The sequence below is a fragment of the Struthio camelus genome, chromosome Z (genome assembly GCF_040807025.1).
Source record: "Struthio camelus isolate bStrCam1 chromosome Z, bStrCam1.hap1, whole genome shotgun sequence".
In the NCBI taxonomy this organism is placed as follows: domain Eukaryota; kingdom Metazoa; phylum Chordata; class Aves; order Struthioniformes; family Struthionidae; genus Struthio; species Struthio camelus.
Genome location: NC_090982.1, coordinates 81521482 through 81593570, shown reverse-complemented (window position 1 = coordinate 81593570; position 72089 = coordinate 81521482). Strand labels below are relative to the sequence as shown.

The following is a 72089-nucleotide window of genomic DNA, read 5'->3' as shown; positions in this document are numbered from 1 at the left end:
TTTGTCTCTTCACCTTATCAGACCTGTTATGAATCTCCACCAGCTACTGGTTTTTCCAGATGCAGCAGTGGTAAAAGAAATGGCAATTAGCAGGACACTGTTGTAAAATTATTGAAATCATGTTCCTCATTACACAATTAGAATTATTCCTCCATCTTCATAATTAATTACGCCACATGGTGAAAGGAAGTTATTTAATACTACTGCAGTGCCTCAAGGGCTAACAGGACATTAACTGTGCTAGACTCCATATACCTACCTTCAAGATGAAAAAAATATCCTTACTTCAAAGAACTAATAGTCTATATAGCTAGGAAAGGTAAAGGATTGAAGGGTAGCCAAGGGCATAGGAAGTGAAATGATGTGCCCAAGGCCATATAGCAGATCAGAAATAAAATTGGCTGTGGAAATCAGATTTCCAAATTCTATACTTTGTGCCACCTTTATGTTAAATATTCTATTGTATGGAAATCCTCATAAATTTAAATTATGATGAACCCTTGCATTTCCATGTAACATAAGTTTTCCTACTAGAAAGCTATAATTATTAAATTGAGCAACAGGAACAGATTTTCCACTGTAGGAGATGACCCAGAGTTTGTCCCATTGGCATCAAAACTTCAAATTGGGTTACAGATGAAAACATGTTCACAGCAGTGAAACATTACTCAGCCATACTTGTAGCAATGATCTAAAATATGCTAAATTTGATTCAGTATTAGATCTGATTTTAGCCAAGATACCATGCCTAGGCAGGAAGAAGAAATTCCTATGAGAAAATAACCACCTTTTATTTTTTTTATTTTTATTTTTTTTACTTTCCTAATGATACATGTTAGTCTTGGACTCTCACAGAATCACCTCTTCATGATATATAACACAATTACAAACGTAATTGATCTTTGACCCAAATCTCAACAAAACAAGTAGCTAGGTGAGTACTAAGGCAGTGGTTAAGACATTAAAGAATCTTCTCAGCCAGCTAGTATAAGTCACACAGCTTTGCTTAACCCTGTATTTTATTGGTTCTGCCTTGAAGGCGCTAATGCTGTGAGGATGAAATAAAGATATGATAGAAAAACTGTCTACCTGAGATAGCCATGAAATACCTGATAATGTGCAAGGTGCAGAAAACAGCATACGAATATTTGCTGTGCTTCTAAATACGAAGAACTTATTGGGAGATTTCTTGACCGAGGAATACAAAAGTTAAACATTAGGAGCTATATCATAATATCTCTGCTCAAGGTGTTAGTTCTATTAGAACATGCTTCATCCAAGGCCACAGAAAAATTATGTCTTCTCTTGCGGTAACTTACGGGTGAATTCCTAGGCCTGTGTTAGAAAAGATGATCCTTTGTGGCCTTAAGACTGATGGAATAATGGCAGACGTTTATTTTCTTACTCACATCTAACATGGGGAAAAAATTGGGAGAAAAAAAAAGGCTGTGGCACTTTCTATTAGAACCAAAAGTTGAGGAGAAGGTGATATTTTTGAATCAAATGATAAATGTTTTTTGAATTTTTCAATTATAAATGCTTTGTTAAAGATAAATGAAAAAATTGTCTTTACTGTTGTTTGCACTATCTTTAAAAATCTTTTTAAAAATGTAGTGATTTAAATATCTTTTATAAATAGGTAGTTTAATAGTGATGGTCCAATTATACAGAATGCTGTGTTTTACATAATATATTGGGTAATGTGTACTGAAACAAAATTATGAGATTTTATAATATTATAAAATAAAATCTCTATTAAAAAAGTCAGTGGAGGAAATACAATCTGGAGATTAAATTGATAAAGAGGTAAATTCACTCTGAATTATACTAAATGAGATGTGTGTGACTGTAAGCAAGTTACTGAATCTTGCAGTGCCTTAATTCTTGGTCTACAAGAAATATCTGTTAATATTTCTTTTTTTTTTTTTTTTTTTTGTCCTATCTATAGCACAGCAAGCTGTACAGGACAAGATATTCCTTTTGCAGCCAGGATACACACTGCCAGCAAAGGAAAATATCTAGGTGTAAAGGAAATATTCTGTAAGGTCAGTACATACACAGACGTCTGAATAAGAAACAGGTTTCCTTGAGACTGCTAAACTGCCAGTTGCAAATGTCTCTGTGGGCAGATTAATTACCTCTCACTTGCTGGAAATAATATAAACTTACAAGGTAAGTAAGGCCTTTAAAAGTTAAAGTTAATCACGTCTTTGAAAGAAAAGATATGGGTATATGGCATGAGAAAGAACTGTACTACCTGCATGTCGACATCTACAATGTGAGTTTTTATATCTGTGCTAGTTTTCCTGTCTCCTTTATAGCCCTAGAGAACTGCCACCTGTAGAGAACGATTTCTTGAGTTGATAGATGCACAAACACACTAAATGAATCATCCTCTGGTGATCCTATATCCTACTGTTGTCTAAAGGGAGCTCTATATGAGATATTTTAAAGATCTACTGTGGAAACAGATGAAGCGTGCTCCAAAAGTGTTTATTCATCTGCGCTCACTGTGAAGGGAATCTAGATGACTACATCGCAAAAATGTATCAGACGGCTTACAGCCACTTGGGACACCCTAGTATGCCACCTGGTTTTCGGCAATCTCCTTGAGAAGGCATGAGTCCTGTGGCAAGGAAAGGATGAATCTATACTTCGAATCCCAGCTGGACAGTTGTTGGCTCCCTGTGGTCTACAATGTGGGAGAGAAGAGTCAAACCTACGCTCCCGACAACATTTCCTAACGATATTCTTGACAATTTTATGAAAACTTTTTTTATGAAATCTTTTTTCACTAGTATGAGGATTCTAGAAATACAAGGAATAATAATCACCATTTTTTGTGCTGAAATATTTACATTTGATCTCTCTCCGTAGTCCGAGAACAATAAATTTACTGAAAAATAGCACAGTACCAAGAGGGAGGCAGGAAATGCCCATGTCCATATCATTCCCCTTTCCTATTCCTTTCACCTCCACTTTCAAACAGGTGTAGCTTGAGGATGACCCTGAGCCACATCAGTTCCAAATGTTTGTGCTTTAAAGAAAACAGCCATAGCTGCATTTGGGGAGAAAACTGATCTTGGTTTTGGGGGATCCCAGGAGCATGCTATCCTATCTGATGACTTAGGCAAAGAAGCACCAAATGTGGAATTGGCTGTGAACTAAGTGCTAAAATATCACTGTAAAGACAGAATCAGATCCGGACAGGTTCAAGCACAGTCTGGAGAACTTTGATATAAAATGAAAAAATAAAGGTGGAATGGACATGGACGAGGGGTTTTCAAGTTCACTCTCTTGGACTTGAGGTATCTAAATCCTATTTCGGTGTCAATTTAGGTGCCTAAGTTATCTATTGGATCGAATTCCTGATCTAGTACCTGTTTATACCCCTTATTCAGGTTCTTCAGGACTCGTTATCACCCTTGCTGGCAGTTTCAGGAAGGGGGAACAGGACTGACAGAATCTGCACAATCCTTTTGTTTTGGATGAGGTAATACTGGATGGACGTAGGCCTGATAAGCATTATGGAAAATGGTAACTTGCCATATCTTACTATACCTGCCCTATATCTGGAAAGTAAAGGTAACTCCGAAAAGGTTTGAGCAAGAGCCACTTTTCAAGGAACTTTGCTGTCTTTTCTCTTTGTCATTTCTGTTTGATGAATAAAAAGAACATACCGTTCTTCAGGGCTGTGAATACAGTGCTTTTCACAAGCATCCACTTTTGTCCATGCAGTCCTTTCACCATAACGGCAAAGTCAGTATTTTGGTCAAGGTTTTTGAAAGGATCTGTCTTATCAAGGGGGTAGTGCAGGTATATAGCCAAGCCTTACCACTTCCTTTGTATCATTTCTTTGGTTTGCCTCTTTTTATCCTTTACTGAAGACCAGCTTAAGGCAAAGGGGAGGTCAGTTTGAATTTCACAAATTAATAGTTAACTTAGCAATACAGTCATGGATGAGAAGTGTAGCTGTACCCCAGCAAAGGAAATCAGGGCTTTATCCTTCCCCCACTGGAATTATATTCAGGGGGGGGAAAAAAAAAAAAAAAAAAAAAAAAAGAGACAGAGAGAGAAACTCCTGCACCAGGGTTTGGAGATACAAGCTACCTTCCATCAAGCAAGCCACTTTTCTTTGATCATACAATGAACTTTTGCTTAAAGATACCTTTTATAAAGAATCTTCTTATACAAGACTGTCATAGTCCTGTTCCCAGCTCGTATACCTGCCTTGGAACAGGGATCAGAGCAGATGGCTTACTTGGGTCTTAGGTGCACTGCCTGAAATGTATCCCTTTTCAACGACTTCTGCTTCCATTTCATCTATTCACAGGTCTGGAACCGTTAAATCTTCAGTGACATTTCCATGGCTAAATTTCAAATGAAACATATTCTTACTAGAGATGCTTTTCTAATACAGACAAATCACATTCTTGTTCTCAATACTGGTAGCCTTTCAAGAACTTTATTCTCATTTTGAAGTGCACTTTGCAGCTGCTCTTTCTTTACTGCGGATTGAACCAATATCTTACACCAAATTAACTCTGAGACTAGAGAAATACAGATTTTATGCTTTTTTATGCTGCTGTGACTTGATTTCAAAGTTTGCCTTGGAGTTAAGCATTAAGTTTTGACATCAGTTAAAGAAAAAAATAGGCATGGCCAGTAAGATTTTGACATATTTGGAGATTATCGGCATGCTTTTTTTGTGGAAAAACCATTCCAGCTTGGTTACATAGCTGAACAGATGGAAACACACCACCTCCATATTCCTCCTCTTTCAAAACTACAGTTCATAATAAGGTGCAATGTGACACTCATGAAAAAGGCAAAAAAAAGGTCAGATTTTTCATTTGAGCTTCAGCCACACTGCAAAACACTGAGGAGTTCCCAAACTCAATTTAAAGAGGAGAAAAAGGTAGTAAGCAAAGAAGTCATTAGCAAATACATGCTACGAGACCTGTTAGCAAGTTTCCATCTCATCGACATCCAAGGGTATGAAAGATGAGATGTTGTTCCAAAAAGGCTGGTGGAATACAGTTAATTCCTATCAGCTTTAGATTTCCTTCAAGGAGATCACCTGTTTTTCTGTGGTTTGGAGGTAATCTGTAGGAAGGATTGGAGGAAATATCACACTGTGCAAAAAAGCATCCTGAGGTATCAAAGTACTTAGTCTAACTTTGCTCTATAGATCTGCTGAAAGCATTGCTATACAGAAGAGGAAGGCAAGCCCTGCCCACAAAAATCATCCGTGATAGGCTGGCCCACCCAAAAAAATCTTTTCTGATCTCAAATCTTATTAACAAGTAATTCTAGGTGCACCTTATGGATTCATAAAGCAGACACCTGAGAAATTTTAATATCGCTAAAAGCCATAAAACACTCATCCCAGACAGAGTTGCTACCTGAAGCTAGTTTCTAATGCATCAGAGAAAAACAATAAGCAAAAGAAAACATGTTAAGTTATTCATCAGCGGGTTATAGAAGAAGGAATATTTCCTGACCCCTCTAGGCAAAAAACAAAGGTCCTGAGGCTTGGAATTCACACAGGGTAAATAAAGTGAAAACAATTATCAACTCATGCTTCTCTCAGACACACGAGATGCTCAAGGACCCACAAGATAAAATTGATTTTCTGACTTTGGGAATTACAGTACAGTTCCTTCTATGTACTTATTATCTTCCAGTAAAAATTATTTAAAAATAATACTGATTCTTTATCCCCTACTATTTTATTAAAAAAGAAAAAATCTGGAACTTCAGCATAAGATAGCTAGAAACCTTAAAATGTCAGCCTACTTTTATTCATGATCAGTTTCGATCTTCATGATTTTCTGAATTATTCTCAATTTAAATAGTCCTTCTTTCTTGACAAGTACTGGAAAATACTTGTAAAGATCATCATATCCTTTCTCTAACTTAATTTTACTAAACAACACAATTATAGATTTTTAAATCTGCTCTCTTATGTAGATGTTCAATTCAATGCTTCTAAATATCCTTGTAGCACTCACTGTACCTCTTCCAGCTTAAGTCCCTTAGTCATGTCCATGGACACATGAAATTCAACGCAGTATTCCCCTTAAGGTCTTACCTTTCCCTTGTACTATAATATTAAAAACTCACTTTCTCTACTGAAAACAAATAATCTAATCCATTTTAGGATCATATTAGCTTTTTTCATGGCTCCACAATGCAAGTAACCCACAGTCACTGTCTGACCAACAAATATATGAAGATATTGTTCATCCTCATTGCTTCCAGGGTGCATCAAAAACTTTTTTATTATCATTTCCATTTCTTTTCTTCCAGTCACTGAGGTCAATTCTTTTAAGAGGATTTGTATTTTCTCAATATCCATTTACAAGTTTTACACGAATGTGCACCGTCAAACTTTAAATAATAAATAAATAAAATTAGTCTTATCTTTAGCAAAAGCAGCTTGACATTAGAGGCAGAGTGATACGAAAAATACCATTGATCTAATATGCATCATCTTCTCAGAATGTATTCTTCTTGGCTCAGGTAGCATACAGCAAATGCAATATATGTAGGCAAAGGATGAAATCTTATTCGTGCTGAGTGTTGAGATGAGTTATCTAATCCCATTTCTAGCATTTAACAATAATGTAGGAATCCTGAACCCACTGCATGAATCTCCTCTATGCACATTTTTCAGGGGAAGAGTTTATTTCTTTCATTTTTAAGAGCCGGAAATATTATACATTTAGTGCAAGATTTAGTCTTTCACAGCATTGCTAAGTAGAAAGCTGTGCTACTAGAGAAATACACATGAGAACAGTGTCACAACCAGACTGAGCACATAAGCTGGAATGAAAGGGTTTATTTTCCATTTGCAGAAAAGAAGTAGATTGTTTTGGAACCAAGATAATTCATGGAAATTCATCCCTTCAAATATTTCAAATGCGTAGCGTTGAATGGAGATTTTTCTGACAAAGCATGAGCTGAAAGAAAGTAGAAAGCAAAAATCCCATTTTAAAGTTTGAGCTATAACATCATCTCTGGAGGTGGGTGAGGTGCTGGCCTCTTGACTCCAGTCATTACACAGAGGGGAGAGAGAGAAGCCAACTACTGACTGAGAGCAGGAAATATGATGGCCCTCCTACAGAGTAAGAAAGACTAAGAGGATTGTGCGATCAGACAGCCCCTAGGAAGCTGCTTTTAGAACCATCTACACAAAATTAAAAAGGTTTAAAAAAAAAAGAGGAGTTGTGATAAACCTTAAAAAGGGTGTATGCACTTCGTGCAGTCAGCAGTCTTGGGAACAAACGCTTCTGCTTTAGTGATGGGTCACAGCTGGTCTCAGCAATGTACTGAAAGCTTCAAGTTTGGCATGACCGAGCATTTACTCAGCTTTAAGCAGAAGCTTTTGACACTTACAATGGCAAACTTGGACAGAGGAAATGCACGCTTTGAATACGGCAACAGAGACAGAAACAAATAAATAAACAAAAATAACTACAAGAGCAAATAAATAAAATACGATTGCTGGGCAAAACAGAAGTGGATAAAACTCTTCATCTCAAAGGGGAAGGGGAATGAAGGTTGGAGGATGCACAGTTATGGCATGCAGGAGTGGGAGACTCCTGTGCCAATCTTAGGGAAGTAAAGGAGAGGGGAAGCCTTGGACCCCATACACCACACCCTGGAAAATCTGTGCCAGGAAACTTAATCTGTCTCAGTTAGAAATGGATAAACCAGTCCAGACCTCCCCTTTGAGGTTTAATTATTCTTCTTTTGCATAGTCTATACTATTGTGACCTTAAGCTATTTCTTTCCACACAGAAACTCTTGTTGCCATAGTAAGTGTGTGAGAAATATGGGGTAAGGAGCCAGGATAAGAGAAAGTATTGCTAGAGAACTGTTCTAAACTTCAGCGGAAAGAGTTCAATTGGTGTTAATGAGCTTTGGATTAGGACGCAGATTCTCATCTTTAAACGCCCTGTACTCTAGGGAAACTCTGGACTAACAAGAGGGGATTATTTTGCTAAACTCCTTAAAAGCTCTAACTAATTTCTGCTAAAACAAAGTGCTATAAAGAAGCCAGACGATATTAGCTGCAGCAGAAGTTACTATGTGAAATAATATTTACAGCCATTGCTTACCTCTCTTGTTGTGTTAAACACTGTACAAGCACCAGTCAAAAATATAAAAAATTTACATGCAACTTTCATTCTAAATATAGGATGATTCAAAATACCTAAATTGAAGGGATAGGTGAAGGGAAGTCATGCTAACAAGGACACACTATGAAGGTAATGTCCCCAATTCCGACACTGATTATTTAATTTTAATCCAGTATGAAAAATAGGGAGCAGTCTGGATCCACCTCTAGCCTTGGCAATACAAGTAATCGATCTCCACTGCTGCAATGACATTCTCAACTTTCAAGATGGTGTGGAATTTTTCTGAAATCTTTATATTGAATATATAAGTTGGTGTGCATACTCTTCACAAAGATGAATTTCACTAATGCATGTTCTTCCATTGCCTTATAATTAATTGTTCCTATAGCAGCGACACATATAACCTCTAACAGAGATGGAGGCCCCAGGTGAGCAAAGCACTGTGCAAACGTCTAATGAGTGACTATCCCAGACTTGAACACTTTATCATTGAAATAGGAAACAACATCAAGGCTTCGGCCATTTTCCAGAGTAGGAAAATAAAGTTACCATCCCCCATGATTTCATAAGGCCTTAATAAAACATGAACAGACCTAGATTCATCACTCTAATCTGCCTGCTAATTTTAGCAGGAAGCAACTATGGACAATAAGTGATGAATGCTAAATGTTGACACATTTGTTTCCTTTGCCACCCACCCAAAAGCTTCACCATGACAAATTACTGCTTATCTCACCTACCCTTAAAGCTGATCTCAAATAAGAAAATGGCATAAAAGAGAGTGCACCAGGACACTTCTGAAAGCAACCTTAACTTAAAGTTGACTTTATCTGAAATCATCTTCTTCTTTCTTTTCTTCATCTTTTTTTTTCCTTTGTTTCTATGTATTTCCTTCTTTCTCTCTCTTTCTTTCTCACTTTCACTTTCTCTTTCTTTTTTCTCTTTTCCTTTCTTTTTCTTCCTCTTTCTTTCTTTCTTTCTTCTCTTTCTTTCCTTTCTTTCTTTCTTTCCCTCGCTCTCTCTTCTCATTAACTCCCATCCAAATGCATGCCCTTGCCTCTTCTGCTCTCCTGCAGTGACAGGAACCTGAAGAAAATTGATGCACTAACAGTTCTAATATGACATTCGAAAAGTGACTTTTTGATTTTCAATTAACCTTGCACAAAGAGGAAATATTGAAATTCACCCCTTTGTTCTCGGCTGTGTGTGCTAGCCGGGCTTAGTGTCGGCAGGAGCGAACGCGAGGGGCTGGGCTGGGGAGGGAGGACTTGGCACCTCGCGCAGGCACTCCACTGCTATTTGCACAAAACGAGACAAGACTACCCTGCAGTAATTACTCTCTGAAGGGGGAAACAGGTAGGAGAGAGAGTGCTCTTGTCATTTGTTTGACTTAATTGTATGCTTTTATGAGCCGTAATGGCTGGAAGGATTAAAGTTACTTTTAATAACACTTCCTTTCAAAAGAATTTGATTTGAGATTTCCCAGCAGGGCTGCCTACCAAGCAGCAGGACCCTTTTCTTCCTTCCAGCCCCCTGTTCCCTCCCCAGTCCCCTCTCCTCCTCCTGCCCCTCCCTCCCTCAACGCTGCCATTGTTCTGATTGTCTACCAGAAGCCGGGCTGCACAATGTAGCACAAAGTCAATTTTGTATATGTGCTTAAATAAATAAATAAGTCTGAGAAAACATACGCATCAAAGCAGCCTTTCCTAAGGTGCTGCACGCAGGCAAACTGAACCATTGCCATATATTCTGGTTCTCCTTCAGTAAGCCTCCAGAAAACAGCGCTACCAGAGGGAGATGGTTCAATAGGTGCCTACAGAGCATGCTGTAGAACGGCCTAGGAGTGTTCGTACAATGAATTTTTGCTTTTAAAAAGTAAAAAAGTGAAGTTAATCAAAGTGAAAACCTTCCTTGGGGAAAATATGCTGGAATCTGGAGAACGGTTTTTTGATATCAGTGGGAACTCTCTTTTAGCTGAAAGTTGTGCAGACCTTCAAAGCTACTTGGTGTGCCACACATTAATGAACTTTTTAATTTATTTTATGTCTTATGTCATCCAACTATAAGTCAGGAAACAAATAAAGAAAAGAAAAATGGCTAACAGTTGTGGGAATTAAGTTGTCTATTTTCCTCATATCTCACCCAGAGTCCTCCCTCTGGATAATCTGGGTCAAAGTAATACGAACAGGCTATATCCGGCAAACTGTAGACTGGTAGACAAAGACAGGCCAGTTCAACATCTGTTCCCTGCTTTAGTGCGCACTGCTAAACTATTAGATTAGTGTTATTGTAGGAAATACTGTACATTTGCACAGTAAAAACCATAAACTGCAAGTCTGAGGATTTTTTATTACTAATATTACATATTTATTTTTAAAAAGCACAGCCTAAGAGATTTTTTGTTTATTTGTTTGTTTTCTTTTTGGCTTAGAAGAAGATTTAAAAAAAAAAAAAGATGATTTCACAGGAAAATAGTTCCTCCTTTAGCTAAACAAGATCCTAAAACTTGATATTTTTAATGATTTTGCATTAACTGCTTTTTTTTTTTTTTTTTCTTTTAGGGTACCTGATGTTAAACACTCTTCTCTTCTGGTGTGCAAACATGTCAAACCTAATACATTAATGTGTTATGGGTCGATTGCTCTTCTGATTCCATTAACAGGAAATAGATGCCCTTTCGTGTATGGATGCAAATCATCATATACTTAGCTCACTCTCACATCCAAAGTCCAAGCCACTTTTAGGCCTGTAGTAGTAAATAACCACACATTTTTGTATCCCTCTTGAAGCTGGAGTTGATTTCTAGTCGAGCATCTCCATAACCATTAGCACTAGCAACCTTTGGACATTCAACTTATACTTGAATATAATCAACAGTATCCAACAGCTAAATGATTCGGACACTCACCTCATATGTCAAAAATATTTGTGCCTCACTGACATGAACTTGCTGCTGCATCTGCGCTGAGCTTTTTTTTGTCTCAGCTAACGGAGAAAACATCACTTAACATAGCTTAATTCCCCTTTTGACCTGCTACACTATATACACATATAAATACAAATTATTCAAATGAATAACAAAGTTAGGTTCTGAAGTAAATGATTTTGACAATGCTTAATTTTGGATGGGCTTATTTGCTGATCTACTTCATAAACAACTTAAAAGATCTTATGGATAAAGAAATTCATATCAGATTATGTGTTCATTTTAATATTCCTTTCTCTATCTTGAAAATGTTCAAAAGATGGGAAGGGTATTTCCTTTATAGCTTTAATCAAACACATCTATTACTTGGAAAAGGGTATTTTTCTGGATTTTTCTCCATTCTCTTTGTACATGGAAGTTTTTACTGATGTTCTGTATTGCACAGGCATAATAATTTCCTGTAATTATTATGTGTTATAGCCTAAACTCTCTATTTGAGCACTGGAGGAAGGTACGTGTCTTTAATACTTTCATAAATAGTTACTATCTGCATAACTCCAGGCAACTGAGTAGGTGGACAGAAGTTCCCTTTTATCTGCCTTGGCAGGAGATACAGTTCATTCAACACTTAAAGTTTTGTTGCAAGTTAGCAAGCTGGACACCATGCCTGGTCTTCTGTTCTGCAAACAGAGCATGTGAGGTTAGAAATTTGGAAAACCTCCACACATTTATACCCCCTTATACGATTTCCTTGAAGGCTTTACTAAACAAATTTACTTATTTACATCTCTAAGTTCCCTGTATGCATTAACAGTGTGACTTGAACCCTGACTGAACAACCCATTCCCTTGAGCTGCTGCTGTAGGAGATTAATCTAATCAACAATACCGGGTCATTTCTACTTCCTCTTTTAAATTGAGGTAGCCACAGCTAATGAAATCTTTGTTTTCATATATATCATCTGGGTTATCTACCCAACTCTGGCAATATGTGGGATTTTAGGAACAGTGTAGGAAAACTGAAGAGATTCTGAAGTACCACGTTTAAAAACTCTGCACTTTCCAAGCAGAGAGAACTGAGAAATGGCAACTCACTCTTAGCCTCAGAGAAAATAGACTGTCTTATGTGAGTCATCTTTAAAACTACAAATTATAAAAAGTTGTAAGATGTCTGAAAATGAATTTGGTCTACCAAAGCAGGGGTCAACAACAAGCTGCAAAGTCTATCAAAAAAAAAATAGCAAGTGGAAGAAAGATGAAATATGATTGTGTTATACCCAGGCTTTGGCTTGGTAGGTCCCAGATTTTGCAGGCACTGTTTTCTAAAATCTCTGAAGCCCATAACACTAGTTTTTATTTATTTCAGCCCTCCTCTCCTTTTAGGATAGTGTTCTATGATAACTTTTAACAGCACTAACATGTCCCTTGTAGGTATATCCACAGTCCAAGAGAATCCAGCATCCTTCCAGTGATGCTTTCACATAAACTTTGAACTTTCACTGAAGTTGGAACTCTTGTTAGAGGTTCTTACTTATAACTTACAAGCAATCAGAGATTTCAGTGAATGAAGCAGCCTTCGTAGCCTTTGTTAAAATTTCTCTTTAAAAAAAAAAAAATAACCCTCAGTATCTATTGCAAACCTAATTATTTCCTAAGACCAGATAGATGCTGGAAAAAGGTAGCAAACATACAAACCATTTCTTCCTTTTATAAGCACAGTTATATCGGATGAAAGTTCTTTGCCTTGCTCTCTCTCTCTAACCTCATGCTGCAGGTTACTACAGTAATGATCTTTCACAGCCAGTTACCTCATTAAGCTCCTTAGTCATTATATGTTAGTAGTTCTCCTATGTAAAAACTAAAAGTTAGACACATGATGAAATAAATTCTTGATTCATATTCACATACACATAGAGTCAAAGTGCGGCTTACATCATTTTATAGGAGATTTAGAAATAGAATTAGAACTGAACCCTACTGACATTATCACCAATAGCAATCTCAAACAAATTTGAGAACCAAGTAGAAATCCACTTCCCCTGTTCCTCATGATGAAACCCCAAAGGAGATAATCTGCGGCCCTGCAGCCAGTAAATTAACCAGAAGATATTGCTTCTGGTTGCTGAATGGGAGACTTTTGGTCTCACACTCATAACACTAGCGATATGTGCAGACGATTGGACTGAACTGAAATACTTTGTAAGGATCTGAGTGTCATATTTTAGAGAACTAGAGCACCTAGAACACTCATATTAATTTAGTATTACTATTACTTACTTTATTAGTATTATTTCAATTGAACAATATTCTACGCTTTTTTAACCCCAGTGATTTTTAATGTCCCTAGGATTTCCATGCCGAACCACAGTTTTATTTAGTATTGATAGTGGGTTTTTTCCCCTTCCCTCATTACTTAATCTGTCACACCATTGTTGATCATTTCCATCTACATAAATTCAATATCTGAATAAAGTCACTGTTTGTCATGTGCTATGTTAGTATTTGGGACTACATGGTCTCCTCAAGTCTGGAGGGATGTCTATACTACTCCAGCAGCAGCTGTCCTGATTCAAGAGCTGATGGCATTGATAAACCAGATCTCTCTGCTGTTATCTATTCATTTTTAATCTTGAAGCCTAAGTGGTCCTCCAATCTACTTTTGTCTATGTTCTTGAATATCTTCTTTTCTTTTTTTTTTTTCCTTTTCTTTTATTTTCATATCCCTGAATTATTGGGTTTTATAGGCACTCTGCTTTTTTTCCTAATCAAATGTCCACATTTTTAGTGTCTTCTCTTAATGTTGTGATTAACCTTAACTATAATACATTTACCCAGAATTAAAAAATATATATATTTTAAATTTTTTGGAAATTTCTCTTCTTTTTTTAAATGAAATATATTCTGAATGCTTCTAATGTCTGAGTGTCTCTCTTCTCTAAAGTCCAGCTCTTGGTGAAACTATACTCAAATGTTAAACTTTTGATTTCAAGCTAATTCCTTTCTTCTTCAATGTCTTTAAAAAGTTTGCTAAGGCAGCGCCTACTTTCTTTTAAATATCCCATTACCTTGAACTGGTTTGAGTAATAAACTAAACTCAGATACGACTATATCAAAGCAATGCAGCATCTATGAATTTTCATCAGGAGTAGGACTTCTTTACAGTAAGTGATCTAGCAACACAAACTGTTAAGTTTTACATATTTGTTTTTTAATGTAGTATGTGCACAGCTTTCCCAACATATGCTGTACAGGTTTGTATTTCCTATACTTGGTCTTAGGCCAATGGCAATTCTTTGTCTGAAAAGTTTGAGCTGCATCCGTTCTGAGCCAGTTCTGAGTTATGTGTGCAAGACAAAACAGAGTGATGTTTCCATATGTTCCATTTGGGATTATTGTGCTTGACTAACTCCAAATGACTGAAACTGGAAACATCAAACTTAGCAAGCTCATAACACTTGCCGACACAGGACAGACAATGAAGCCTCTAAAGAAACAAGGTTTAAAGTTATGAATGTTTAAGTCTGGCATATTTAGAAATGCAGATAGTCCATTTTTCATGCTGTTTTTCGTCGTGCCCTCAGGCTAACACCATTTAGTACACTGGGTGCACATCAAGTCTCTGTAGATTTACATTATCTTAACTGCTCAAAGTTTTAGAGTGATAAGTGACCCACATTTTCAAGATATCTTGGGCAAAACAGTTTCTCTTGTACTTTTTGGTTACAAATTTGATCTTTTCAGGAGTAAGCGAGCAACTCATCTTGACCTCACTAACAGTGTGATTCATCCTGTGGAGAGAAGAGTAAAAAAATTATTTACTATATTTACCATAAAAAGGGTGTGAATGATAATCATAGCTTGCATAGTCACTGACATAACAATGAATCTTAGTTGAAGTGTGTTTAGTTTTGGCTGCTTAAATCTAAAATCCTATTTTGACTATCCAAACACTTACAGTAGCATAAAGAAGCCTTTTTCAAGCTGTCACAGTAACTTTGCTTGTCTGATGTTCTCCATAAACAAATAAAGGTACCTTTAGCTTTCCTTTTCCATCCTCAAGATTTAGAAAGTCAAGAAACTTTAAAGGAAGCAAGCAAGAAACTGTGTGAGACTCATTGATGCTATTTATGCCCTTAAAAGTTAGGAAGTTAAGCCTAAACTAGTGACCTTGGTTTCGTTTAACAGTCAGTGGCAAGAAGCAGCCAGCTTGAGAGAGTGATTCATCTCATCCCATGATAGATTCTTAAAATAAGGTGGATGTATCCCTCTGAAAACGCCTATTTTTCTCCATGGAAAATAAATTTTATATTTTTAAACTTTTTTTATTCATATTCTGTGATTCTGTGATTCTGTGATTCTGTGATATATATATATATAAATATTACATTATATATATTATATTATATATATGTTACATTTTTTATACAACATACATGGACTTACAAAGGAAGCTCAGAGTAGCTGGCTGACAATTAGAAGGCTAAAAATTCGGTATCTGAAATGAGGTGAGATGAATACCACTTTTAGCAAGAGGTAGCTTAGCCATCACATAAAGACAAGACTTGATTTGTGCTGTGCTGCTTAAAGATATATCTGTATCAGACAGTGATGCACATCCCGGACAGCACAGCTGGCTTCAACAACAGGCAAAGCTGCTAATTACCTGAGGCAGCAGATTGCTGATGGAAATAACGCAGTTAGGGTCCTATTCTCTATTTTGTTGATGTAATGAAAAGCCAGGTCTGTTGCTATTCTCCCTGAAGGAGGAGCAGGCAACATAACAAAGGCACCTAATTCAGAGGAGAAGGCAGTTTCAGTCAGCTGTGACTTTCCATCCCTCCAACGGCAGCAGAAGCAGTGAGTCTACCTCTCCACAGCCATTTCCTTCATTCCTGTCACACCTCTACCTCTTTCCTTTCTTCCTCCTCTTCCCGTAACAGAAACATCCCAGCTCTGTTGACTGGCTGCAGAGGCAAAGTTCAATTTTCCCCCCACTGTCACAAACTGTGCTGCTTGCTCGGGTTCCCATTCGGTATTTTGTGCCTCTAATTCCAAGCAATGATTAACAGTATTTCATCCTGGCTGGACTTCTGATTTTTTTTTTTTTTTTCCTCCCTATCAAGTTCCAACTACTTAAAATAGAAATGTTTAATAAAGGAAAGAGAATGAATTTTGATGCTACCAACTGTTAAGCAATTTAAGCAGTAGCTGTACTAACCTTAGAGTAAATGAACCCTGGTCTGGGAGCTGCATGATCAAATGTAGTTACAGAATAATTTAGTCCAATAGAATATTTCAGTAATGAAACAGAAACTCATTCCGGGCACATTTAAAGCTCTCACTTGTCACTTGCTCCTGAGAGTCTGGTTCCATACAGACGTGTAAGTTCCTGAACAAACTTTGAATAAATTGTTCAACTTCATATCACTAGCTGGGATTGTCAGCTGATGATTCCCAACCCTATAATATCTTGCATGTGTGACAGAGTGTGATAGTTTTCAGAAACTTGTAGCGATAACTAGTATATAAATATGCAAAAAAGAGATAGTCTTTACGGAGAGTAGCTTTTAACCTTCTGGGTCAACAGCTCTTTTCTCCCTCCACTGTTATTATTACGAGACTATTTTTAAATGACTAATAACACGGAAGGAGATCACAAGTCACAATAATGACCACTGTAGTATCTTCAATTTTATGGCTCAAATGATTGAACGGGGGATTGTGTTTTAGAAACCACATATTTTATTTCAGGACTAACCTGTGGCCAAGTGGTAACCCTAGTGAGTTATTTTATTGTACCATGTCCCAGTTACCTCATCAATTAAAAGAACAAAATGACAGTTAACTTCTTTAAATATTATACCACGAAAAACCTCAAAAGTAGTTTATAAGCAAAATATACTGTTACTGTCAGAAAGGCTTAAAATATTAATCATATTATTGCTTTCCATAGGATTAGTAAATTCAATCACCTGGCTATTCTTTTTTTTTTCGGGTTAGTGAGGCTTTAGATCTTTTAACCGCTGTGACAGTGGTCATTTCATTTGCTGTTGGAGCTCTGGCACTTAAACAGTTCCCTGCCCTTGGAAAAGGTGCCTGATGCCTTATAATTAGCGCTGTGACCTTGATGGTCTTAGCCACCGGCATGGAAGTGATCAGGCTTGAAGGGTCCTTGACAGGGGAAGCCAGGATGGGAATGGGTGGCTTTGTTCTTCCCTGTGTTTCCTTGCTCCTTGTTGGTGTTTTATACTCCCCTTTCCCTACCCAAAAGAACAGAGGGATCTCATCTGCTCCCAACGCAGTTCCTCTAATTTTTAGCAACAAGAAGGGTTCCCGTCTCACCAACATCTCCCCCCACCCCCACGATCTGTTCTTATCTTGCAAATTTTACTGCTTTGTCATGTTTTCCTGTAGCCCATTTGTAAAACTATTCCACAAGTCTCTGTTTGGCCCTTTGTGGTTACATAATATTTAAATATTTATGCCTAGCTGTGTTACAAAATGCTTGTCACTGGGCTATACTACTAGCAGCGTTACAAAATGCTTATATATTTTCCCCAGTTACACTATTTCAGTGTGCTTAAATTACGGTTTTAAGGCAAAATAATTATATCTTGTTTAGTATGCTACTTCTTTATGGGTGCAGCAGGACTCTGGCTACACCTCTAAAGAAAAATAACCAGACAAACCTAAAACCTTAATTCATAGCACGGTTAACATAGTTTGTCTGATTTACACGTTTTACAATAAAAGCTCAAGCATTTAGAGATAAATTTGAGATAAAACAAATTTCAGGGGTTGACAGAAACAGTTTTTTTGTGGAAACCCAACCAATGCCATGCAATCTGGTAAATTAGACTCACTAGTCTATAACTCCTGGAAACAAGGAATCAGACAAGGTCCACTGAATAAACAGGTACGTGAATAAATAGGTACTACTGTGCTTCTCTTTCTCTTCTCAAATAAGGAGCATATTTCCAGGTTTATTTCATTCATCACAGTGAAACTCTGCCTTGCTGGGGCTGAGATGTCACCGCTGTAATGGCAGGAAACTCCCACAAGGCAGGGTGAAGCGAATGGACAGATTAGCACTACTCGAAAACAAAACAGCTGAGTGATGGCAAATTAAATTACTGTGAAAGTTTTTTTGTTCTTCATCAGATTTAGATATTTTGACCTTTTATTTCATTTCGAGATAATGGGAACTGTCAAAATATAAGGGTTTATGATGAGCAGAAATTCTATTTTTTGATCAACTCTAATAAGGCATGATCCATGGGAACACTTCACTACAGCTCTCCAAACCACCCCAATCATTATTGATTAGAATACATCTTTACTGGAATAACATGTTGCCAAGTAGTTGCTGAATTTATTAAAAAAGGGAATGCTGGAAAATTTTGAAATAACCTGATCAATAGGAGAGTTTCTTCCTAACTGTTACTGGTTTAAATCCTGGAACAAAGGAGCTGATACCTGTTTTCTCTACTGTGCCTTGGAGGAATTGCATTTTCCTTAGAGAAGCTCGTCTCATGTTTAATACAGTTTTAACTTAACGATAGCTGGTGTCAGTGAGTTTCACAAGTCTATTAATAAGATTGATTTAAAATAACTTTTCTCTTGATCATTTCTGAGCTATTGTGTTAAAAAAAATCATATTTTTGGAGCTATGTGGAAGAATACACATGGATATCTAATTTATTTTATAACATTTGTTGCTTTGTGTACAATCATTATATTATTTGTGTCTCTTTCTAGACTAAACAGTCACCATCACTTTAATCTCTCCTAACTAGCTGGTATTTTGAGGCTAGACAACTAAAACATGCAAGTTGCAAGGCAGCATTAAATAGAGTGTTTATTTAAACATCTTCTGAAATCTGTTTGTCTACTTGACCTAACTACTGACTTAAATGCAATAAGAAAGCATTTTAACACCATTAGCATCTGGATTCCAGCCAAAGGAAAGCTCCTTACTTTATATCCCTTTAGACTGCACTGATGAAATGGTCTAAAAGTAGGTTTAGTATCACTTAATTCATTTTAAATGGTAAGGCAACTTGCAGACTGCATCACAGGAAGACGAAAAACAAGGTTCTGGATGCTAAAGGGCTTGTACTAGATTAGAGTCTTCCTAATGTATATAACAGTGTTGTTTTCATTTTGGACCATCATAAGATAATTTAATCCTATATGGTATCGAGGCTTCACACAAAATATGCTTTTGAACTTGTATTGAAGAGCCTTCCCCCCACCCCCACTTCGCAGTCCAAGTTTACTGTTTTTTTTCTCTCTTGTGCTAATGCCTTTAGCACAATGAAATTAAGCAGTCCAAATTTCTAATGCAAACTGCTTAGGGACAAGATGCTAAGTGATTCTAAGTGTTTTGTTGAGAGCCACTGTTTAAGTAAACATTACAAATTATGGTTATGTAGTATATAGCGTAGATTGAAACCCTTGAGCAATGTATTATTCATAAAATACATCACTTTATCAGTTTGATCATGTTACTTTTCTTTAAAGAAGAAGATGACAAGGTTTTTAGTCCTGTTACAGAGGCAGCATGGAAAATGGCAGGAAGGACACGTCCTCAAAAGATCCATTTCCCTTTCCAGACCAGGTCTTTGATTACCTGGAGAAAAGCTGTGAATTCCCTACGATGTCCTTTCATATGAAACAGTATATATGGCACATTCAGCTATTGGGAAATATATTTTACACTAATTTCCACAGTGTAATTCATCATTTCAGTATTTTTATATCTATATATATATTTTAGATATACTTGTTTTATTTTTTTTCTTTTTTTATTTTTATTTATTTGATAAAAGGCTTTCTGTGATAAAAGAAATTGAAACTAAAGGTCAAGGCAATTTCCATGCCAGAATGCCTATAAGAAACTGTAGTATAATACAGGAAATAAATTCCATGTAAAAGGCTTGTAGGGTGTGGGTCTATTTAATTAGGTCTCAGTTAGGTTTTACTATGACTCACAACGTCTATGTGCAGATTCACTTCTGCTATAACTCATACCTTCAATGTGCAGATTAAAAACAGGTGTCTGCATGTCACCGGCACACTCACAGGTCTGATATCACTGCTTGTGAGTGTCACATGTCTGATTCTGTTAATGGGATGCAAGTCTCGGAAAGAATAAGACAGTCATGCAACAGAGGAATTTCATGAGATGCAAAAGTGGAAATGGCTCAGAACCACCAATCTGGTGCTTATATGTATATAATTCAATATGTATGTAGCCTTATAGGATGGAAAGGAAGGATGAAAAAGAGGGAGCAAAGTGTTTTGACCACCTCAGCCATAGATGCTTTATATGGGCTGCTTGATAGCAGCAGATCTCAGGACTGCTTATGACCCAGGGGGTATGCTCTCGCATCTCTTGCATTCTGAAGGTGCTTTGCTTCACACACATCCAGCCTAAAAAAAAAAAAAAAAAAGTTTTTGGAAGAAGGATTGATGAGAAAAAAAAAAACCTTAGGGCAGTACTGGAAGCCAATTCATTAGAAATTTCCTTAAGTCTAAAAAGGTGGAATGAAAGTTTTTTGCAGTGCCTCAGAGGTGTCCCACCAGAGTTACAAGGGTTTCTGTTGAGGAAATGTGAAAAAGATGGCTTTCAGATCCCACAGGATTTCCCCCTTTGGCTCACTGTCAAACCAAGAGCCTATCAAGGCATGTACAATATATACACACTCCTACCAGGAGAGGTATCTCAAGAAGCATTGGCATCCATCAGGCATTAAGCATTTTATCAAATTGGACTCCTTTATCAAATGTGCATTTAAAAACTCCTCTGCTTTGCACACATGGTAGACATTTTTTATAAAACACGCAAGCTAACCAACAATAATTCTTCCTAACAGCGCACCTCAATTGTAATTAACATTGCAAGTTCCTGCAACTAAATTTATTTTCTTGGTTGCTGTGACATACTGTCTGAAACGTACTTCCTGCCAAGAGCACACAGTATGACTTCGAAGATCATACAGTATGTTCTGGATTTGATACTCTTTACAAGAGAGGATTAACCTAGCAGTAGTGTGTTAGTATTAAGATATATGATTAGATCTTGCAAAACATGAGCAGAAATAACTCTTTCTAAGTTTTGAGTGTATTCTCTAAATTTAAAAGCATTACAAAGATGTTTGGTAGTGTCTCCATCTTCTCTCTCTTTTCACCCTTCTCCCCTCATACACACAGTTTCGAGTTAAAAGAGGTCTGAGTAATCTTTTTATTTATTTCAATTTTTTTTACTTCTGTGCATATCCATTACATCAGCTCTATAAATCTGCTCTGCACTAAGCAGATGTTGTGATAAGGAACTAACATAGCCACCACTCGTCTGATAACAAGAGTTTTTTGCTCAGCTTAGAAAAGCAGCTTTATGTATTGCCTCGCGTAAAGACACCACTTAGTCACAAACCTCTGGAGACTAAGAAAGTATTCTGGGTAAGTATCACTTTACTTGCTTTGTTCTCATATTCTTCTTTGGGCAGATGGATATCGGAGACAGGATATTAGTCTGAGTGGAGCTATGGACTCTTTTGGTGTAGTCACTCTCATAAGTTTTGGGGGTATTTTTGTTGTTTTGTTTTTTCCCAAATTCCAAGATTCTTTCTTTGGGAATTACAAAGTAGTTACAAGAGCAGAGCTTAGCATTTCTGGGTAATGCAGCTGTCTACCAAGAACCTCTAGGCTGTCCCCAAACTGAGAAAGCTGTTAAGTTCCGCTTGTGTAATTAAAATCCTTCACTGAGCATTCATATTTTTGGAGCTGAGAACAGAGAGCGATTTTTTACTTCTCTCTGATAGCACCACTAGTAGCATGTGCAATCGTTATTTTTCCCTTTTTTTGGTATTTGTGCCATAACCAGATACATATTATTCTTACTGAAAGCACCCAGAGTTTGCCATCATTGCTTAATTTGTATAGCAAAGTCTGGTTAACTTGTTAGGGTATTTTAACTGAGTTTCATTTCTGGAGGCTTCCTTCTCAGATATGAAATGCTGGTAGTAAATATATAATTCATACATATGATAAAAAATGATTGTTTATCTTCTGCGCAGTCACAGACATATATCTTTATACATGCACTGTGGCCGTATCTGCTAATTCCTATAACTAGAAATTGCTGTGGTCTTTTTGCTACCTGAAAGTGATGGCGCGGGTGGGGAAAACATTCATGAATCATGCAAGTTGCCTCCTACCAGGCCAGCAAAATTATCTTCTCCACACTAATCATCAATATCATTGACCTTTGTCATAAAACTTGGGTCATTCATATCTATATCCCATTAAAAGTATCATCCCACGACCACCTCTTTGGGTCTATTAAAGTCATGTCAAAAAGAATCATTGACTTCTTGTCAAACACATCAACCTTCCACGTTAATATATCCACAGATGCCTCACTAATCACCCAGTAAACAATGCATGGTACACGCTAGGCAGTGAGAAGTGAGGACTTTGGAGGACCCTGTCCTCCTCCAGGCCTGGCTTTGATGGTGGCAGTGATAAATGAGAGGGGATACACAATATGCTTTCTCCCTCTTCCTGAGATGCAGGAATGGGTAGATATTACTGTACATTTGTCTTCTCTTCCTCCTCCCTTTTCTGCTCAGGAGTACAGGAAGAAACCCACTGATTTGATAAGAAAATTTTAATTCCTCTCTCTGTCATTTTAACTTGCTTCCTAGAAACTTACCCTGTATGTAGTCCTGTCCTAAGTGGAGATGTGTTCTCGATATTGCTTTTTAAACCAAAGTTGTATTGGATTTGAAGAAATCAGTTTTATTCCAATCTCAGCCACTGACTGCTTTATCCTATATCATACAAATAATTCAAACAATGTTGGTCTGGATGATTGGATTCATACTTCGTAATTTGGCCGAGCTATTACATCACTGGAGCACAATTCAGGAGACCTTGACTCTATTCTTAGCTTGTTTACTGAACGACTGTTACCTGAGTTATACAGCACTCAGAACCTCTGTTTCACCTTCAATCCTTTGCAACATTTGTGTATTCAAAATGTGAGCTCTTCAAAGTGATGACTATCTTTTTTCTACAGAGTGGGTAGAGATATTACATGCTATTGTAATGGAAACAAAAAGTAATAGAAATCAGCATCAGAAACCTGATTTTAAGGGGCTGTCAGACTCCATTGTGCACAAAAATTTCAAAAGTGAGGTAAACTAACTCAATAAATGGGGTTTTCAAGTCTGAAACACTAGACATGCCATTTTGGGGGGGAAAAAAAAAAGTGCCCTTGTCTCCATTTCATGCTAATTTCTTAAGGGATGAAATGTTGATATTTATCCAACGTAAAAGAGATGTTTTGAAACTAAATTTAATAGTCTTTGCAAAAATTGCTTTAATATCCCTGAATGGGTGCAGTGCTCTGACTGCAAACTATTAGCGTTATTTCTATATTAAATCCATTAACAACCTCTCAGGGGGAAACAAAAGAGTGAATAAAAAGGACTGGACACTTTTAAGAACCTATGTAAATAACCATAATAGCAACGTAAAGAACTATAATAGAAATTATTGTTAATCATAATTGCAGTAGTAAAAGAAATAACTTTGGAAGGGCTGTGAGTTCATATGCTTCAGGGCATAAGCTAGTTTCTACCTATAAGGGCTTGGAAACTTCCCCTGTGGGCAAACTGGTGCACTATTCATCCATTTCTCTGAAGCGTCTGGTGCCAGCCATTGTTAAAGAATGTTTTCAGACCTTTTTCTTGTGTGCTGTGGCAATTTCTATGTTTCCATGAGTTGAAATAAAACTATCTTTTCCTACAACTAATTTCAAGGTAGAGCTATGATCTGTGCCAGCATTATGCTGGCAGGGCACTCTGTACACTACTTCTGAACATGGTGCCAAATGCAGCCCTTTTGAAGATCTGCAGGCTTAGTCTGACAGTTTTGGCAGATGCCCGGTATACTTCAAGGGCGTTGAAGTTTGTGCCAAATGTTCTTCTTTGATTTCCGCAGATCTGAATGCACACATCTGGTTGTGGGAGGGGTTATCACACATCTACATCTGCCAAACATGGCCATTCTTTAACCCATGAATATTTCTTTAATTCCTGTGTACTTTCTTGTGACAGGCTAATTCCAACAGTGAGTTATTTCAAAAGCCATGTAATTGAAAATATTAGAGAGAAAAAGAAAAAAAAAAGGCTTGGGGAGGAAGGGGTAGAGAGAATCTGAGCACGCCTGGAAGAATTCCCCTTGGACTCTGCGGTGTCTGGGTGCTGTTTAAAGCCTACTGACATAAAACCATGCCAAAGAGTTAACACAGAAGTTGAACTACGAAAAACAAAGCATGAGATTTCAGAACGAAGCTAAGGCCACAAGCATTAAAAATAGATTGATGCAGAGCAGAGTGTCTGTTTGAGATTAAGAGGGCAAAAAATAAAATGTAAATTTACAAGTGGAAATTCAGAGGATTTGGGTGAAAATATAGGCAAGATAATGAAATAATACTAATTGTTAGATCCGAGCTAATAATTCTCAAGGAATAACTTAATCAGCATATTCTGTTTCCCTTCTTATTCACACAATCCCAGGATCTGTTTGAGAGCTGTTTGGTGGGGGGAGAGGTGTTTGGCTTTTTGAATTTTTGATTTTTTTTTTTTTATTTTTAATTTAGTCACTGCAAAAACAGACATATATTTCAATATTTTATTTTATTTTAAGTTTTTTTTTTATTATTATTATTATTCCTGAAGTATTCAGTATGTAAATTTTGACTTGTTTTTGCTGTAATTAGACCCTTGGGTCACATGGCACATTTGTTTTCCTCTGACTGGAGCTAATAACACAACTGAAGGAATCCGTGGCAGAAACTACCACTATGCTGAGACTCTTAAGGGATAGCAAGTGTAAATAACAGGACATTTCAGAGCCATCACAGCTTTGCACAGTGCAGTATTACCGCACATGCCCCCAAACTTGCATATGCGCACACACACACAAACATGCACATTCTGGCTGTGGAAACTGCCAGTAAATTACACAACTATAATTACAAATTAGTTTTAGAGGAAGAGCTGAGTTAATAACGTCACCATCACTGCCCATCTTTTGCTGATGCTGTTTTTTTATTACTTATCTGAAGGTCCATTGTGTCTTACGGTAGAAAGTACAGAGGGTGGCGACAAAAGCAATGCATTGTAAAGGAAAGGGATCTGCTAAGTTATTTCACTGATAGCACAAAATTTCTTCCCTTTTTGGTAGGGCTGAAGATGAATAGGATTACTTCTGATTTTATCTAAGGGCTTTTTCCATGTATAATGAACAGGGAGCATAGACCAAAACCCTGTTAAATTCCTAAACTGCAGTAAGATCCCATTTGTGGGATCACTTGGTGAGCCGTTGATGTTGATAGGCAGATAAATGTATGTCATGATATATATGTTTTTGAGTGGTAGCAGTTACCTCAGATGATCCTCTTCTCTATTTGTGGAGTGTTTTGATTCCTAAGCACTTAAATCTGACTGTCTGGACTGCATGAGGAACTCCCGCTAAATTATCATTTCCCCGCTGACCTCAGTCATGGGAGCTTGTCCAGGAACAAGCTTTGAGCACAAATAATTCCTAACTCAAAAGACCGTGAAAAGGAGTGCCTCTTTGTCCTCATCCCTCTTCACTTCTTCTTGCTCAACAAATCAGAGATGTAGTAAGATCCACATCAACATCTTTCCCCCAGAAACAGTGAGAAGGGAAGGTGCAACCTGCTCCGGGGCAGAGATTTGAACCCACGTCGTCCTGGCACGTCTATGAATATTCATAAGAATAAGTCTCTTTTGAAACGCTTTCATTTTCTTGATACTGATTCAAAATTCACTGATCTAAGGAAAAAGAACTATATGCAGTATCTAGGCTATTAGCTTCCTCACCTGAAAAGCACATTTCCATTTCCTGGATCTACTAATAGTTAATTATTTTAGATTAGTTTAAAATAGCTTTAAAAGCTCAGTGATAGAGTACTACTCGAAATGCCCTATAATTGGAAGTTAGATTTGTATGTATTAGCTGGAAAGGTGTTTGTTCTCTCTTCCCAATGCTAAGCAACTGTAACAATTGGTAAATCAGAAAATACGGACCGTCAAACTCTGTCCCTCCTCCTTATCTTCTATGTAAGACTAATATAGTCTCCTAAGAAAGCTAGATTCAGAATCTTGCTCCACATCAGTGAGATGAAGAGGAATTTTAACCTAGAACTCCATATCTCTTGTGGTGACCCCACATCTTGAAGCAAAGCTGATGGGGAAAGAGGGATATTTTTACTTTTGTTTATTTATGTTTTTATTTTCCTAAACAATAAAGTAGTTAATATCACCTAGATGCTTTTCTTTTTACATATCTAGATGGGTGATAAAGTTGTATAGAGTACAATGTCAGTGAAGCATGAAGCTTAAAACTTGAATGTAGAGAATACTGTGGATAAAAACTGAAGAAAATCAGAGATAGATCTTCATCCCCTGTAAAGTGGGATACATGTGTGGCCATTTTACATCAGCTGAATATTAGACCATGGAGTTTCTCTAAATTCAGTGGCTCCACAGTTCATTTTATAGAATATTCTCTAAACTTGGGAATGAGCAACAAATCCTAAATGCATGGATCACCGAGCTCCAGGATTCTGAGTGGATTCTCAAACCGCATGATTCTCCCCTCTTTTTTCCTCTGCAAAAAAAGTTAAGGACTACCTCTAAAACAGATAAACTTTAGGATACTATTTATCTAGACCATCTTAAATGATGAACTGAAAAAAGGACAAGCTACATCTTGGGTTAATGTCATGAAAACAGAAAGAAAGAAAGAAAAAAAAAAGGGTCTAAGCTTTAATCCTTCTCAATGTCAGCTTTACTTACATTATATCACAGTGGCTTAAATTGTTCGACACGGTGATCTTCCGGGCTGACTTCTGCTTTGCGAAATCTGTATCAAGCTGCTGCTGGTGACGACTGCAACACCCTGCCTAGTGTTTTTGAACGTCACCGTTCCCCGGCGCGTGGGGTGTGTGGATGGGGAGGTGCGTGTGCGAGTGTGCTGCGCACGGCAGCTGGAGGGGGGCTGCACCACGGGGCTCGTTCACCCACTGATGGGATTTGTTTAATTCGGGCTACAGTAACATTTTACAGCCTTACCCCAAAACCCACTTAGTATCATGCCACGCATCCAATCTGGATATTCATCTTTTGCGCCATAGTGAGATAGTTTCCACCTAAGAATAAGGGGGGGAAAAAAAAAGGAATTTTCTTTCTATCTTCACCCTGCAGTGCACAATAGCTACATTGGTCAAAACTGGTGATAATTTTACCACAGATTTTAGCTATAAGCTATATATTATACTCTGTACAAAATATAATCAACCTATAGAGTAAAAATATACCCGAGAGACTAGGCAGGGAATAATAAATGGAAAGGTAAAGAAAGGCACATTGGGGATTTAGACCGTGCACTAATATATTTTTTTTCACCTTTATCCATCCACAGGTGTTTAAGGAATGCACCTGAATGAAATATTTGGTCTGGAAGTCAGAAAGTTTAAAGATGGAAATTGCATTTTACCGAGATTTGAAATACTGTTCTTCATTAAAGGTATATCTGATTTTTTTTCTTTTTCTTTTTTTTTTTTTTTTTTCAAATTCAAAAGGAACAAATAGTTTTAGGGAAAATAAACAAATAGAAATCCTCTAAGTTATTTACAAACCTGATTATGAAAGGGAATATAATTTAGCTAATTAAATCTCTGATGTCTCCAGAAGAATAACTTATTTCATTATCCTTTAGAAAATTTCTGTAAAGGGGAATAGAACTTGAGCTACAGAGTTATTCATTTTAAAGCAATTTCTTAAAAATGTATAGAATTAATAAAATATGTCCTTATTTATATTGTAGTCATATCTTTTATAGCAGGGATATATTTATATGTTCCATTTTAGGAAAGTTATAGAAATGTAGCAGCTACAGAAAATTCCTGTCATTTTCCTCTAAAGCCTACCAAAGTTGCTGGATATATAAAGAAAGGAGATTAATATTTTAGTGGAAAAAAAAATCAGGTTTAATATATGTACAAAATACTCTCTTAGACAAATAGTACAAGCAAAGGGAGAGGGAAGATAAAGAGGTGACACTATAACAACATATTTATAAAGATACCTGCATTGTGCAGATGACACTATTTGGGGATAAACGACATACTTAAAGGACAAAGATTAAAATGTGAGATTTGCTATGGAGCATGGCAAATGGAGGGAAGCAAAAAGGCTTAAAATTCTTCGCATAGAAAAATCTTTCAGAATTTATTAATGAACAAGAACTTTTCTATATAATTCTTACACTAACTTTTATAACAGGAGTATAACAATGTGTTAAGTAAAATGACTAATTAATATGTAGTTTAAAAACTGGAGAGAGGATATCATTGCATATTAAGACTCCAATTCAATGGAATATTTAAGCATGTGCTTAACTTTAAGTACAAACTGAAGTTCCATTGATGTCATTGAAGTTATAGACATGAAGTGCTTTGATGAACAGGGATTTCAATTCAACAGGATTTAAAAATAAGTCCCAAACTACCCTCTTTAATTTTGTTAGAAACTTGATGCTTTCATCCCTATTAAATGCTATAGGGCATTTCCATGGGAATAAAGGCTTCTTTACAAAATCCTTTCATGTTTGGTTCTGGTTTTGTTTTAGCCCCAAACCAGTCTTCCTTCAGAGGTGACCCCTTTTCACACCTACAGACATCAGGAGGAAATGAGGGCTATAATATACATACCACAGCTAGCACATATGAACACAAATAGATTGAATTGGCTGCAGAATAACAAATCGTTTATTCCTCCATCCACAGGCATATACCTGATCATTACCTGGATTAATACATACCATTTACAATATGAGAGACACACACTACTATCACATTAAATTGCTCTTTTTCATATAATTCTCTGCTAGACCATTCCAGGCCCCCACCTTTAGCAGTTGTAAATATTTGAGGTCCATTATCTTGGCTTTATGGACCACACATGATATAATGAAAGACCATTTTCAAAGGGTGAATGAAGTAGAGAACAGAAACCTGCTTGGGATAGAAAAGAACTAGTTCGTAAGACTTGTAGCGTATAATAGCTGTGAGCAATGGCACAAGCAAAGTCCTATGAGATACCCATGCTGCTGAGAGCCTTAGCTTTTCACTTCCCTCCCATCCTAACTCTTTCACACTGTTTTGTGTGAGCGTGTGTTTATTAATTTCCTTATTTTTTAATGTTTAGTTCAAAATGAATGAATAGAAGGGACAGAACTGTAGAGGTTACATCCCTGGGGAGAAGAAGTACAGCTGGTGATAGAAATTATCTCCTTCAGTAACAGCTGTGAAAGCCTTATGTGCCAGTAGCTGCATGTGAACCCTTTATTTTTATAGTATAAAATCTGACAGGAAAGTGTAACTCTGGAGAGAGTATTTATATGCAACGAAACGCATCCACTTTGCATTACATGTCCTTGTTAAGCAGGCTGCTGTGCTCCTGTCCTGTCAGTCAGGTTTCTGTGCACTATCAATCAGGCGCGATCACCCGTTCTCCAGCGCTCGGGCTCGGGTACGCAGCACGTAATTGTCAGCTACGAGGTAGCCACATGTCCCTAAAAACGGGCGTAAGTTAATCAGTTTGTCATTCTGTCTAATACATCCCTCGCTCAAAAACGTTGCACTCTGGGAAACGAGAAGGTTTTTTTCACCCATTGCATCCTACTCACAAGCCCAGCTGCAGCTGTGCAGGTTACGTGCTGCACCCTCCACAGCCCTTCTAAAACTTGCAGCCAGGACCAGGTCCCCTCTGCCTGTCTTTGCAAATCTGCAGAAAACAAGGACGGGAGCTCAGCTCTGTCGATGGTGATTCCAGCTACGACCTTCAGGAACTGCCTTAAATTCAGCCAGAGATTATCTCCTCCCTTTTGTAAAACGAAGAGAATGTTTCCCTGTCTCCCAGTCTTTATAACATACAGTTAAAATTAAAGGCTGTGTGCAAACGCTAAATAATACGATCCCGAGCCTCCGCAATTGGTGTCAGTAGGAGTTTTCCCCCGGAATTCAATGGGAGCAGGGTCAGGACCTCTTATAATTGAGAGAAGTTGTTAATATACATCGCTTACTGCCTGCCTGCAGTTCTTGTCTAGCTAATAAAGTCACTCACTGACATAACAATATAGAGTGCAGGAGCAGGTGACATACTCTACTGTGCGGTTATGAGGTCTTTTATAGCACACCTTTCCCTTCAGTACATAGTGGAGGGTATATAAATATACCTTCATATGCTTTATGCTGCTACGTCGAGTAACTTTTTTAACGTATGCTGTGGCAGCTCAGCGTATCTCAGGCAAAACGTATGATGTGACATCCGGAACGGATTAGCAGCTTCTGCGCGTTTATGAAAACACCAGAACAGCCTAGCAGCAGTAGCTGCTAGTTAGACCTAACGGGCTTTTGGAACGCACTAATAGACCCGCTTAGATTAGTAAGAATTGATGGCTTGCTTGTTTGTTTGTTTTAAATCTTTTCCTTTGTCATCAAAGGTTCGTATCGGTGGCGTGCCAAATGTATAACACTAAGAGCAAAATTATATTGCAATCAACATGTGAAGCCATCTGCTTTGTCGGGGGGGGACTGCGACTGCTCGATGAGAACAGTGGCAGCAGTGTTGCGAAGCCCTTAGTCGCACACCCTTCCTCTGTCTCTCGCCAATTATTGTTTTACCTAGGCTAATACGCATGAAACATGCTCCGACTATCCCAGAAGCTGAACAGGTACAGCACAGGCAGCACTAATCTAAATTGATCTGATTTACGCATCTATCACCTTTTAGCTGTCAGAAGGTCTGAGAGATGGACTACTGAATCGCATTCCTTCCATATAGTCCCAGATTTACTGTCTGTACTTCCAGAATGGGCGGTGAGATCATCTACCAGGTAGTTTGATGTTTTGTAGAAAAAAAATATATATATATATTATGTTTCATTTAATTATTAAGTTAAATTCTTGTGTTTAGCTTAATTTTTTTTTTTTTTTTCACAAAGATATCTAACCTCTATTTCAAGACATATGAGATGAAAAATTCTCTACCTTTTATAGCTTGTTTCAGGAGCTAATCAGTCTTCTGAGTTATGTGAGATCTATTAAAAAAGGACTTTTTTATCTTTTAATTCCACTTATTGCCTTGTTATTGTTCTCACTAATTAATTAAGAAGACTTGTGATATTGTCTTAAAACTAAAGCCTTTACAATCAGCAAATCTTCCTTCCTTATGCAGTAGACCGTATTTTCCTCATGGTCAAGAAAGATTATGAATCAAAGAAAAAGATAATGGCAGATAATATTTATGAATAAAAAACCCCTTTCATGCCATGGCTGTGGAATGGAGTACTGTACTCTTGAACTTTTTGACCTAAAGTAAGACTCAGTAGTTAAGTAATTCAAGAGAAGCTTCTAAAGAAAACAAAACTTTACTGTCCTTGATTAAATAACTATGGCCCCCTAAACAGTGGTAAAGTTTTCTATCTTTGTATATGGTGCCTGGGTGACATGGACTGAAAGACTGAATTTGTGTTTGATATCAAAAATTGTAAGAGGACATTGAAAAAGAAGAAGAATTCAGTCAGCATCTTTTGATATGATTTGAGGACTGGATAAAAATGTCTTTTACTGTTAAATTTCAAAGAGCTCAACCCGTTTATTTCATTAGAAAGAAAATGGAGAGGTATTTCTATTAAACTCTACAAGTACCTTAAGGGGGTGGGGGGAATTCTGATACAAACCCTCTTTATTATCTTGAAGAGAAACACAAGAATAAAATACATGTAAATAATTAAAATTGGGAAAAATTATTGGCTTTAGGGTTGTTTGATTTTATTCTGATTTGCTTGTTTGTTTGTTTTCTTTTTGCTAACCAGCAAGATCAGGTGCAGCAGGATTGGTGAGTTCTCTGTCCTCCAAAATTTCTGAAATTTTCAGCTCAGTGTTAGGTGACTTTCTGACAAGGATTTTAGAAAACATAAATAACTGAGATTAATACACAATAATGATCAATTTTGCAAAATTTAGAATACAAATGAGTCCATACTAATTGATAATGGTGCCTTCTGGTCCAGAATACTATATGAACCTGTGAAAAAACCTGGTAAAAAATAAGTCATTTTTTTTTTTACGACCAAATTGCCAGTGTTCTTTGTGAAATGGCAAATTTCAGTGAGAAATGATTTTAATTTTCACTTTACTTTTTAATGAGTTCTATTTAGAAATTTTCCCCTTTTCAGAGTGCAGCAGGTCTTGTTCTATGCTGGATAGCTCATTGCGAGCACAGAGTGGGGCCAATTAATTGAGCTACCTCTGACTAACTGAAATTCAAGATGTCTTATCCATTCCTAAAATGGTAGATCCCAGTTACCAAAAGAAGGTTTTGTTTCAAAGTGTCTAGTTATGCCCTTTTTGATGTATGCAGCTTTAATTTAAAAAATGAAACCAAAATTACAGAAAAAAAATCTTAAAATGTTAGTACGGTTTTGTAAATGTAATTCAAGTTTTGTTATTCACTTTAGGAAAAAAGAAAACTATGACTGTTTTGTGAAGCTTTTTTTTCTCAGTTTTAAAGTTCCATTGATGGACACATCCTTTTAAAACTCACACCATGTCTGGCTGCAGTTGTCACTTTACATTGAATTGTAACTTGACAAGAAAGTCCTAGCCAAATGCAGCACTTTAACAAGACGACACATAAGACAATGAAACCTGGACTGACATGATTTTCTTTTTTCACTTTCCTTTCTTGAGACACAGTATTTTTGTGAAGAAAGAATAATAATAAGAAAAAAAAGTGTGAGGTCTAATATCGCTGTCCACAGATAATGACAGCACCTGGGCACCTAACTTAAACTATGCTTCAAACTTTTAAATGTCAATATTTTATTGGAATAAATCTAGGCCAAAATAACAAAGAAACGTAATAGAGTGGTGAGAAGCTTTTATGGAAAGGACTTTTGTATGCTTGGTTTTCATTTTTCAGCAGAAGAGGATCTAAAAAGACTTAATAATAATAACAACAATAACAATATCAATAGGTTAGCTAAAAAGGAGGATAAAGATTTGTGTTTCCTTCTTAGCTGTACCCAGTGGATCACAGTAACTGGTGCAGTCACAGTAAGGTGCCCACATACTTTCCTAGATGTTTACATTATTTCCTAGATGTTTACAAGAAGGTATGACTTTCTTCATGCAGCAAAACACAAAGAAGCATAAACAGTGTGAAAACAGAGCTGATGAATTGGGACCTAGAGACCGAGTCTCTCCATCTCATTCAATTTTCATAGAAAGAATAGTGCTGATTGTCTTTTGGACCATTTTCTGCCAGTGGAGTAAGCTCATCCTTCAGAAACTACTCCAAAAAGTAAGTTAGCTAGTGAGGTTTTCACCCAGACCAGCAGTGATTAGTCTGTTTTGGGATCTGGTGACCCACTTACTAGGAAGATGATGAAGATTCAATTCAAGTAGACAACGCAGAATTAGCCAGCAGCAAGGTATACTATTAACTCCAGACCCTACAAAATAGTCCTCCAGAAGAGCTTCACCCCTACACATATTTTGAGTCCTGAAAACCTTCAGTAGGGCTCATCACATACTCAGCAACTCATAGCAGAAAAATCAGGTCTCAGGGTCCCACCTCCCACATCCATCACCATCTCCCCTTCCACTCTTGCCTACCCATGACTCATTTCCAACTCCTTAATGCCTCGCCTAGTAAAGCCTTCAGCACCATTATGCAATACATTATTTTTTAATTATTTTTCAAGAGAAACAATCAAGGGAGAAAGAAAGCAAAAAGTCCATGAAGGTGAATTCAAAAACGGCCCTGTCAAGAAGCACTAGGTCCCCCCGATGTTTGATGAGGAACATTTAGTTTCAAGATAAATATAAAGCGCTGTTTCCAGTGTCGACTGAGAAGAAGAGGGTGTATGTGAAGTGCTGACAGGATGTATGGCTGCCAAGCTTGCGTGCTTTCTCCCTTTTTGTCTGGAATACTTCATTTGTGAAGTGTGTCTTCCCCAGGGGGCGTACAACAAGATTCAGTTCAGTTTTTTTTTCCTAAATTAAATTAAAGGAAATGGCCATATAGCTCCAAAGGGAGGTAGTAGTGGTGGGGAGCGCTCATCAGATCCCAATAGGATGATGACTTATTTTGAAAGTAAGTACTTCTGAGTAAAGCTGAGCTGCCTATGAATGAGGTGATGGGGTGAATTGATGTGAACATTTAATGAGCTATATTGTTACTGTCCTACTGAGAAATACTAAGACTTTCTGAAGCATTTAGGGGCAGAGCGAAGAGTAGATGTGTTAGTACAGGAAAAAAATGAATATTTATGACAAATTTGAATTTCTATTTCTTTGATATTTTTTGGCAGTTACTCATTCAAACTTTTACTCATATCACTGGGATGGTTCCTTACTACTTTGTTGTTAAAATCACAGCTTTTAAGAAAGGTTTCCACCCTGTAACTTCTCATTATTAAGTTACAGAGAAAGAAAGGAGTTACCAAAAAGTAACATATCAAAATCTTCAGGACAATATTCCTCAGGTAAGGCAGAGGTGAAAATCATTAAGGGCTAAGCTAATACAAATTACCTCAAGTTACCTGAAACAGTGATTAAATGCCTTATCAGGGTATGAACTCTTCTGTGCTATGTTGTACAGAGTTATAAAAGATTGCCCTTCTACTGTACTCTACATGTAAATAAGGCAACTAAAAAGATGGGAAAACAGAAGTTCAAAGGAAACAGTAACTCAGTTACCTGTGGTTGGCACCTTATGGTGTTAAAGGACCCAGGAGACATTGTCCCAACAAGTCACTCTGTATTAAATTCAGATTATAACACTGAAAGTTATGCTTCTTGTCACTTTGTAGCATGCTTAGTCCTGTATTAGAGGCTCTGTTTTCCCCATAAAATAAATGAAGAACATTAAATGTTACAAAACATATGTTTATTGAGGAGATTCGTTTCTAGATTTTTTTTTTTTTATATGTGAACATTTTCTTATTTTTTCAACAAGTTCAACTTTGGTCAGTATAACAGTTTTGAAAAGCAGGCATCTCTTATTATAGATTTCTTACTATAAATCTGCTTACTATAGATTTAAGAGTCTAAATTTAGATAAGATTCCAGAATTATAGTTGTACAGCCAGATAAGCACCGAAATAATATAATCTTCTCTGAAACAATATGAATACAAAAACTATTTGAAATCTTTAGTGTTCCATAAAGGAGTCCTTTTAGGATTCTTTTTGGATTTTTAAATGATCAAAAGCGGGTCCATAAGATATAGATGTAATAAAAACCCTCATTATTTAATACACTGGAATGGTGCAATGAGTTAAATTATCTTGTCAGCACACATTTAAAAACATACAAACTAAACAATGGATATGATAAGATATAAAGATATATGTGTCCTATTTTCAAGAAACAAGTGATTAACACAGAAAAAGCTGTGTGATATATTGGTGTGAACATTAAACCAATTTGAACAAATTTTATGAATATATGGATCATATATTCTCTTCCATAAATGCTTTTTAGATAATAATATCCTTCAGCAATGACAAAATGATTGCAGCTAATCTACGGTATATTTTTCTTTATGTTCTTTATATCCATAAAACAATAAAAAATTTAAATCTCAAAAAAAGGTAAAAAAATAGAGAGAGAGACTGGAAGCACAGGAACAAAAAAGTTATTTACTTTGTTGTTGTTGTTTTTAAACTAAAATTAATTTTAAAGAGGAAAGTAGGTGTGCAAGAATGGAGAAATTGTTGTTCAAGCAGCTCTCATGGTTCATCTTTTGTAGGGTCTTGTTTTAAAAGGTTACTCCTATCAGAACTTGAAAGAAAGATGGGTCAGTTGGCATTTGGTAAACAGCAGTGTCAGGGACTGAGATAGTTCTAAAATATCCTACAAGAGACAAACTTAATTTATCTTAATACACATCCCCAAGATTTTGCATCTGAGATTAATCTAGCCCTCATAGTACCAGGTTCTTAGCATCTGATGTGTCTGCCATTACTAGGTGGATGTTATATGCATCATGTTACATAATCTAGGTAATACTGGAGCATCAATAAACCTGGCTTTAGCAGGCATCACATTAAACATGTGTTATCCTCCCCACAGCAAGCTTTTGTCCAGTAGGTGCAGATAGACTGCTTGTGGGAAGGATATATCAGAGGAAATAAAACTGATTTCAGCCAACAGTGTCCTATTTAAATGGCTTATTTTAAGTTGATTTGCCATGAAATGGGGTAGGAGAAAGCAAAGGATGGGAAGGAATCAAACTTCTTCAGCTGTTCCACTGAAATCCACAAACGGATGGTGCTGTTTACCGACATACTTATGTGGGAAATGGAATAAGAAACTACAAACAAAATGAAAAGAAATGGTGATTTGCATCTCACTCCAGCACCAGGATCCAGAAGAGGATCCTCTGCTTGGTGGCATTTTTATCATCCTGAACTGGCAAAATAAAAATAAAAATAAAAATAAAAATAAAAAACCAAAACAGTGGAGAGAAGTAGGAGAACTGGCAAGTATTCATTTCACTGCTTAAAAATGATTGTTCATCACCAGCCAGGATGGAACCATCTCAGCGTTAACTTAAACACCAGGTAGCTCCTGTCTCATGATTTGATTGGAAACCCCTTGAAAGAGGAACAGTGTTATTTTGCTGAAAAGCCTGCATATTGTCCAGAGAAGTGGAAAAGCAGAACAGAAATTACTGACAATCTGGATGGAGAAAAGGAAAGGGAAGAGAGGTGCAGAATGCCATTTGTAATGCAATGTTCCTCACTGTCCTTCGTCTGTCAAACACAGCCACAACGGGGCCCAGTTTGGCCCTCTCTGTTTGATAAGTGCTGTGAAGTTGAAACATACTTTGCAAGTGCTAAGTGTTGTTATTAAAATTAATTGATAGAGTAACTGCTCAGTGCAGCTGCCTGCTAGCTTAGATTGAGTTATACGGCAGGATATTGTTTGTGTTGTACTGAAGAGTGCCGTAGTAATACTGTATGACTGCTTCTCCCCTGGGAGCTCTCCCGAAAGCAAGATGTGCATCTGATGAGAGTATCCCAGTGAGTACAGTTTTAAATACATAAATAACATGAATAGGAATGAGGAACATGTGTGGGAGGTAATTTTTGAGGGTTTTATAAATGACAGTCTTCAATTTAGACAAAAATTGACTGTGGCCATTATTTTCCTGCTGTGGAGGTAATGGGCAGTCCAAAGTTGACTGTGATATGGAAAAGAACAAGCCTTACCTGAACCCTTATGTCTCTTTTCAGATCAGTTTGAGGCTCACGCAACTCCTATCCTTTGTAGGGTAGTCTTTTTTGATTTTCTTTGACTAGTAGTTGAAATTTCAGCCAACTTCACCTTTTCACTTCAGTTTAGGCACCTAACAGAGGTATCTAACTCAGAAAGTCCATTGACCCAGGCTTCCATGCCAGGCAGGGGAGAGAGAGATAGAGGGAGCGAGCAAAATGCAGGTGAATCAGGATGATTCAGGTCTGTGACACTTATCCTCTTCTATTGCCTGGAGAAGCTGCACATTGGTGCCTCAGCTAGAGGATGGCCCTGGGCCAGGGTAGTTTATCTCTAAGAGGCAAGCTCTAGCTAGAAATCTGACCTAAAATGGAGTTAGATGGGGTGAACCGTCACTGCTAAACACCTTCACAATACTCACCTCTCTCTCTTTTTTTTTTTATTTTTTTTTATTTTTATGCTTTCTTTGAGTGTGAGGTCTTTGAATCCTTTGTTTGTTCTTCCTGGTTTCCAGCGCTAAGTCTCCCGTGCAAACAGCTCTGCTAGAATGCAGCTGTCTCAGTTTGCATAGCAGACTCAAAACACAGCTCTCACCAGTCCATGTTATGCTAACTTATCATTGAAACATTCAGACCTGAACCCCTGGAATTTTCCATCTGCTTTTCATCTGCTGAGCTGACGCTAGAAGGGCAACCGCTGCGAGAAACCCTGCAGGGCAGGTTTTACCAGTGGGTGTAATTGAGAATCAGTAGCTAACACTCCCAGATACAGGGCAAGGGGATGGTTAATAAAAGAAAATATAGATCAAAAAGATATAAACACGCATCACAGCATGATCCAAATCAGTGTTGTTGTTAGGTTGTTTTTTTATATACATATACAGTCACACTTTCTCAAGACCATGTGTGCTAGCGTATCTCTTTGGAGAATGTAAGAAATCTGAGATTCGTGAAACACCGACAGCATTTAAATGGAGAGACTGGTCTTATTGAGATTCTAAACAGGCAGAAGGGAAAAGTGAGAACCACTTCCCAACCAACAGTGTCACCCGGTTCTTGAGCAAATCGAATACAAAAAAATAGTGCTTGACACATGCCTTAAAGGACCAACTATACAAGCCTGATCCTGCAGTTTGCTGAGCACTGCTAAGGACCCTGAGGCCTTATCTCAATCTTGCAAGTTGCGTCTAGGCTGAAGAGGCTGTATATTGACGGTAACAAGTAAGCTACCTGCAGCAACAGGTGAAACGTTATGTACTAATTGCTATCTTAGGGAAAAGGTAGAATTAAAAGCTTGAGCTAATTCCTGCTCAGCAGCACCAAAACGAGTCCTATCCTCTGTCAACCAGGTAGAGAAATGATCTGTAGCAGACGGAAGGTTGCACTTCTTTATAAGAAATATTAAAAAAGGCAGTAATCAAAATGTGACTTAAATGATCTTTAGTTTCCTTATTTCTTTATTTGACAGAAAAGAAAAATAAATAAGAAAACAGAAGCCAAAGAAAATGTGCACAAATGCACATGCACACACACATACACACACAGAGAAATCATTATATAAAATGACCAAGGCAAATCAAGGAAAATAATTATTGCAACTGATGGAGCAGAAACCCCATTATGGCTAGATGCTAGTTCACAATGTACAGTCCTGGAGGTTGAGAGCTAAATGCATTTTTCAGCATCTTTAGCACAATTTATTAAATTAAGTTTTAAAACGAATCACATTTCTTTCCTATGCTATTTTTCCCTCCTTCTTCTTTTGTTCTCTGCTTAGTGGTTTGTTTCCTTGCCTACTTATTACAGTCAGGGTTTATCACTGTTCTAGTTTGGTTTTCTTCCTCTCATTCTCAGCTCTGAGGCTGGTTAGTGAAATTAAACTTACTTACATACTGGGGAAGTGAACATACATACTATGTATGTATCCATATACATAGCAATTCTGAGGACTGGGTGGGAGGTTGGGAGGAAGAGAAAAAATATCTAGAATAGCGTTGCACGTTGTCTGATGAAAGCCTGAGGAACCTCATCTCAGACCAAACAAAAGCTTCAACCTCTCCTTGTAAATTGTGGTACAACTGACCTAGGTAGATATAAATAGGTCAAGTAGCTTCCTAAATTGGTAATTTGAAGGAAAATATGCTAGACCTGTTCTTTAAATTCTGTATACCTGTCCCTCGCCTTCATCTTTTTCCAGGAGTTTCCAGCATTGGCACGTCCGTATTTCTTAACCTTAGAGCCACATGAATGCTAGTTTCAGAGGTGGCCTAAAAGAAATCTGGTAAGGCCTTCTCAAACATAATCTTTTGACCATGCAGCTGGGTAATTCAAAACCCTTTTGATACAGCTAATGAGTCTGTAGAGAAATTATTCTTCAGGTCTCTTTCAAATAGAGAAAAAACTGTTCAAAATCATGTAGCATATGGCGCACAGGATAATTTTTACTGGAGTTTCATCTTTCTTCTTTTAAATTTAATATAAGTTAAAAACAATTTTAATCCCCATGAGCTTTGAGTCTCACCTCTCCTGAATCTTAACTCATTTGAGTCATTTTCCTTTTACCTCATCTTCATTGATCCTGGCTCTCCCATATTTGACAAGATACAATCACTTTCACAGTCAGTCTCTAATTCTCTTGGAAGTAGGAAAAGCAGTAGCCACTTTTTGAGTGGACAAAATAACAGACAAAAGTGAAGTGGCAAACATCACAAGGACAGGCAGTTGCAAAATGGAAAATGGAAGCCCGAAGTCCTGTCACAGAGACTCCTACCGCATACACACAGGACCACAGGAATGGAAGAGATGCCCGTTTCAGGCAAAAGTTCAATATATGTATGCTACAGAATGACCTACAGAGTCAAGAAATCATAATGAAGAAGTAATGTCAGTTTGGGGTTTCTGAGAAGGAACTGCAAGAAAAGAAACGGGGTTGGGAGGGGGCAAACACAGGCAGAAATATCTATTCATGCCTTCTTCTGTTTATAAAATATGAAAAATGAATTCAGTATATAGTTACTGGCATGGATTTTGCCACATTGTCTACTCACATATGCAAAAAATGAGTAGCTCTAAGTATAACCTGGTTGAAGTGTGATTTAATTAATATCACTCAGACTATGAGCTTTCATTTATAGTAAGATCCTCTGGGGCTTATTTCTTTACATCGCTGCGGGAATACAAAGGAGACTTAACACTAGTATAAATTACCTTAACATAAAAGGTTTGCAAAATAATATGTATTGAACTTTCATGCATATGTAAATAAATACAGCCTTGTGTGTGTGTGCATGTGTGTAGGTGTGTTTGGGGGAGGTCATATTAGGTATAGCTGTGTAAAGAACATATTTTTTAAGATCTTTATTCTTGCTTTAATTTTTCCCTTTTATAAAAAGGAGTGTGGCAAGATTATCTTTTGCAGTTATTAGTAAGGATCTATTTATACAGATGCCTTTCTAAATTATGAATTCAATCATCATCCCACAGATAAATGTTGAGTCATAAAGGCACATGTTGATTTAATATCTGAGAATGAGACTTTTGAGTCAAAGGACTGAATCACATTAGAAGTGCTGGGTTAGAAATGGTTAGGCTTTGAAACTTAATACTACAGCAAATAAATCTGACAATACGTTTTAAAATTGAGAAAGGGAAAAAAGAAAGATAAATGGCAGCCATGAAAGTATCATCAGAGTATTTTTCGACCAAACTGCTGCATATTTCAAAGGCATATTATCAAGGCAGTTTTCTCTTTGAGGGCCAAATGAATAACTTGTTCATCAGTGTAATAAAGCATGTTATATTCCATGCAAACATATATGACTTAGATTATTTATGATTTAGAAAACAACAAACTACCAATTTGGTAAGGTAGAAAGTTTGTCCAGAGTGTAGAAGTAATATAAATTACTGGAGGAAATTCAGATAAGATAAATGTAGGGAATACTTTTTCCAGCGGAAATCTATCAAAACCTTCTAGAGCTATGACTGAAATTGTATCTACTTTGTACATTCAGGGCCAAATTTCAGAACAGGGAGACAAAGTATTTGCACTTAAAATGGTCTTCATACAAAGTTTTGAATACAAAAATATCCATAAGAATAACACCAAAACTGTGTAATTGGAAGTGGTATGTGTAAACCCAGATCACTGTGAACAGGCAACTATGGCTATCCCTTGCAAATCCGTGATTAAAATATTGTGCCAAATATAAAGATTGTATTATTTCCGAAGGATGTTATCTCTTTTTCTTATTACCATCCTTAGTCAGGATGCGAGGTAAATTCCAAACAATAATCCAACCTGTTTATTTTCTTAACTGCCTAACCTGCAGGTTTGTTAATTCATAGCTGCTTCCCTAATCAGCCTTCAGGTTCCTTAGGTGCTCCACTCCAGGTGCTTAAACATTCTCAGACATGCACATCCTAAACAAGAACTGGTATTCCTCCACGTAAAACTGTACTGCAATGCAAGGTAAAGCCTGTGGATGCCAGCCACTCATGAATTCTTCGCTGAAGGCAAAAATTCAGCCCTGTCCAAAAGGTGTGGAGCCCATCTTCTGAAGAAAGAGACTCTTACTGAGGAAGTGGGAGATCCAGATACTGCTCAGCACGAATTAGTTGATTACTGCTAATTGAATTAGTATCACGACAGCAGAGAGTACGACACCAGAGACAGGTAACCACAGTGTGTGGCATAGCTGAAGAGAAGTGACTCTGATGAACAAGGTTAATACTTAACCTGAACAGAATGAATCACTCTGTGAAGGCACACCATCTCTTACCTAGTCAGCATAGTCAGGGAGGAGCATCAGATATATAGACTGGACTGCCTGTGAAGGTTTTCAAAGGCATATTCTTCTCTCCACTTGATATTGACGGAGCTTTAGGTACCTGGATTAGCGAGGCACTAAGAGTTGCCATGAAGCAGTATCTAAGTTCGTCATCTAAATTAGTTAGGTTGGACTCCACTGTGAAAGAAAATGGACGAAAGGGTCACCTTTCTACCTGTCTCTTCTCTCTCTCTCTCTCTCTCTTTTCTTCCTTTTTTTTTTTTTTTTTTTTTTTTTCCCTCTCAAAGAAGAGATCTGATCGTTGGGTTTCCAATCTGACAGTGCAAAGGACTGGAAAGCTACTGGAATCTAGCCAGATAAGATTTTTCTCATTTTTGTAAGTGTTACTGGGTCTACAGGAGATATACACAGAGGTTGCAGAATTATCCCTACCTGCCTGACACCCCCCAAAAAGAGCTGCTTGTAGATGAATTTCAATTATTAACATTTGTGAAATAGTGCTTTTTAACAGATGTCCTGGAAATATTCTGAAAATTTTTTTCTACAATAACAGCAGATTTGAAGGTTCATGGGCTGTAGTAACTTTAAGGCCAAATTCCAAATAACTAAACCTTAAAAAATGTTGATGAGCCTCTCATAATTTTCAGGATACACTGGGCTATGCCAATTTATAATCTGAAATGTTAACATATACATCTAGATCTGCGCTGTTACAGTCATATTTTTAGGAAGCTTCTCACTTAAAAGTCACATTGATTAGTGGGTCTCACTGTCTGAATAGCCATTTGTGAGTGAATAAGGTGGTCACATTTTCTCTTAAGTGATGACAGATTTCTCTTAATTTTTTTCAGAACTATTTTCCTTCCTTTTCATGCTTCTATCCATAAAGAAAGGCAATCACCATGCCATCCTTTAAAATATAAGCATCCTTTAAAATATAAAATAAAATATGGTTACAGTTAACGGGGACTGAAAAAGAAAGAAAAAAGATCTGATCCCAAATAAATTAAATATTTTGAAGTTCATTGTTGAATGTGAAGAATTATCTGGTCGTCTTAGTTTTAGTCAGAGCTTTGGATTACCTTGATTCAGCATATTAAGTAAAACCACGCATTTGCTTTTCAAGGAACATTAGAAATTGTTCTAGAAAGGTTCTGCTTTTCCAGTTCTGCTTTTCCAGTTCTCAACAGTGTGACATTATAAACAATGATAGGTTTTGCTTTTCCAGTTCTGCTTATTAGTTCTGCTTTTCCAGTTCTCAACAGTGTGACATTATAAACAATGATAGGTTTTGCAGACTTAGTAAAATGTATTATTGTCCTTGCTGACAAACCCTGGCAGGCTGCTGTCTATGTCTGTGCAGAACACAATGTCAAAACTTTCTCATACAAAGCTTGAGGACCTGTACAGAATAAGCTCCTGCAGGCAGAGATTAGCAAATTCCCACTGTAGCTGTTTACAGATTTGAAACTTGTATATTCACTTGCAGGGCGTCATGGTTATATATTGAGCATCCATAAATCACAAAGCTCTCCGGCCTTGTTATGGAAATATGACAATTCTGCTCGGCACCTGCTCCACCCTCTATTTCTGTCACTTGCCAGAATGACAGCGGGCTATAAACGTCTCCACATCCTAGGGCCCTAGCTCTGATTCTGATGGAATTAAATGACCTTGGCCAAGATGATATTTTTGATGTGGAGAGCTTATCCCATTCTTCATGCAAAAGAAGCAAGGCAGAAACCTGAGTGACAGAAGTCAAATCTTCTTGAAGAAAAAATAAAATAACGTTGACTTTATTTTAATATTTCTTTTGCAATACGCAGAAGTTTTCCCAGGTAATTGCCCGACACAAATATTTATGAATGTCAGACCATGGAATTCTGTAGCATTTACTCAGAGAATAACATCGCTTAATGAATTCTTCCATGCACATGGGACTCAGGTCTTTAATGAATAGGTCACTGTGATTTCTAGAGATGGCTGTCACTTTGAGATATGAGAATCATTTCTCTTTAGTGAAGAGGAGCTTGGATATGTGCATATTTAGGGGTTCTATTTCCCACAACTTTAGAGCTCTCAAGAATGATGCAGAGCCAGAGCTAAGATTTAGGAGATTTCAGGTGTCATGTCACTGAGATTTCCAAAGATCAGGGAACTAAAAACATACAAATGAAAAAAGGCAAACAAATGCAATTACCCCTGCAAATTAGTTATTTTTGTTTTATTGCTTGATACCTGAAGCACTAGAAATGCAGCATTTTTTTAGGGCATTTTACATTGATGGTTCACTGCTCATTTATTCATTTCACAGATGCCATCGTTTGCTGAAATTTCATATAAAGATAGAGCAGTGTTGCCATTGTAAAATTATAATTATTTTAACATAGCTGCATCTTTCACCTTCTGGTCGTTCTTTCTAATCCTGGATCGGATGAAGAAAAGTGAATATCTTTACCACTAATGGAAGAGCTCGGTGGTGCTTTTCCCATAGCAATCTCATGCATGGACATGTACCTACAAATATACAGGGAAAATTAACCTTAAAACAAATCAATTTATATAAAAATAATTGTTACCTGTCTAAGCACAAAGAAGACCTGAGTTGCTCATGCAGCTGAGAAAAGTTGTGGTTCCTTTAACTCAGCAGTGAGAGGTAATATAGAAGTAGAGTATTACTATTCATGACTTTCTCAGGGAACAAAGGACTTTAATCCCCATGTTATCAAACCAAAACTGTTTAATTTTTACAATAAACACTAAAACAAAAATCAAAATAATGAATAATTTTTTTTCTGGTCAGATTTAATAGCCATACTGAAATAACTGAAAGTCAGTAGAATGTGCCTTCATGGGGTAGAGGGACAGAAGTGTTGGCTGCAAAATGGGAAGCAGCTTCTTTGCATATAACCAGACGAAAACAACATGACAGTCTACAGAAGTATTTAAGAAGGAAAAAATAAAACATTATCATTTCAAAGCCATCATAGGACACAGAAGTGAAATGAGCAATGCCAAGGATTATGAAGTTAGTCAGAACAAAAAATTGAGACTTATGTCACTTACAATTTTTAACTGGAATCTCTTTGTTCCTACTAAATTGAAGGTATTGCAACATAACTTCAATACAACCAAAATGAAAATCATTTTTCTGTAGTCCAGATGGTTCAAGTCTATAGAAACTTCTTGCCAGAATGTGTTGGAAATAAGAGCGTTGGGGGATATTACAGGGATTGCCACCTCCAGTGGGCTGTGGGCCCTGCACGCCCTGGACTGCGGTGACCAGGTGCATGCCTCAGCCAGATAAACCAGTCCCTTTTATACCCCCTCCTCGTTATTCCCGTCTCTGTTCCTCCTCATCTTCCAGGTTCCCTTATAAAGTCTTGCATTGTCTCATAGGCACCCTCTTATCTAAAAATCCTCATATTTGTCTTATTTGGTCTTTCTTTACCAAGTCCAGATTGGCCACATCTTCAGTTTTTTAATGGCTCATTAGTGACTGAAGGATTTGTTCTTTGTCATTCTCTTCATTATCTACCAGGTTGGGTTGTCTCTGCACCTCTTGTTTATTGCTTTGCCCTTTACTTATTGTCCCCTTTCCACTGCAAAGGTCCTTGAGTGATAACCCTAATAATGCAGACACTCTCACATACCATATATCCTTACAAAGAACTGGGTTCAAATTCAAGGATGTTATTCCAGAAACATCACCTCAACCCTTCATGCTGAAGGGCACTTGCAAAGACTCTCACCCTCATTTACTTCTTTTGAGATTTTAGTCTTTGCACTCTGTTGCTGGAAGCTATTATCTATTTTAAGGTGAATGACCCTCAGCAGGAACTTGTATTGGTGACACTTTTCTAAAATCTTACAGTTGCAAATGTTTCTCTACAATAACACTACCTTCTAACAGAAATGCTTTTCTAGCTGAAATGCAACACACACAAAATGTCTCTCAGGCACCTCCTTAGTTCTTTTACCTTTATGTTTCCTTTTCTCTATTAGACATTCATATCATTCATTTCTAGGGTATGCATCCCTCTGGGAATTCTAGGGGAGGGTAATGGGAAGAGTTTGTTTCCCCTTTCCGCTGTAACCATGAGGCCTGTAGTTGCTGAAAATATGTAGGAAGTTTAGAGCTCACTATTGAGATCAAATTTTTTGAGTAAACACAGCAAAATCGGACCTTGAAAAAATACATTTATAAAAAACCACAGAATTTGATATAATGTAGTTTTGTGGGGTTTATCATAGTTTAAGAGTTTGCATTGAACGTACTACTTACTGTAAGGTTGCTCCACTGTTTTCCTAGTGACAGTGTATTGGAGCCTACAGCAACTAGTTTAGGTACCTCAAATAAGTACTTAGTCAGGAAAAAAAAAAAAAAAAAAAAAGCTAGAAAGAGAAATACAATTTCTAAACACAGTACCAGAGCAGACTGTCTAGTCTTTTGTATAAAAGTCGTCTTCCTCTTTCAGCAATCATTAGAAAACATGTGCTACTGTGACAAATCACACAACACGGACTTATGGTGGATTTATAGTCTGGAGATACCTACGAAGAAGACTATAAGGCTGCACGGTATGCAAGAGCATCTGCTTCATTAAGGTTGTCTGATCAAGGAACTTTTCAGTGCAAAAGGGATAATAAGTAAAGGAGGAAGCGATAGGAAAAACACAGAGACTCAGGGGTAGCAGAGATGGTGGCAAGGACCAAAGGAGACTGTGGCAAGGACCAAAAGTCTCCGTTTGTTGGCCTTGGGAGGTAAGAAAACCCCAGCACAGGTTTAGGGAGAGCCAGCGCGATCTTGTAACTGGTAAGAAGACAGATGTGAGGATTTTGGATCGTTCACGGGGACTGTGGGACTATGCAAAACTTGTTAAGGGACATTCAGGGAAAGGGATGGGGAGGAGCAGAGAGGGGACAGCGAGGAGGGTGTGAAGGGGCCGGTCGCACGGGCAGCTGCCATCAGGGCGCTGCTCTGGCCGGGCCTGAGCCTGGTCACCCTCATCTGTCCCGTCCCCTGATCAAACCCCTCCTTAACCCTCTTCCCATGTAACCTCCCTCACTGCAACTGTCTGCGATGGGGTGACCCTGGGTCCCTGCGCTCTGGGCTGGAGCGCATCCCTGGGCAGCAGGGTCCCCAGGGCCAGAGCCCACCGGAGACACCAACCTTTGTAGCTTCTCTCAACAGAGATCAATGACTTTCCAGTGACTTTAATCCCAGTATCTCTCCCTTAACAGAATAGATAGGAACAACAGCTGATTAGTACCTCCACCAAATAGTAATCTGAATAAATACAAAACTGGAACTTGAAACAGCCATCTTTGTCCTTTAATAATTTGTTCCTTGCTATTCGCTGATCAGTCTCATGAGAATCCTGCATGGACAAATAGCACACCCAATCCCATGCAAATCTCAGACTGATGAATAGCAGACTTTCTCCTAAGGAAAAGTTTCCATTGGTCGATATAACCAATAGCACTGCCTTGGACTTGGACTTCTGGCTGTCACTGTGCTTTATGGATTTGATTATAATGATGCCGCATCCCTTCATTTCTGCACAGACACGAGTGGATTTTAGCAAATTCTATTGTTTACTTGGTGCACTGAATCATTCTCTTTCCCATGAAGGATACTGTGCTGTTTCTGCCTGCTTTCAGGAAACTGCTCACATTTCAAAGAAGAGCTTTTTATTCAAATAAACACCAAACAATAAACTGGCTTTCCAAAAAGGATGCTCTCTTAAAGTGACAGTGACATCCTGTGCCTTAATCCACTCCCCTGACTCCAGCAATAAAGTGACAAATGAAATCAGTAACTGTTGAGAAATAACCATGTTCAGTTCAGTTGGACATACACACACACTTCTCTTGAACAAATCTCTCTTTTAAGCAGGTATTCTTTAAAGTAACAGTGTCAGATTGCAAGTTGTAAAACAAAACAAACAAAAAAAAATCCCAGCAAAGAGCTCTTTTAAAACATATGACCAGAGAATAAATAATAGATAAAGCTGCTGGCTGATGAGCTGATGATATACAGATTAGTTCCACAGAAGCGGCTGAAGATGTGTTTCTGAGCATGTCAGGTACACTCATTCTCACAAAAAAAAAACACTGCAATATTCTATGGTAATGACTCTAAATGCTATTGGAAGCCAAATTGTTATACCTATTATTGTGCAATACTGCAGTATTTGTTTTTAATAAGCATTATGTCTAGACTTCTCTCCAGTGTGTTCGTGTTCACAAAGGCTAATCAATAGTTACTTTACTTACTCTATTGACTTTCAGCACATTAATTAATGTATCTCTTAGTAATCATGACAGAGCTCATCACTGGATCAAAGGGAAGAGTTTGAAATTGGTTTTGTTAACGGTGAAGCCATTTCTCCCTTCTCTCTTACCACCTTATCCAAGGAGAATATTAGTGTAAAATGATACCAGATCACAACAATAGTTTAATCAGCTCATGTGGTCCAGGTAAAATTATCTGACCACGATGAAGGCAAGGGAAAATCAGTTCTGATCTTTGTTTGGCATTTCATACCGATTGATAAAATCACAATCCTTTAAAAAGGCCTAATTGAAAAGGAATGGAACTTCTCCTATTGATTTAAAAGAGTTTGAAACTAAACTTGTTTTCTTCCTATTTTTCTTCTTATTAAAATTGCATGGTGCACAGTTTTTGTTCTAGTATTGGCAATAGTATGGAATAGCACACATCAGGCACAAGTTAAATGCTCATGCGGTTTAGTTCAACACACTGATGATTTCTAACACTTCCATTTCCTGAATTATTGTTTTATGACTTAAAACACTATTTCTTGACTACACACATACAATGTGACAGCAGAAGTCACCACTGCAGGTTTATGAACTGGGACGTGGCTGTAAATCAATATTGAAAATCATGGCAGTTTGCCATGTTAATTTAGATTTCAGAGTGCGAGGCGGGAGTTGCTGCCTCTCAAAGCAGTTTCCCCCTTGATTTAAAAAAAAAAAATATATATATAGAGGATGTCAGTTATCTCTCATGAGCCGTACTGGCACTAGCTGCTGTAGCGGTAGCTGGTGTTGGTGAGATACCTGTTTAGGAACATTGTGCCAGAGTTCTGCTGGGGCGGCTGTACCTCAAAGAGGTGCACAGTGCAGACTGGAGAAAGGTTGCTTATTTTATGCAGCTTCCAGGTTGGCAGCCAGTGTCTTTGCAGAAGCACAGAATAACAGAACGATTCAGGTCGGCGGCAACCCCTGGGGATCGTGCGGTCCAACCCCCCTGCTCAAGCAGGGTCAGCTGCAGCAGGTTGCCTAGGATCGTGACCAGTCAGTTTTGAATAACTCCAAGGACGGAGAGTCCGCAGCCTCTCTGAGCAACCTGTTCCAGTGTTCAACCACCGTCACAGTAAAAAAGTATTTTCTTATGTTCAGGCAGAATTTCCTGTGTTTCAGTTTGTTCCCGTTGCCTCTCGTCCTGCCACTGACCACCATTAAGAAGAGTGTGGGTCTGTCCTCTTTACTTCAGAAGTGTATATATATTGCTGTTGATCCCCCTGAGCCTTCTTTTCTGCAGGCAAAACATTCACGCCTCTCCCCAGCCTCTTCTCACATGAGAGATGCTCCACTCCCTTAATCATTTTTGAGCCCCTTCACTGGACTTGATACAGCAAGAACATGCCTCTCTTGTACTAGGGAGCCCAGAACTGCACACAACACCCCAGACATGACCTCACCAGTGCTGAGTAGAGGGGAAGAATCACTTTGTCATCTTGGTACATGCTCCTTCACCTCTGCACATGCACGCTGTCAGGGCACACTACTGAGAATTAAAGTTACTGAAAAGAAGTTTTAGCTCTAGTGAAACTGTAGGTTTTTCTCCTAGGCCTCCTCTACTAAGGCTTTATTCCTTGGATACGTTTGAACTACTGACTGATTTCCTGGGCAAGTTAAATGATTAAAGATGAAGCTCAGTTCATTCTGCTTTTACAGATTCCTCATATCTTCAATATGGTAAGCAAGCCCCTTACCTGCAAACTGTAGAGCCTCAGTGCTGAAAACCTCTTACACTAACTCAGTGTGCAAGCTTGAAAACTTGGAATCTTTGCATGTTTAAACTATGTGGATTTCTATTTAACCATTTTTAGGGTATTTAGAGTATTAAAAATACACTTTTTTTAAGCCTAAATTATCCTTCCTCAAATCAAGTTATGCAGATAAAATAAGAAGGTACAGTTTTAGGATGAAGCATACATGCAGAATGTATATTAGCTGTTAAAATATCTTTGTAAACTATTCCAATTTCTTCCTTTCAGTAACCGTGTTTTCAATTTACTTGGTCTGCAAAATAAACAAATGCTAAACCTAGTAGGAGATACCCTTGTATCTGAGATGTCTTTCTGAAAAAAAACTATTTTCTTGCACTGTGTAAACTCTATTGAGTTGTCTAGTCTACTTATAGACTCATTGAGATACAGTGTTTGCTCCAGCACTCAACTGTGACAGAAGTTTGCTAAGTTTTTGCTACTTCTAAGTTTTCCTAGTTGTGAGTCTTTTGAAAAATCACTGTATATTGTACCACCACAGCAACTTATAGAGGATATTCCACTTCATTATAATTACTGGAGGATCAAGCACCAAAACTTCTCCCCCTTCCACTTTAGATGAGACTCTGAAACATATGACTTATTTCCCCATAATAAGACCAGTGCCAGAACCAGGCAAGTGGTTATAAAACACTGCAAATAATATTCCCTAAAATAGACTGCCAAGATGGTCCTATAAAGGAGGTTTTCATTCCCCTTTCTCTGGCAGGTAGGGTCAAAGTTTAGTTTCCTACAACTTTTTTTTGGTTGAAACTGATTTAAGCACTTCGTCAATGCTTGATATAAGACAAGAATAAAGATTATCCTATATGGTGTCTCTGTACATGAAGTAGCCATCTTTATCCAATCTAGATCCATACAGGATCTTCCCTCACCGAATTTTGGCAGTTGCTTCTGTAGAAATAATTTTCCTCCGCCCAATATGATAAATATAATATAATATAATGTAACTCTACTTCATTTGAAAACCTGCACATGCCAACATTCCACAAAACAATAGAAGACAAAGCTCTGAATGCCTAATGTGTCATTATAATGAATGTCATTAGCTACAAATTAAATAGCACGCAGTACATCCTGATTTTCTTCCTCTGAATCACAAGAACTAATAAATTAACCCTCTCTATTTTGTTTCTCTTTTCCTTTTTATTTCTTAGAATTTGCCAGCTATGTTCCTCGTTTGCAAATCATGGTTATTTTCATAATATAAAAGACGTTTAACTAAGGAACAGTCTGCAGTTCTGAACTGATGCAAACATTTGAATGTCACTCAATAATAACACAAGATTAACCTAGGGAGCCGCATTTATCTGTTTAGCAATATGACTGAGAATTAGCCTATTCCCAGAAGAAATGGATGCATGACAGTGCTGCCATACTGACTTGAAAGCTTGGACAATGAAGGTTTAATTGCTTTCACTCTTGTAAAATGTAGCTTAAGAACAGAAATGAAGGCAATTTGAACAGATAAACAAAAATATGTGCGTGTCTTTCAGGGCCATTTCAATTTCTTTGCAGGTAAGGGGCTTGCTTAGCATATTGAAGATATGAGGAATTTGTAAAAAGCTTTATTACTTTTGTCACTTTTGGGGCTTAGAAGAATGAATACAGTTCTACAAAAGGAAAACTTTGACATCAGTGACTTCAGTCAGAACTGATCCAAATCAAGTTCTCTATCACCAACGATATTTGCTGCAAATTTAGGTTGCTGCTGTTTCTTTGCACACCACTGCTGCCTCTGCGACTGTTGTGATTTAATACTTCTATGAGAATTGTATTTACTCTTGGTAAATCACAGAATCACAGAATCACAGAATCGTTTAGGTTGGAAGGGACCTCTGGAGATCATCTAGTCCAACCTCCCTCCTCAAGCAGGGTCACCTAGAGCACATTGCCCAGGATCGCATCCAGACGGGTTTTGAATATCTCCAGGGAAGGAGACTCCACCACCTCTCTGGGCAACCTGTTCCAATGCTCTGTCACCCTCACAGTGAAGAAGTTTTTCCTCAGGTTCAGATGGAACTGCCTGTGGTTCAGTTTCTGCCCGTTGCCTCTTGTCCTGTTACTGGGCACCACGGAGAAGAGGCTGGCCTCATCCTCTTGACACTCCCCCTTCAGATACTTGTACACGTTGATGAGATCCCCTCTCAATCTTCTCTTCTCCAGGCTGAACAGGCCCAGCTCTTGCAGCCTTTCTCCATAGGAGAGATGCTCCAGCCCTCTAATCATCTTGGTAGCCCTCCGCTGGACTCTCTCCAGGAGTGCCATGTCTCTCTTGTCCCGGGGAGCCCAGAACTGGACACAGTACTCCAGGTGAGGCCTCCCCAGGGCTGAGGAGAGGGGCAGGATCACCTCCCTCGGCCTGCTGGCAACACTCTGCCTAATGCACCCCAGGAGACCATTGGCCTTCTTGGCCACAAGGGCACACTGCTGCCTCATGCTTAACTTGTTGTCCACCAGCACTCCCAGGTCCTTCTTGGCAGAGCTACTTTCCAGCAGGTCAACCCCCAGCCTGTCCTGGTGCAGGGGATTATTCCTGCCTAGGTGCAGGACCTTGCACTTGCCCTTGTTGAATTTCATGAGGTTCCTCTCCGCCCACCTCTCCAGCCTGTCCAGGTCCCTCTGAATGGCAGCACAGTCTTCTGGTGTGTTAGCCTCTCCCCCCAGTTTAGTATCATCAGCAAACTTGCTGAGGGTGCACTCTGTCCCTTCCTCCAGGTCATTGATGAATATATTGAACAAGACTGGACCCAGGATTGACCCCTGGGAGACACCACTAGCTACAGGCCTCCAACGAGACTCTGCGCCACTGATCACAACCCTCTGAGCTCGGCCATCCAGCCAGTTCTCAATCCACCTCACTGTCCACTTGTCTAGCCCACACTTCCTGAGCTTACCTAGGAGGATGTGATGGGAGACAGTGTCAAAAGCCTTGCTGAAGTCCAGAAAGACAACATCCACTGCTCTGCCCTCATCTCCCCAGCCAGTCATTCCATCCTAGAAGGCTATCAGATTGGTCAAGCATGATTTCCCTTTGGTGAATCCATGCTGACTACTCCTGATCACCTTCTTGTCCTCCAGATGCTTAGTGAGGACCTCCAGGAGGAGCTGTTCCATCACCTTTCCAGGGATGGAGGTGAGGCTGACAGGCCTGTAGTTTCCTGGCTCCTCCTTCTTGCCCTTTTTGAAGACTGGTGTGACATTGGCTTTCTTCCAGTCCTCAGGCACCTCTCCTGATCTCCAGGACCTTTCCAAGAGGATGGAGGGTGGCCTAGCGATAACATCCGCCAGCTCCCTCAGCACTCGTGGGTGCATCCCATCGGGGCCCATGGATTTATGGGTGTCAAGTTTGGATAAGAGATCTCTAACCTGATCCTCCTCCCCCAAGGGAGAGTCTTCCTTTCTCCAGCCTTCCTCTCTTGCCTCCAAGGTCTGGAATTCCTCAGGACTGGCCTTAGCAGGGAAGACGGAAGCAAAGGCAGCATTCAATAACTCTGCCTTCTCTGTATCCTTTGTCACCAGGGCACCCGCCCCATTCAGCAGCAGGCCCACGTTTTCCCTAGTCTTCCTTTTGCTCCTGATGTCTTTGAAGAAGGCCTTCTTGTTGTCCTTGACATCCCTTGCCAGATTTAATTCCAACTGGGCCTTAGCCTTCCTTGTTGCATCCCTGCACACTCTGACAACGTCCCCGTATTCCTCCCAAGTGGCCTGTCCCCTTTTCCACATTCTGTGGACTTCCTGCTTCTGTTGGAGCTTTGCCAGGAGTTCCTTGCACATCCATGCAGGTCTCCTGCCCACTTTGCTGGACTTCTTCCTCATAGGGATGCACTGCTCTTGAGCCTGGAGGAAGTGATGCTTGAATATTAACCAGCTTTCTTGGACCCCTCTCCCTTCTAGGGCCCTACCCCAGGAGATTCCCCTAATTAGGTTCCTGAAGAGGCCAAAGTCAGCTCTCCTGAAGTCCAGCGTTGCAATCCTACTCATTGCCCTGCTCCCTCCTTGCAGGATCCTGAACTCCACCATCTCATGGTCACTGCAGCCAAGGGGAGCTTGGCAAATTATCATCAAATAGCTTCCACAAACAAATCCAAGCACACTGCTCATCTATTACTCCGGTCTTTTGCCATAAGAGCGTACATTTAGTCCAGTATATCTATTTGACAGTGGCCAACACAGAGTGTCTGTGAATGAATATAGGAATAGGGTGGGTCCTGGGAACATCCAAGATTCGTGTCAGAATGACATAATGATGTACCATACTGCCTGCCATCAAACTATGTTTTCTGTAGGAAAGATCATTGATGTAAGGGTCCAAACAGAAGTGATTACCCAGTGCAGCCAGCTCCCAATCAAGGCAATTACAAAACTAAGTCTTCAGCATGTGCCACACAATGCATCTACCTTCGGTGAAGATAGGTTTAAGGCAGTTTTGATCTACTGCTTTGGTAACCTTCCTCCCTCCCTCCTTCCTTCCTAGGATTAGAGATGAAAGTTCAATATTCCTCTGCTGTATGGTTCCCCTATATGTTTTGGATTTCTTTGGAAAGAAATCAAGAAATACAGGAAGAAGAGGGGCTGCTATGTTCTTTGATAGATTTTTTTTTTTTTTTTTTTGTCCTCGTCTGCTGGGATGGGGTCTGTGGGACAACGTTCCTGTCTCACAGTTGTGCCACAGCTAGGGTGAACACTCGCAGCTAGGTGTGAAGGGTCTACCACAGACTGGTCCAGCCCTGAAGTGTACGTAGAAACAGTCATTAATGTGGTCATGTACCATTGTGACTCTAGGGACTTTAACAGAGTAACTTTCTTATAAATTAGAGGAGATACTAAGATATCTGCTCTGCATAGTTCTACTGGAGTCAATTGGCATTATGGTTCTAGGCTGATATCTCATTTGTGACGTGCTTAAACCTGAGGACAGACTCATGTCGCTAACTTTGGCAATCTAAGACACAGGTAGAGTGTTAACATTTCCTCTACAGTTTGCGAGGAGACACCTGAGGAGGGCAACTCTTATCATATTGGCATAGACTCTAGGGGAAATAGGATGAAATAGGGGTTATAAGAGGAGTAAGGCATTTGGCAATCAAAGGCAGAGACCACGAGTTCAGATTAAACATCAAACTTTTAAAGCGCTCACACCAGGTAAAATAAGTTGCCCTCTACTTATCATAAATTGTATGAAAATTCAGAGAAGTTTCCTCTGACTCTTGTATCATACCCTGGGTACATGTCATGGGGAACTGCATTTTCGCAAAGCTCAGTTCTGTTCCCACAAGTATCAGAAACACTAGTGTTGCCAAAGACTCAGCAGTGGAAAGACTGTGCTTTTGAATATGGTAGGGTCAGGTCCTATTTGGATTTATTGCCAGGAAATGTTGGATGACAACACAATCCATCACAACGAGCAAACACAAGCCTTATATTTGCACACTTCCAGGTGCATCTGCCCTAGACAGACTATTGAGAATCCCTGAGGAACAAGGCAGGGTGCACAGCCGCATCGGGAGGCCAGGTAGAGGAGAGCAGAATGGAACAAGTGGGAGAAAAGGAAACGCTGCCTTGTTCTTTGTATCAGGACTCACGCCAATGATGTTATACAATTGCCTCACATGGCTACTAATAACGTACTAGTTAATCCCTGCCTTTTCTTGTTAAGGAGTTTGGCTTAAAGTCTAGCAGGGACTCCTGTGGAGTTCAGTGGCTTTGGAATAAATTCTGTTCATGAGCGAATCCTTGGGAATATAAACAGCAATAGCCCCGTGGCAAGTTTATGGGGCTACAGTATTATAACTACATGCACTTCTTTGGACCTTTTAATAACCCTTTCTATATTTTTTATTCCTCAAACTAGCATCTTTATTTTTAATTGCTCTTTCTCCATATGAAAACATGCAAACATCTGACATTTTTTTTTCTGAACTGCTCCCACCTAGAGAATGCTTAGACTTTACACTGCTTTTAAAGTATTGTTCATCCAACTCACTTTGAACTTTAAAGCTTTTTACTGAGATAACAGGATCTACAGTGTGAGATCAAGCTTAGAAATCACAGCTTGAAATGCCCATCCAGAAGAAGTCATGCAGAAAATGAAACATATCTGGCAGAACAAGACTGTGGTCGGAGTGACAAGACAAAGTCAAGGAAAAGGGCAATGAGGAGAGCCCCAGACAGGGAAAGACTCCCTGGTGTTACTGGGAGAAAAAGAGGGTAAAGGTGCAGGGAAAATGAAGAGTTAAAACCCACCTAGCAAAGCTGAGATTGAAGTGCATGAACAATCCCAGCTCCCCTCCCCTTCTGCTCCCAGCAAAGGTCATTCTGTGCGCAAACATGTCTTTGCCTTTATTTTTGCCTTTATCTGAAGGAATTTGGTCTAGGTGCAATTGCATTTTTTTCAAACTGCTCATCTCTTAGCTGTCTCTTAAAAAAAAAAAGGGGGGGGGGCGGTGGTAGTGAGAGAGAAGACAGGAAATTTAGCTGGGTGAATAGTACTGGGCTGACTGCTGTGTGACCACAGAAGCTATAAAGTGGGTGGAAAAAGTCCATTCCTTACTGGCATCTCGCAGCCCGTCTCATAACCCATAGCGAAGCACAGCCCAAAAGGGCCCGAGTGGCTGTGGCTCCCTGCCCTGCAGCTGCCAGCCCCTCTCTCCGGTACCGGCGCTGGGCTCAGCCCTCCCTCCTTCCCTGTGCAGCTGGGATTTGCTCGTGGGTTCACTGGGGATCCCTCCGAGACCTGCAAATTTGTTGCACCCCAGTCCCGAACCACACTGGCGCTGTGCAATGTTCGGTCAGGATGGACTCACCAGCCCAGCTCACAACTCCGATGCAGGCAGGAAAGCCTATCTATCTCACCAGTAACCTCCTGAGCAGGCTTTTTCCTAGTATTTTCCTCGTATTGTCCATTTGGCATCACTGATGAGAAAGCAACATAATACAAACAGCACGCAAACAGGTTTGCTCCTCTCATCCTCCACGCCTGGCGGTCTTGCTAGGAATAATTATATATACTGCAGCAATGGTTAGCACACTGCTTAGACTCAATTAGAGATAAAGTCCCTCCAAAGCCATTTATGCTGATGTGTGCTTCACAACATGAAAGGTAAAAAATGCAAACATGAAACACGTTTTGTGTGAAAACGAATAACTTCTGCACAGCTGCAGCAATGAGCAGAAACTCCCCTTACAGGTTGTCGTCCTGCAGATTTTGATTGCCTGAAAAAAGCAAAAATCTGTGTAAAGCATATCCAGAAGAGATCAAGCCTTCCTATATTTATGGCTGGAGTTGTACGTGACACCGTGACTAGATACAACGGCACTATGAGTACACAGTCGTTTTCCCCGTATGACCAAGAGTGCGCTGGCAGCGCGAGTAGACAAGAGAGATGATTGTTCCCTTATTTAATTCACCTTTTGAAAACACGAACATGGTCTACTATTAGAATCAAGTCTTGCTAGATACTGAGGCAACGAGCGTCTCTGATAGCAATTTATAGAATTTTTCAACAGGGTTTTGGTAGCTTTTTGTGTGAAGATGCCACTAATGCTTAAACAGGAACAAAAATTAAACGTTTTCTAAGTTTAAGGGAAAGTGAAATTTCAGTTCTAGTCAGATCACTTATATACATTTTGTGTATCGTACAAGAATAAAACAGATCTACATTTACAGAAGAGCCATTTTTTCCCCTAAAATTTTCTCTGAAAAATAATGTACTGGTTTATGTCATTTTTAGGAAAAAAAAAAAAAACAAAAAACAAAAAAACAGATGAGTAGTACTGAATAGAAAGCTCTTGAAAAATTTTTGATATTTTTGCAAGTTAAGTATTTATCTCTTTAATACTATAGTTAACTACTTAAATCCAAACATGATTATTCTACATTAATTAAGAGTAGAATAGTATTGGAGGTTCCTACAAATTAACCTGTCTCACTTAAATAAATAACTTTCAGGCAACCTTTAAGTTATTGACAGTGTTCAGAAAAAGATTAGATTTAAAGAAAAAAAAAAAAGACCTTTTTTTCTTGAAGGAGATTTTCTGCCCTTAAGTGCAGAAATTGCACTGAATAGCATTGAATTGTTATAAAAAAGACCTTTCCGTACTTACAGCAGGACAGATAGAAACATAAGGCTCTAGTGCAATATGAAGGCAACTAAATGATCTAAATTGTTCTTACAAGCTACTGAAGAAAAAAATAAAATAGATACAAAAGCTGAAAATAATGTCTCAAAATAGAACCTCTTTTTTTTTTCTTGGTATATGGCATTTTATTTTACAGATTTCTATTTTTCTAAAAATGTCTAAAAGTATCTGTCTGCATATTTTCACTTGCTTGTGTTAGTCTATAATGTAATATTTATATACGTGTATTTATGGGCATCGATATATAAACATGAAGCTAGATGTGGATATAAAGATTTGAACAGTTTGTGTATGTAGATATTTGTGCATGTGTCTATATGTATAAAGACACATACGTATGTATATATATGTATATCTATGCATTTATGTATATAAGTATGCATATATTTGTTACTATCTACCCATTTGCATCTTTATATCAAATATAAAAAAAAAATCTTCCATTATTGCTTTATCTAACTTCAGATTCTTCCCAGCATATGTTCCTGTCTTCTATTCTGCATTGCCACTTATAAATGATAAGACAGAGAGACAGATTCTTAAAAAAACAAGAACAAAAAAACCTGCAAACCCACCTAGGATATCTCATTTATTTTGGTTTAATTTTTCATTTAAAAAAATCATTAAAAATGACATTGTCCTCTAATTTTTCCTCTATGCAGCAGCTGCCATTGTCAAGCTGTTGTCTTTGTTACAGTATTTTTGTATGTGAGAAAGAAACTGTGAACTCTTTCTTTCTTTTTTTTTTTTTTAATATGACAGCTTGCTTTTAGTTTGAGACAGATTTTAATGGAAGCAACCTCTCTTTTTAACCCTCATTTCTCTTCTAAAAAATCCACTCTTGAAGAAGAACAGAGGCAGATGCTCAGCTGGAGAAATTGCAATAGCTTCCTCTGATTTACACCACTTGAAATTGCAGCTTGAAGAAATTATGCCAACAGCCTCCGTACGGAGTATAGCGAAAGCTGCTTTAACGGAGCTAACAGAAGACAGGTAGTCGGCATATGAACAGTAAGCTGATCTGCTCTTCAGTTTAGCCCTGTTTGCGTGATTTTTAGCGAGGCTGTCTGTGTTTCCAAACATAAGGGAAAGGACGCATTTTCAATCTTTTTTCTTTTTCATCTGAGATTAAGGGAAGGAAGTAAGGAAGGGAAATTGTCCGACTCAAGGGGACAGTCCAGCACTCAGAAGAGACACCAGCTTTGATTCAGAGCTTGGGTTTTGCCACCAGTGTGGCAACAGCAATTACATATCTGATGTCAAACTTCCAGGACAAGAACTTTCACAAGCGATTATTTCCTTTAACCACTTTTTTCTGATAATGAACAGACCTAATAACTAATTTTCAGAGGGCAAACGTTTAACCTTCCTTTCTTTGTGTTAATCCGACCCCCAGACAGGTATCATAATTTAAACTTACAACATTTGTGCAGCCCAAAATCCTGCTGTCCTGGGGAACAATAAAATGCCTCAGCTTAAAAACAAAATCTCATAGGGCAATGAATTTGGATAAAATGGGACTTATCCCATTGTATTCCATTGATAAAATATCCACAGCTTAGAGGAATTTCTAAGAAAAATATTGCATAAACAGAAAGAGGGATGGAAGAAAAGTGTAAATTAAACTTTATTGCAACTGAACGTCTCAAAATACGAAATCACGGTCTTAGGGCATGCAAAACCTTTGGTCTAAATTTTTCCAATTTCTTCTCTACACTGATTAGAATTCCTTAAAGTGGAAAACTGCAGAACTAATATGCATGGTACTTATACTAATTGTATGTTAGAGCAAAACTATTTTTGTAGTGGGTCACTTAAAAAGCCTTTTTGATATGAAACATCAGTCCAACTGTAGCAATGTGCTTCCTGAGACCTACCTGAAGACTCTGCCTCAAGGTATAAAGCCTCCTTACAATAGTTTCTGAAAGAGAAAGGTCTGAAGTGCTATCTTCTTCTCTTTATAGGAAATAAAGACTTTGTACTGGTTTAAATGACTTCTGTTTTGCTCCCTAATTTGAAGATAATTTCAACCTGGACAAGTACTTATAAGTTTAAGTCTAAATGCAATCACAGTGATAGCAGCTAAGAACACCACAATACAACAAACATACTTCTGCATGCGTTATCTGTGTAAGGATACACAAGCTTATATCAAATTTAACAAGACTGCTGAATAAGAAATCTATGTATCCCTTTATCTTTGATGTCTTTGGTCTCAATAAAAAGCTAATCATATCCATTATGTATATAACACATCAACTCCTATTTACAAGAACACATATATATTAATCATGTTGCATGATAGAGTGATTCCCAAGAATATCTTTTTACATATATAATCTGTAATGGGTAGCTCAGTTTACAGCTGATGTTTAATTAGGAGCTTGCAGTTGCAATAAACTTTTTTTTTTTTTTTATTGCACTCAGCCAAGGTACAGTATAATGAAATGTAAGTGACCCAAACTAAATGGAAGCACTGAAGTAGATAATGTGGCAATATATCAAGTAAAATACACTGATTCTGCAGTCAGTTCATGCCCTAATGGCAGAAAAAGGCTTTGAAAGCCACTTTAACCGTAAGTAGTGTGTTTATGTATTATTCACAGTAGCAAATAATTGCAAAATGTCAACATTTCATTTTCCTCTTAAGAATTTCTTTTGATTAGTGACCTAATTAACCATTAAGAAGGGAAAAAAGGAGTATGTATTTTTATTTTTATTTTTAAAGTGTAAATATGAAAAGCAGGAGTGTTACCTACTAGAAAGTAATTTATGATCTTAAAATGTCACAGTCAACATTAATAGTCAGTTATTGGTCAGAAATAAAATAAATAAATAAATAATGCACTATCTTCATCTTATAATGCGGAGTTTTGTTTTTAGTGGTTTTTCTTTCTTCGTGGTGGTGGTGGTGGTGGTGGTGATGATTTTTTTATTATTATTATTATCACAAAATAAGTAATGTAAATATTTTCACAATTGGCTGACAATTTTTTATGTCTTTATTTCACAGAAAATTTACAAACTGCCTTGAAGAAGTAGTGGAAAGAAGCAGCCATAATATGCATATACCAGTGTTACATATTCCCAATTATCTGAGACCTCCTGCTCGGCTCACTAAATCCTATTTTAGATTGCTATTACAGTGTATACAATGCAGTAAGGCTAGATTTAGGACCTAGTTCTCTCGCCGTATGATTAATGGGAACGAAGAACTACAAATGTTCCCAACTTTCTTTCTTAATATGATTATCAGTTACATGCAGGTGGCTTTCCTCAAGTTAGCATGTTAGAAGACATTTTTATTATTGTCCTTACTCTTATTGTGCGTAACTCCGCAGAAGACATATTTTTGGATCATGACTCCTCTGTTCCACTTGCCATACAAATGTAGAACAGAAAAAAAATCTTCCTTGCCTTAAAGGGTCAACAAACTAAGTGAAACCAGACTCTTTTATCTGAGCAAACAATGGAAGTGGTTCTAACAGAGAGATTAAAGAAAGACTACATCTATAATATATTTATGTATCTAGTAGTCACAGCTGACTCCTACCTATAAATTACAGACCCTCAAAATCCCTTTTTAGAGATGCTTAAATTCCGTAGGAATCAATGAATTTCCTTAACTACCAAGACTACATCTCTAGGCATGAATAGAATAATACTAAGTGCGAGCGACTCAGCATCCAAACTTCCAGAGATTCTCCGTTTATCTCCTCATTTTTCACCAACTAGGCCAATTCTGAAAGAAAACCTTGTAACATAGCTATTGGTATAAGCCTTCCACAAAGCACTGATGATGACATTGCATGTCCTTATTAAGTAATTTTCCTAAGTAACTTATGATCCTGAGATGCAGATCCCTGCTGTGTTAAACTACTCAGAATAATCTGATCCTGAATCTCCATTCCCCTTGGGTAAGTCCTGACTGCTGTATTAGATAGCCTTTGGCTTGCTTTCTCAAGGAGTGCCTGAGGATTGTACCCTAAGTAGAATGTCAGCAAGGGGTCAGGTGGAGAAAGACCTCCAAATATCAATACGCCTTCTGGATCAGCGCTACCTACATGGAAATTTGGGTCTGAAAACATAGTGCTGTTTCAAGCAAGGAAGGATTCTGAAACCAAGACTTACAGAGCTCCAGCACTGGGATCCATTCAGTCCATGGACTGGCAAAGAGCATATTTTTGTATTTCTTTATGAGAGTAAAGTGATAAGGCCTAGTACCTAGCCCGGGGAGACTGAATGGCTGAAACTCTGAATAAGGAGGAAATAAGTAAATGAAAGTAAAAGTTCTCCCTCGCAAAGACTTGAGGGAAAATTCCTCTAAAGAATCAGCACTTACAGCTTTTGCACGCTAATGGCCTCAACTGTGTCTCTGTTTTCTCACTTCTGAGAATCACGTTTTTAAGTACGTATTGCTTTCTTCAGTCACGGTAAAAGGACTTGCTTACCTAGTTCAGGGCTGGAGCTTGCACTGAACTCAAGGGGTCTTGTTCAGCATCATTTTAGGAGTCTATGGATGAACCAGAAAACAAAGTATTTTTCCTTGATAACTCTTATGCCATGCTACAGCCACAAATCCAGGCTCCTGTTTAGAAGAACATTCATTGGTTAGTTGATATTAATCTACTGGTTTTGGGTGGTGGGCTAGAAATCTCCTAAGAAGTTTGTATAGGAGATTTCTGGTACGGTCCACAGTTGTGTCAGACATGTAGTAAAAATTGCATCTCTTCCACCAGCGTGTAAAGACTTTTCTGTGGTAAGTTAGCACCCACCAGGCTTGCTCATGCGCACAAGATGAAATACACATAATCCTCAGGCAAAAATTGAAAATAAATGTAATTTCATTTTCTCATATTTGGCTTTTGATTAAAGTGCAAAAATAGAACAAAAAGTCAGCCCTGCCACTTGTGGTGAACTTCCTAGTTTACCAGGTCCCAACAAAAATGAGAAATAGAGGCAAGCCAAAATAAAAAAGTGTTTATTAAAAATTAATTTAAAAACACTTTCACATGGTACTTACTGACTCCTAAAGAATTCGAAATAACCTTGTACAGCTCCTGCTTCGAACTATAGTTAAAGCAAATGTACGTATTCTATCTCAACTTTGTCACTGATGTTTAATGTGTTACAGCATATTGCTGCACTAACTGACCATTAGCAAAGCGAGCACATTGCAAACGTGAGGTAAAGAACATTAGTTTAAACTGCTTTCCCTGAGGCCTGTGTTAATGCATAAAACTGCTGCTTATTGCAGGATATGGAGGTGGAAATTGTGATTTACTGTGACTCAGCTCATGCGGTAAGCCACGCTAACATGGCCGTGTGTCTGAAAACCATGTATTAAGGGATAAAACATACACATGGCACTTATAGATTGGAAGCGTCACCAAAAAATTGGCTTATAGGAATAATTTTAAGTATTTCAACTATCCTATCAGTGTTGGGTCTAGGCAAGGCAGGATGCACAAGTGTCAATGAATCATGTAAAATTACCCATGTCTGTTCAGTATCTTCTATGTCAAATAATCGTTTAATGAGAAATCTTCACAATATGTTAAGGAGATCTGCCTGGGGTCATTTATGTTAACAACACTGATGTGTCCTATTGCCACAATTACTTCAATTAGTGTAGATGCTATTATTAAATGTCCAATTCACATATAAGAGTTTCTTAAAGTTTTCTTTGCTCTTAGGAAAGCTTGATTTCCCAGAGTGGATCTGGAAAAGAAAAAAGGAAACGAGATATTTGTAATGCATTGGGCAGCAGGGAGTGAAATAGGTTGTTGAAGGAGTAAAGAAAGAAAAAGTGGTTTCTGTAAGGATAAGCACAGAAGAGTTCAACATCATATATAAGTTCTTTTAAAAAAACCCACATAATTCCCTTCCCCAAAACAGCTAAATATATTTATATTTGCTGCCCTAGAAATGTGCTCCCTTTCCTGTGCCATAATGCATTGTCTTCTGAATTGTACCAAATGGTATGCGCCTCAGGGACCACAGAAACTGAATCACTGAAATGCTAGAAAGAAAAAGAGGGATTACTATGAACAGAGAGATGTTTCTCGTGCACAGTTTGTATCCACAGAGCAGCAGTAGCCTTTTATTTATTTTTAATGCAAACTTTTTTGGCAATCTGCTTTGCCACATGAGGAGCTGTGGTGGTGACACAGTTGAGCAGACAATGAACTGCGGGGATGGCGTAGGAATGAGTACCAGGGGTGGGAATTTCTCTTGCTGCTTCCCCCAAGGAAGAAAATGTGGAAGAAGACCCTGAGGTACGAGGCAGGGAAGTGTTAAGAGAGACCCAAGTCCCACATGTGCTCAAGCGAAAATGTAACACTGTGTGTGTATTGGGGCACTCTTCATTATTGCTGAGAAGCAAAAGTAAAGGTAGATTTTTGTTACAAGCCGAAGGTCTTTAATTTCCAAAATTATTCCGGCAATTTTCAATGCCTTTCAATTCCAGCAAAAATTTCAGTGCAAATAAAAACTAAATGATGTGGCTCCACTGTGCACCCTTCAGCCACCCTGAAGTGCTTCTTATCAGGCAGGTAGGTAACAAAAAGCTTAGGATGTAAACACTCACATGTCCCAGAGCAGCATAACTGATATTCAGAAAGCGGATCTAGGACAGGAGAGGTGGTCCCAGATGCATGTGCAAGTCGTTGCTTATTTGAAATGCAGAGACCAGCCTTACAGCTCCCTCCGTAGAAAAACAGTGAGTTACTCTAGAAAAGTTGGACATCCACAGCCATGGCAGGCTGAGGAGAATCCTTGGAAATAATATAGGCAAAAAGAGATGAAGTGATCTGGGCCCGGACAGGACAGGCTGGGAGGCCAGTGATAGGGAAGTGATGTCTCCAAAGAAAGAAGCATTATGATTACGCTATTATCCAGTATGGTAGAAGAGGTGCGAATATTTTCATGAAGTATATTTTCATCAAAGTACACTGTTTCACAGAAGCAAAAATGTTGCACATAGGCTTCTTATTTTTCAGAAAGGATTTTCTGGGAAGGTCTCTGAGGTCCAAACTATCTAGTTATATCTGATGAGAGAAAGACAGAGAGTGAGAAAAGGGCAAGAAGGGAGAGGAAGACCTAGAAAGAAATGAGAAAAATATATATATAAAAGAAAAAGTTTGGCACTCTTCATTCCTAAGAATATTTTCAAGATTTTGCTTTATTTTTCGTGCAAAAAATGTGGTAACCTCAGAAATTTGTTGCAGATATATATTGTCATCCATTCTGGATAGGGATATAGTTACAGACCACAGGCTTTAGCTCTGTTTCAGAAGCAAAGAGAATATATATAAACATATATGTACGTATATGTATGTTTGCATACACATAAAAATAATATTAAAGATTATACTATGTCATCCAGTATATATGTACAAACATACATACATACATGCATACATACATGTAATGCATATATTCTCTATACATTCTTAACCTTTATTTTTCTCTGATTTTGCGGATTTGTGTCAGACATGCTATTGATGACATGTTCAAAACATCATCTGATTATAAATCAGGCGTTGCATCTAATTCTTTCATAGATGCATAGATCTAAAATCCAGAAGGGACCATTGTGACCTTCCATTTTGACCTCATGCAAAACACTACCACAGGATTTCCTTCAATTAATTAATGTTATAAGTTCAATAGCTTTACTTGAACTAAAGTGTATCTGCAGAAACAGCAAAGCAAAAGGAAATTTCATAAGTAACTCTCAAAATACACAGGGGGTCTTGAAATTTGTTTTGCTTTTTCTTTTTTTTTTTTTATCAGCTTATTCTCAATGCATTTCTTGAAGTGTGAATACAGAAAAAAAATATGTCCTCTTAATGTAGAAATGTTTAATGTATATAAACTTTTCAGTGCTGGCATGGCTAAATGATCCCACCAAAGACTTTTTAAATGTAGTGGAACGACATAAAACAGTCAGATCATTAGTAAAAGAGCCGTAAGTGGTTACCTCTCTAAAGCTTAGCTTTACAGTTCAGTTACGTTGGGAGATATCTATTAAGAACCAAGCTTCCCAAAACTTCTCAGTAACACTATTAAAACAATCGGCCTCCACAGCGGACCTGAGCTGTCAGCCAGAAACCAGTGGACCATTTCAAGTTCTTTACTTCCGTTCTGCCTCTGCTGCCCAAAAATGTACAGTGCATAGTAGGCCTGGGTGCTCCCAGTCTGATTTAATGTACTGGGAAGGTTATGTGCCTAAGCACAGGATGGGAGGAAAGTAATACAGCCTGCTGATCTGGCCGCAGGAGCTGCTCAGAGCCTGTAATTTCTGTGAATGCACCTTAGAAAAGCTAGCTTCAGCCAGACAATATTTCTAGAGTAATTATTTATCCTCAGTTCCTGAGGTTTGACCTCAGGGGGAAGCTCCAGAAGGCGGCACCCAAACCACTCAAACACAGATTTCAGAGGCCAGTTTCACCACTTTCCAGCACGCATGCTCCACACAAGATACATCCTCACTTTACCTTTTAGCCATTCAGGGCTGATAGATGGAAAGGGGAAATTTTCAGCCCAGAAAGGAACTCAGCATGTTTAGAAGGGCCAATATCTGGTTAAGAAATTGAGGTAGGTGTTATTATATGAAGTAGGAAGCTAAAGAGGTACAAAGAGCTCTTTAATGCCCTGTTTGGCCAGGTTAGCCAAGGAAATAGTCTAAACCCAAATCTTTCGTAACGCTATTTTGCTGTGTTTAGGAACAAATAGTAAAGGGGTTTCAGAAAGACCTTTGCTTTGACCTAATATATAGAACCAATTTGCTAAGCTGAGTAGCTCTTTCGGTATTTATTAGTGCTTCTTTTATTTCAATTTTATGCTTTGTAGAAAGTAAATGGTAATATAAAAGAATCTGAGCTGCTTAGGTGGGAAGGAAATGAGGAAGGGAGAAGAGAGACAAGCTACCTTTGTAGAAGTATCATAAACAACAGAATTTGATGATTCCTTTCCTAGGCTTTGTTGCTTTTGGAGGTCAAAATTCCTGTACCGACCTGCAAACCCTTTGACAACTAAGCAAGGGATCAAGCTGAAGCTTGTATGAAGTTTGAAATATCAGACATTTCCTCCCATAGAAGAGACCTCTGGCTTAAAACAAGGCCAACTTTTGCGTTAAGACAACTTCAGAGCCAGATAAGGTTGTTCAGGGTCATATCCAGTCAGGTTTTGGATATCTCTGAAGATGAAGATTCCACAGCCTCTCTTGACAACCTCTTCCAGTGTTGAGGCATCTCCTTGATTTAAACATTTATAGTAATGAAAAATCCAACATAACCCTTGACATATCATTTGCACACATTGCTAATTATCTTCCCTGTAAAACTTTAGTTTTATGTATAGTCCAAATTGTTCTATCTTTAACTTCCAGACAGTAGATCTTACTTTTCTTTTGTCTGCTAAACTATATTATTCAAATTCTGTTTCTCATATTTATAAGAAATATATTTCTAAACTATGATCACGTCAGCCCTATTTATAAGCTGAGTAGATCAACTACCTTGAGGGTTTCATGATGAGGCATGTTTAATCCATTATTCATTTTTAAGGCTTCTCTGAAACCTATCCCATTTTTCAACATCGTTTCGAATTTTGACCATGAAAACTGGACACACTATTTAAGCAACAATTATACCTATGCCATATAGACAAATAATACAGATGTTCAGGAATGCAGGCACATAGGAATAATGTGGCTTTTTCAGCTTTTAAGTCAGCTGCCTCTTAGTTCCAGTTTTAGAGAACAGAGGCAATTCTGTGCAGGGGCTGAACCTGCTAGATGACAAACACCAACAAAAAAGGGCTGATCAGTTCCCCAGGCTCATTCTATGTGCATTGTACTTTTCAAGAACACATTTGACTTTTTATGCAGTAGGGTGCACTTGCCATTGCATTTTGCAATCTAGCTTTCAATATGATGGATCAAAAATTCATACAAGGTCACTATAACAACAACAACAACAATAAATTCCACCGATGTATAAATCAGGAACATCTGCAGTGAAATAGTGACATTCAATACACAGAGAAGCCATTTCAGAAACATTCACTAAATTTCATAAGCTTGTGATTAGAGCAAGGGACCTGGAACATTATTTTGAGATTCCAGGGGACAGACTGGCATAACTAAACTACAGTTGAGTCAACGGGTACTATTTTAACACGTACAGAGACAATGTTGTGAACAAAGTTCACTGATGTTCAGTCCTCCCTGAGGTCGATTTAGAGCCTCAAACTGAAATCAAGCACCATCGCCAAGCCTGATGTTTAACCTGGAGCTAGTAGTGATAAAGACACACCAGTATGGGCCAACAGACACTTTGCCTAGACCTGCTGGCACCATGGCACAATACTGAGGCTGACAACTCAAAGATGCGCTAGTAGTTTCTACGGAGAGACAAGTAAAACCACACCATTTCCAAGATCTGGGCTACTTTTTCCTCAGGATATCATACTGTGCAATTTACATAGGCTAAGCCTTTCTGAGATTGCTTTAGTATTTCTAGCTCTTTCTGCAGTAACCAGCGTAATCAGGAGCAGAGAGCTCTTCTGAGTCTGAGCCTCAGCGGAAAACATGTTCAGAATTCCTTTGACTGCAGCAGTCATTTGGAGCAAAAAAAAAAGGGCCTGATGGGCTAAAATCCCTGCTGTATCAGGGAGCCCAGGTCCTGAAAGTGTCTCTGAGTAGCAGACATGAATTCTGAATATTTTTCCCAAGCCCTATTGGAAATATTTGAAGAGCCCAATTTTTACTACTGCTTCCTATGTTCGCTTCTCATAAACTCCACCAGAAGTCTGGAGAGGTCAGCAACACAGAAAATTGAGCCTCAGCCAGGCTGTGAAGAACTGATGCATTCAGGCCACCAGCCCCCTTTTAAATGGCCCTTAGCAATGACCCATAGAAGGAGATCCCATGTGTTTGAGGTGAAGTCTCAGTAAATTCTATGTCAATTAGAAACAAAATGTATTAAAAGTAAAATGATGTAAAAGCATTGTATTTTGCAGAATGACTGTGGTACACAATACAAACTTTTCTCATTTGGATAGCTTAACCCTGGTTCTTTGCTCCCCCCCTCCACCATACTTAATTGGGTTCCTGAAAGTTCAATACAGCAGATAAAACCCTTCTTGCAAAGTATTGCTTACTGATGTTTTTTCCTTTTTTTTTTTTTTTTAATAGCAAAGCATTTGGAAAGCTTATGTGCCACTACAGAAAGTTAAGCGGAACGTGGCTATGTTGGATGCAATCAAAGCTCAGTTTAATTCAGACATTCTTTTACGCAGGTTGCTATTACCTTGAAAAGCTTCTGGCATTCTTCAGACAATAAGAAGGTCATAAAATCCTTTCCTTCCTGAAGAGCATCCAGTGTAAAACTTTCTGTATGAGACAAGCAGAAATCCTCCATGGCTCTACCTAATTTTCACCGAGGACAAATGTACTGTTGTTTCAGACCTATTAGCGGGCACTTTCAGTATGGATGGGGAGCGCCTGGGCAACAGGCAGCCGGACTCTGTGTATACTCCTTACCCGGCTAGAAAACCCTGTGAGCCTGAGAGTACCCCATGCTGGTCAGAAGCACAGAGGTACAGCACTAACATCCTACTTCTGGAACTGGCTCCTGAGAACCCCAGCATTTATGGAATTGGAGTTGACATAATGCTGCAGAAGTCTGCAACATCACCTGTGCTAACAAATCTTAATCTTTAAATCCTGATATGCATGTATAGATTTCCTTTCTACTAACCAGTTGCATAGATTTCCATGGGCTAACCTTTAATTTAGGTTATCATCCTGTGTAGCGTATCCCACATAAACACCAGGAGGTGAATCCAGACCATAAGCTTCCAAGAAATCTATGGTTAATGAACATATTTTTCTATTTTCAGTCAGTTAAACTGATTCTTAGTCACTTAAAGTGCCTGTATCCAGATTTTGAGCTAGAAGTCTCACTATAACAGGTCCCCTGATTTCTGATGCTTCCAGTTGAGAAGTAAGTGATTCCAGTGGAATTAGATTCTTTTATGCAAGCAGTGATTTTGATCCACCAGCTGTAAGATCAGCTAAATTGTATCAGTTTCTTATATCTAAAAGATTCATTAGCAGGATGTTTCTGTTAGAAAAAAAAAATTATAAAGATGCATAACAGCCTATGTGATTAATCATTCATTCATTTTACTAAAAGATGTGGTAAATACTCCAGGATATTTATTTAAAAATATATAACTATTGGGTTTCTTTCTTGTAAATACGTTCTTTTTCAGTAAGAGTTCTTGAGCATGAAGCATAAAATATTAGGCTGAAATTCTGTGGCATCTCTTACTCAGGCTTTCTAAACAGGTAATCATAATAAAAATCAGTCTTAAATTCTGTGAATACGAGAATGTATTATGTAATTTTGAGTCAAATTCATCTAAAATTACGATCTCTTGTGATTTATCATTAGTTGTTGGGGTTTGCTTCTTTCTGTTTGTTTGAAAGCTGGTAGAGTCATAAGAATGCATAAGAAACTCAGCCTTCAGGCAAAAATAACAAGATTTTGCAGATAAAAGGTTAGGAACATGAGGCAAATATATTCTACAAGCACAGACACCACAAAAAAAGGGATAATCCCTTTTCTCCTCCCTTCCCTCCCCCCAAATCCTAGTGGCTGTCTGTGGCATGTGTTGTCTGGTATTTAGGAATAAGGTTGTAGTTAAAGTGAACATCTCTCAGGAGAGGCAAAATTTTGAATCTTTACCCATCTATCTATTTGCAAGAAATTCATGAGACCTTAACATTTTTAGTGAAATTAAATTTTGTATCAGACTTGGTTAAAAACTAGCCAGCAGTTTTTCAGGCAGGAAGGGAGTCTGAAGAACTAGTAGAATAGAATCACATGTACATCTTTCCCTTACAAAAATCATCCTGAGCAATGATAATTCTCCGACGTATTTTTAGAGAATCATCCTTAGAATTTTGGGAAGACTCGCAGTCCTTCAATAGTAAGGATTCATGATACTATCAATATCACAGTAAGCGATGTTGGTCCACAAGTTTTTGAGTTTTTTTTTTTTTTTTTCCAAAAGGATATTCTATCTTGATTGTGTTACACAGAACTCTATGGAAAAAGCCTATAAAATCTAACAGAGCATGATAAACTTGCTATAGGATTTTCAGAACCAATATATAGTATTACATTGCAAGGATGCTATTTTCTATAAAATTCTGTATAATGGTTTAACAATCTCATAGAAAGATTTCATTCTTTTCTGCATTATGTAGCATCTCAAAATTTCTTTCATATAACTGTACTCTTGTCCTTCTTTTAAATGCTGTTGTGCCAGAACAAAATAAGAGAAGATTACATTTATATGTCATCTTCCATCTGGATAAATCAAAAATCATGTTAAAAGCTACCTACCACCACAAATATAACCATATCTAGTGTGAAGGGTGTCCAGGCTCATCTTACATAAAAGTGCGCTAGCAAATACTCTGCATAACTCAACACATAAAGGCAGCTTGCTTACTTTTGGTAAGATATCCTATGAGATTCACGATAACCAAACAAGTAAGAAGGAGAAAT

General features: G+C 38.1%; 1 long non-coding RNA gene across 1 annotated transcript; it reads right to left on the bottom strand.

Moving 5' to 3' along the window:
* Positions 1–14242: 14242 nt before the first annotated feature.
* Positions 14243–27053, bottom strand: LOC138064800 (uncharacterized). Its single transcript, XR_011138058.1, has 4 exons — positions 26972–27053; positions 20384–20507; positions 15736–15862; positions 14243–14860 (listed from the first exon to the last, which is right to left on the bottom strand). It is a non-coding gene; the product is annotated as an uncharacterized lncRNA (long non-coding RNA).
* Positions 27054–72089: the final 45036 nt, after the last annotated feature.